We start from the raw sequence: 72089 nt of genomic DNA, 5'->3' as shown, positions 1-72089 counted from the left end.
ATTCAAAGCAGATTGTTTAAAAAAAATCTTTTTATTGTCATATGACACACAGAACATAGACACCAAAATTCATAAAAAATATATCAATGAAAGTAAAATGCAATTAACATAAAAGTATATACTTCATTATATTATATCTATTACTTCAAATCAGTCTTTGGTTACAGCACATGTACATGTTAGTAAGCATGAAGGCATGCTATGTAAAGTCGGCTCTATTTTTAGAACAAATAACATGTAAAAACTTTTAGCTTTAAAAAACTGATGAATTGATGATTTTTCAGTGCTTAACATACATCAACACTTTGGAAAAGTGGAGGGAATCTCCCTTTCAGATCATTTCATACACCTTTGTGAGCAACATTTCACGCTTCCATCAGAGCTAAATGAGCCCTCATTCATTTGATCATATTTGGTTCATGTCCTGGGATTCATGTATTCCTGGGATAGATGCTAGTGTGAAGGAATTCCCAAACCTGGGCGCATGACTTTGGGTAACTTGCATCAAAAACAAAAAAAATGTTCCCAACAGTTCTTCATCAATCAGCTTATTAGTGCTTCCCAAATCTGCTTTTTGAAAAACTCCCAAAGGCACTTTTAAGAACCACGTCAGTCTTTTTTAAATATGTACTTACTGCTGCCCTTATTTGTTCGTCTCTCTGTTTCTGCCTCTCTATTATGATACATAAAAAAAAAAAAAAACACCCAGCACGCCCCTGCGGGCGGTTTATCCTTCAAGCTCGGGTCCTCTACCAGAGGCCTGGGAGCTTGAGGGTCCTGCGCAGTATCTTAGCTGTTCCCAGGACTGCGCTCTTCTGGACAGAGATCTCCGATGTTGTTCCCGGGATCTGCTGGAGCCACTCGCCTAGCTTGGGAGTCACCGCACCTAGTGCTCCGATTACCACGGGGACCACCGTTACCTTCACCCTCCACATCCTCTCGAGCTCTTCTCTGAGCCCTTGGTATTTCTCCAGCTTCTCGTGTTCCTTCTTCCTGATATTGCTGTCATTCGGAACCGCTACATCGATCACTACGGCCATCTTCTTCTGTTTGTCTACCACCACTATGTCCGGTTGGTTAGCCACCACCATTTTGTCCGTCTGTATCTGGAAGTCCCACAGGATCTTAGCTCGGTCATTCTTCACCACCCTTGGGGGCATCTCCCATTTTGACCTCGGGACTTCCAGGTTATACTCGGCACAGATGTTCCTGTACACTATGCCGGCCACTTGGTTATGGCGTTCCATGTATGCCTTGCCTGCTAGCATCTTGCACCCTGCTGTTATGTGCTGGATTGTCTCTGGGGCATCTTTACACAGCCTGCACCTGGGGTCTTGCCTGGTGTGATAGACCCCAGCCTCTATGGATCTTGTACTCAGAGCTTGTTCTTGTGCTGCCATGATTAGTGCCTCTGTGCTGTCTTTCAGTCCAGCTTTGTCCAGCCACTGGTAGGATTTCTGGATATCAGCCACCTCCTCTATCTGCCGGTGGTACATACCGTGCAGGGGCCTGTCCTTCCATGATGGTTCCTCGTCTCCCTCCTCTTTCTTGGGTTTCTGCTGCCTGAGGTATTCACTGAGCACTCGGTCAGTTGGGGCCATCTTCCCAATGTATTCTTGGATGTTCGTTGTCTCATCCTGGACTGTGGTGCTGACACTCACCAGTCCCCGGCCCCCTTCCTTCCGCTTAGCGTACAGCCTCAGGGTGCTGGACTTGGGGTGAAACCCTCCATGCATGGTAAGGAGCTTTCTTGTCTTTATGTCAGTGGCTTCTATCTCCTCCTTTGGCCAGCCTATTACCCCAGCAGGGTACCTGATCACGGGCAGGGCGTACGTGTTGATGGCCCGGATCTTGTTCTTACCATTCAGCTGACTCCTCAGGACTTGCCTGACCCTCTGCAGGTACTTGGTGGTTGCAGCCTTTCTAGCGGCCTCTTCATGGTTCCCATTTGCCTGCGGGATCCCCAGGTACTTGTAACTGTCCTCTATGTCTGCAATGTTGCCTTCTGGTAGTTCAATCCCCTCAGTTCTGACTACCTTCCCTCTCTTTGATACCATCCGACTACACTTCTCCAGTCCGAACGACATTCCAATGTCATTGCTGTATAGCCTGGTAGTGTGGATCAGTGAATCGATGTCTCGTTCACTCTTGGCATACAGCTTGATGTCATCCATGTACAGGAGGTGGCTGACAACTGCTCCGTTCCGTAGTCGGTATCCGTAGCCAGTCTTGTTAATGATCTCACTGAGGGGGTTCAGGCCTATGCAGAACAGCAGTGGGGACAGAGCATCTCCTTGGTAGATCCCGCACTTGATGGTGACTTGTGCTATGGGCTTGGAGTTGGCCTCTAGTGTTGTACGCCACATCCCCATTGAGTTCCTGATGAAGGCTCTTAGGGTCCCATTGATCTTGTACAATTCTAGGCATTCCAGTATCCAGCTGTGGGGCATTGAGTCATAGGCCTTCTTGTAATCAATCCAGGCAGTGCACAGGTTGGTCAGTCTGGTCTTGCAGTCTCGGCTGATTGTTCTGTCTACCAGTAGCTGGTGTTTTGCGCCTCTGGTATTCTTGCCAATTCCTTTCTGTGTCCCGCTCATGTATTGACCCATGTGCCTGTTCATCTTAGCCGATATGATGCCTGACAGGAGCTTCCATGTAGTACTGAGGCAAGTTATTGGTCGGTAGTTGGAGGGGACCGGTCCCTTCTTGGGGTCCTTGGGGATCAGGACCGTCCGGCCTTCAGTTAGCCATTCCGGGTGTCTCTCGTTAACTAGCAGCTGGTTCATTTGTGCTGCCAGATGCTCGTGGAGTGCAGTCAGCTTCTTCAGCCAGTAGGCATGAACCATGTCGGGCCCTGGTGCTGTCCAACTCTTCATACTGGAGACTCTTTCTTGGATATCTGCCACTGTGATGGTTACTGGACCCTGTTCAGGGAGGTTGCTGTGGTCTGCCCTCAGATCCTCTAGCCACTGAGCATCGCCGTTATGGGTTGCATCCTTCTCCCATATGCTCTTCCAGTATTGCTCCGTCTCCAGCCTTGGTGGTGCTGTTCTCTTATTGTTCCCTTGCCACTGAGAGTACACCTTTGCTGGTTCTGTGGAGAACAGCTGGTTTATTCTCCTGCCTTCTATCTCTCTGGTGTACCTCCTCAAGCGGCTGGCCAAGGCTGTGAGTCTTTGCTTGGCAGTTTCCAAGGCCTCAGGTATGGACAGCTTGCTGTATTTCTTAGGCACCTTATTTGTCGCACCTTTCTGCAACTCCGTTAGTTGGCTAACCTCCCTCCGTGCTACTTTGATCTTGCCCTCTAGCCTCCTTCTCCATGGAGGGTACTGCCCCTTGTCGCTGTTCAACTTGTAGCCAAGCATCTCACTGATCACTGCTGCCGTATTGTAGATCAGCTTGTTAGTGTCGGTAATCGTGGTTGTAGGTATTGCCCGTAGTGCTGCATTAACATCATCTAGCAGACCTTCTGAGGGTACTTCACGTAATCTTGGTAACCGGCTACGGGGGATCGAGGTTTCAAGCTTGGCCATGATCCTATTTTTCAGGTCAGTTCCTCTCGCACTCAACGATCCTTCTCCTATCGCACTTGGGGCTATGTACCCAATCTCGGGTGGGGGTGATGATATCGCCCCCCTGACCTGGCGTCCTGACTCCTCCTTGCCGTAGCATTGGTGTTGTACCTCGTCAATCTCTAGCTGTGAGAGCAGTCCCTTCTTTCGAATGTTGGAACACTGAGCTACTAGTTGTTTCGCCGTCATTGTGGATGTTGGGTATCGAAGAATCCATAGGTCCCTCATCCTATTCATGTAGCCCCTTCCGCCGGGGTTACTTGCGTAGTAGCATTCCAACAACGCCCTGTTTCCGTCTCTTGCCCACCGATGCCTTCTTGTTCCAGTAGCCCACTTTTCGTCAGGGTGCCCTGGTTCCTCAACACCTGACGCGGACCTTGTTGATCCGGGCGACGTCCGAGCCGGCATGCCTTCATATTTATTTGTCTCGCTCATGTCTGCGGTAGGCTCGCTTAGCATAGGGGGTCTAGCCTTAGGACCCTTACTGGATACAGACGCCCCAGGCAGGAATCGAACTTGCGATCCTCTGTTCCAAAGGCGTGTAGTCTAACCACTACTATATATATATATATATATATATATATATATATATATATATATAAATAAAGTAGCACGGAGGGAGGTTAGCCAACTAACGGAGTTGCAGAAAGGTGCGACAAATAAGGTGCCTAAGAAATACAGCAAGCTGTCCATACCTGAGGCCTTGGAAACTGCCAAGCAAAGACTCACAGCCTTGGCCAGCCGCTTGAGGAGGTACACCAGAGAGATAGAAGGCAGGAGAATAAACCAGCTGTTCTCCACAGAACCAGCAAAGGTGTACTCTCAGTGGCAAGGGAACAATAAGAGAACAGCACCACCAAGGCTGGAGACGGAGCAATACTGGAAGAGCATATGGGAGAAGGATGCAACCCATAACGGCAATGCTCAGTGGCTAGAGGATCTGAGGGCTGACCACAGCGACCTCCCTGAACAGGGTCCAGTAACCATCACAGTGGCAGATATCCAAGAAAGGGTCTCCAGTATGAAGAGTTGGACAGCACCAGGGCCCGACATGGTTCACGCCTACTGGCTGAAGAAGCTGACTGCACTCCACGAGCGTCTGGCAGCACAAATGAACCAGCTGCTAGTTAACGAGAGACACCCGGAATGGCTAACTGAAGGCCGGACGGTCCTGATCCCCAAGGACCCCAAGAAGGGACCGGTCCCCTCCAACTACCGACCAATAACTTGCCTCAGTACTACATGGAAGCTCCTGTCAGGCATCATATCGGCTAAGATGAACAGGCACATGGGTCAATACATGAGCGGGACACAGAAAGGAATTGGCAAGAATACCAGAGGCGCAAAACACCAGCTACTGGTAGACAGAACAGTCAGCCGAGACTGCAAGACCAGACTGACCAACCTGTGCACTGCCTGGATTGATTACAAGAAGGCCTATGACTCAATGCCCCACAGCTGGATACTGGAATGCCTAGAATTGTACAAGATCAATGGGACCCTAAGAGCCTTCATCAGGAACTCAATGGGGATGTGGCGTACAACACTAGAGGCCAACTCCAAGCCCATAGCACAAGTCACCATCAAGTGCGGGATCTACCAAGGAGATGCTCTGTCCCCACTGCTGTTCTGCATAGGCCTGAACCCCCTCAGTGAGATCATTAACAAGACTGGCTACGGATACCGACTACAGAACGGAGCAGTTGTCAGCCATCTCCTGTACATGGATGACATCAAGCTGTATGCCAAGAGTGAACGAGACATCGATTCACTGATCCACACTACCAGGCTATACAGCAATGACATTGGAATGTCGTTCGGACTGGAGAAGTGTAGTCGGATGGTAACAAAGAGAGGGAAGGTAGTCAGAACTGAGGGGATTGAACTACCAGAAGGCAACATTGCAGACATAGAGGACAGTTACAAGTACTTGGGGATCCCACAGGCGAATGGGAACCATGAAGAGGCCGCTAGAAAAGCTGCAACCACCAAGTACCTGCAGAGGGTCAGGCAAGTCCTGAGGAGTCAGCTGAATGGTAAGAACAAGATCCGGGCCATCAACACGTACGCCCTGCCCGTGATCAGGTACCCTGCTGGGGTAATAGGCTGGCCAAAGGAGGAGATAGAAGCCACTGACATAAAGACAAGAAAGCTCCTTACCATGCATGGAGGGTTTCACCCCAAGTCCAGCACCCTGAGGCTGTACGCTAAGCGGAAGGAAGGGGGCCAGGGACTGGTGAGTGTCAGCACCACAGTCCAGGATGAGACAACGAACATCTCAGAATACATTGGGAAGATGGCCCCAACTGACCGAGTGCTCAGTGAATACCTCAGGCAGCAGAAACCCAAGAAAGAGGAGGGAGACGAGGAACCATCATGGAAGGACAGGCCCCTGCACGGTATGTACCACCGGCAGATAGAGGAGGTGGCTGATATCCAGAAATCCTACCAGTGGCTGGACAAAGCTGGACTGAAAGACAGCACAGAGGCACTAATCATGGCAGCACAAGAACAAGCTCTGAGCACAAGATCCATAGAGGCTGGGGTCTATCACACCAGCCAAGACCCCAGGTGCAGGCTGTGTAAAGATGCCCCAGAGACAATCCAGCACATAACAGCAGGGTGCAAGATGCTAGCAGGCAAGGCATACATGGAACGCCATAACCAAGTGGCTGGCATAGTGTACAGGAACATCTGTGCCGAGTATAACCTGGAAGTCCCGAGGTCAAAATGGGAGATGCCCCCAAGGGTGGTGGAGAATGACCGAGCTAAGATCCTGTGGGACTTCCAGATACAGACGGACAAAATGGTGGTGGCTAACCAACCGGACATAGTGGTGGTAGACAAACAGAAGAAGACGGCCGTAGTGATCGATGTAGCGGTTCCGAATGACAGCAATATCAGGAAGAAGGAACACGAGAAGCTGGAGAAATACCAAGGGCTCAGAGAAGAGCTCGAGAGGATGTGGAGGGTGAAGGTAACGGTGGTCCCCGTGGTAATCGGAGCACTAGGTGCGGTGACTCCCAAGCTAGGCGAGTGGCTCCAGCAGATCCCGGGAACAACATCGGAGATCTCTGTCCAGAAGAGCGCAGTCCTGGGAACAGCTAAGATACTGCGCAGGACCCTCAAGCTCCCAGGCCTCTGGTAGAGGACCCGAGCTTGAAGGATAAACCGCCCGCAGGGGCGTGCTGGGTGTTTATATATATATATATATATATATATATATATATATATATATATATATATATATATATATATATAAAGATATAGATTGTATGGAGACAAATCCATACATTTAATGTATTAATTAATTGAAATATCTAATTAATTGAAATAATTGAAATATCTATACAGAGAAACAGGGAAGTCATTTGTTTGTTTTGACACAAAAGCACATTGAACAAACCACAGAATCTTATCGGGGATTTAAAAGTCACTTATAGCGTATTTGTTTTCTGTTGACGTCTTTCCTTTTAAACCAGACGGGGAAGATCTCCACTGTCAGAAAAGTTGTTTTGAGTTGGAAGCCGTGAGATATGAATTAGACAAGATTTTAAAGGAGGATCACTTCACATGTCGTGCATGTGCCCCACACATGCTTGCAATTTCAGTGGATGGAAACCGCAAGCATTACCATTTCAAGAATGCAGCTAGGTACAGTAAAATATGTGTAGTAGCAATGTTTGTATCAGAAAATGTGACTGTAATGTGCACCAGTTAGCTTTGGACTGTATGACACCATAAAATATTATGTATTTCTGTTTTGTTCAGATGTGAGGGAACAGGCCATCTTTGGCGGCAGTTTCATAGCAAAGGATGAAGATGTGGGAAGATGTGTGGACTACATACACAGCACATCCAGACATGTAAGACTGAACACTATAATTACATAGTGTTACGGTAACCTTTAACCCTGAAGAGATTGCATAAATCATTGTCAGCAGCAATTAAATGCATTTTAGGTCTGTGGACGAGGTGTTTGTGGAGGGGAGTGGTCAGCAGCCAGAGAGACCTCCCAAAGATCCAGCAGCAAGGTAGATGAGGAGGGACTGGAGCTTGCAGTGTGTAGGCATGGAGTGCTGCTCAGTGCTCTAAATATGTACAGGAGTGACATTTTTGCTTATGTCTTGTACCTGCAACAAAAGCTGGCCAATAGACATATCACTTTTTTTGTACGGATGTTCTCTGCGAGTATTGGCCGTAACGTGAAAGAGTAACAAGAAGCTGTCCAGAGCTCCAGCACCTTCTTAGCATGAAGCAATTTCTTTCAGTATTTCATGCCAAAGTCAATGATTTCAAATGTGAGGTATTTTGACTTTAACCACTTTATCTGAACACTTGCACAGCAACACAAACACCTTTGAGTCATTTATTTTTCTTTTGTCTCTGTGTGTGTGTGTGTGTGTGTGTGTGTGTGTGTGTGTGTGTGTGTGTGTGTGCTTATATCCAGGTGAAATGGAGTGGAGCATATCAGGATGGGGCTGGTTTGACACTAGGGGAGGAGGTGGAGCAGTGTCGTTCTGTCAAAGATTGCAATTACCACAAAACATTAGTCCAAAGCATGCGAGAAGGCCAAATCCTGCACTAGATTTGAAGTGTCTAACTATGATGAGAGAAAATGGTAACATTAAGTTTCCTTTGTTTGCAGGACAGACATGCTAACTCTTATGGCCATGCACTGGAACCAACAAATGTTAGACAACCTGGCCACCTCCCTGACCCACCAATATCAGAAGGTCATGATATTGGTATTGTATTTTTAGATGATTACTCCTCTGTGTTCTAAATATTTGGAGTAAACATGTCTTTAATGCTTTGTTTTTTAATCCCAACTTTTTAATGTGGGCCACAAAAGCTGTTCTAAGCCAGCTTCAGTTGGCAGTGACTGACAGTCAACTGGATGACTGTGATGTAAAGGAGCGGGCAGAAGAGTTGAGCAAAAACAGGTTCAAAAATTTGATGCTGATTGCACAATGACTTTATGTTAAGTGCAACTATCTCATTTCTTCTAAGCAGCAACAACAAGCACACGTGAAACACAAGCTTCAGCTGTCAACCTAAAATCACTTACGACTTCAGACGTTCTTTGCGAACTGATCTCTAACTTTGCTCTAAATGCATTTCAGTCTGTCAGCCTTAGAGCAAAGAGAAAGGCATTCGATATCATCATGGCAGTAAGAAGACTCGAGGAGGAAAAGAAGATTGTTGTTAGAGAGATGGACCATCACTGGAAATCTCTTTCAACTTATGATGATACCCTGAAAGAGCCGTCCTGCCAGTGACATATTTAAAAGTATGTATTTAAGTTATGCATACATACAAAATTTCAGTCAGTTCAACTGCACATAATAATCGATCAAAGTCCAAATGCCACCATCTCTATACACTAAAGACAATTAATGTATTGGTCATTAAATTATAGCATATTTCCATAAATTATGTGGTTTAACGTATTTGTCATGACATCCTAAATTTTATACTACATAATAATAATAATAATGGAAACTTTAAGTCTCAACATAAAAAAGTACTACAAGTTCACACATCTCAATGAACCTTAGATTTTTTTATTTTGACTTGCAGTAGCAGTACTCTGTATAATTACACCAGCCTTCATAGTTATAACTAAACAAAATACATGCTTCTAATGCCAACTTTATTTGAGAAAGTACAGGAAAGAGAGTGATGGGTTTATGGGCTCAGTTGCTGGTTTCAGATCATATTCATGGCAACATGACACTGACTATGTGAATTACAGCCTCCAGTACAGTCAAAGGGACCCGGTTAATGCAGTGATGCGAACCACTTTTCACATTTGACACTCACTTTTTACAGAATGTAGTGAAAAAACAAATGTTGTACAAAACATTAAAATCTTGAATTAAAACATTCAAGATAAGAATACAGAACTACTGTTGTAGGTAACAACATAAGATAAAGGTTTTTGCATAACACAATGCATTTAAACAAGTATAAATATGTGTCTAACATTTCTAACCAATCAAACTGCTTAAAATGAACACAGTCAGTTCACCTGTCAGTGAACAGCAAAGACCAATGTGGTATCTGGATGTGTGGATCTTTGGTTCCACATATTTTTGACACTTTTCTCCATAGACAGTACACAACTACAGTTTGCAGGCATTATATTTTACTTGTTTGTAGAAAAACAGTCAACACAACATCATGAAAAGACTTGCTCAGTGGCTGAAGGAGGTGGCACATCAGGCATGGCAAAGTGGGGGATGTAAAAAACCCTGAAATCTGCTGGCAGTTGGAGCGTTGGCAGACCGGACCGAGTTTCGATGCTTGAATCTTTTAGTCTTTATTTTTGGTCCCCACTATTTAAAACTGATTTTCCTCTCAGGCAAATTCGGTAGCTAACTTTTATAAACTACCCAGCGAGACTCTGTTGACATATTTGGCAGGTGTCGCAGACTATAGGTTAAACGGTTATCTGAAAGGTGGTAGTGCTGAGGGCTCAAGCTCGAGCAGATCTTTTCAAAACTACCAGGAGAGAATCTGCTGATATATTTGGCAGCTGTCGCATACTTCAGAAGAAGACACACTAAGTGGAGGCAACTCGTTTAGTGTACGAGTCAACGTTAACTAACAGTAACGTTATCATCACAAAACCGTCATCTCAAAGGTGGTAGCTGAGGGGTCGAGATGACAGAAAAGCTGGAACAGATTCTGTCACAGCCTGACATTGAAGTTATTCAGCAGGTATGATTAAAGTTAACGTTAGCATTACTTTGCCCGGCTACAAGGGAACTTTTTGACACGGCTGCTGTAAATACGCTAGCTGATGTTTGTTAAGTTTTGGTTAGCTAACTGTAATACCACTGGTACTGATATTTAACACACTGGGTTCTCATATTAGCCGTTTACTGCCTGAATAGTTGGTACCTTAAATAAAATTCAGGCTTCGGTTCAGAGTCAAACATTTAGTAAACAATTAAACAAATAAAAGTAAACTGCAATAAATTACAGGTAGTAATAAAATACACTACTAACTCTTTTAAGCTACGTCCACACCTACACGGGTATTTATGAAAACGAGGCTGTTTCTATGTGTTTAGGCCTTTCGTCCACACATAAACAGCGTTTCGAATCACTGAAAATAGAGATTTTTTAAAACTCAGCTTTTGTGTTTACGTTTGGACGAGGAATACAGAGTTCGTCACGCAACGTCAAAGGTGTGTGCCTTTTTTCACGTCACGCTGTGCGCCAATTGTTGTTTACATGAGATGAATTTAATAATAATAATAATAATACATTTTATTTATGAGCGCCTTTCAAGTCACCCAAGGACACTTTACAATAGGATAAAACACTTAGTAAAACAATGGCAGAATAAGAACAATAAAACAAAAGCACAAGACAAAATTAACAAACAGTGGATTCACAGTGAGTATGCAGATTTGAACAGATGAGTTTTGAGTTGGGATTTAAACTGGGGGAGAACCAATATTTCTTATTTCTTGGGGCAGAGAGCTCCACAGCCTGGGAGCAGAGCAGCTGAAAGCTCTGCTTCCCATGGTGGTGAGGTGGAAGGAAGGTACAGCAAGCTGGATAGAAGAAGAAGATCGAAGTGAACGGGCAGAACAGGTGGTGGTTAACAGGTCAGAAAGGTAGAGAGGAGCGAGGTTATGAATGGCCTTGAAGGTGAGCAGAAGAAGTTTGAATATTATCCGGAACTTCACTGGGAGCCAGCAGCAGAGTTCTGAACCAGTTGAAGCTTATGGAGGGATTTTTGGGGGAGACCATGCAGAAGAGAATTGCAGCAGTCAATACGGGAGGTAACAAGACTGTGGACAAGAATGGACGTAGACTGGGTGGAAAGAGAAGGAAGCAATCTGTTAATGTTACGTAGATGGAAGTAGGCAGAACGGGTGAGATTATTGATGTGAGATTTATAGGAAAGCGAACTGTCTAGGATGACACCAAGGCTCTTAACCTGAGGAGAAGGGAAAACTGTGGAGTTATCGATGGTGAGTGAGAAAAGGTTCGCCTTCAAAAGGTTGGATTTGGTGCCAATAAGGAGGATCTCAGTTTTATCCTCATTGAGCTTTAGAAAATTAGAGCTAAACCAGGATTTTAACTCGGATAGACATTCTGTAAGGGAAGAAGGTGGGAGGGAGGAATCAGGTTTGCAAGAGAGATATAACTGGGTGTCATCAGCAAAACAGTGAAACTGAAGATCAAATTTGCGGAAAATGGTACCTAGAGGGAGGATGTATATTATCAAGAGAAGAGGGCCTAAAACTGAGCCTTGAGGTACACCAGAGGTGACGGGGAATAGACGAGAGCGGAATGATCTTAGTTGAATAAACTGGGAACGGTCGAGGAGATATGATTGAAACCAGGCGAGGGGTGTGTCAGAGATGCCGAGAGAGGAAAGTCTGCTTAGAAGTACAGAGTGAGAAATGGTGTTGAAGGCTGAGCTCAGATCTAAAAGGACGAGAATGGTGAGAAGACCAGAGTCAGCTCCGATTAGAAGATCGTTAGTGACTTTAAGTAGAGCAGTTTCTGTACTGTGACATGAGCGAAAACCAGATTGAAATCTCTCGTAGATGTTATTATTAACCAGGTGTACATGAAGTTGAGCTGCAGCCACTTTTTCGAGTATCTTAGAAATGAAGGGTAGATTGGAAATCGGACGGAGGTTGTTAAAATTTCTACAGTGGCGGATAGAGACAAAATACTGTCAAATATGGTCACCCTAATATTTCAGTTCAAAGTGGGTATAATGTTCCAGGACATAAAATCTATATGTAACTTTCTATCTCTGTTTAGAAACTTTTTCGACCCGGGGTAGTTTTGATACAGTGCAGACAATGCACTGCCTAATTCAGCATGCTGGTATCCTGTATTACCCCGGTGGTTGTCCTCGGTGGGATTCTCGTTGCACACTTTGTGCTGAGCTTGACAAAACCCATGGCTCCAAACACTCCCCTGCAAACATCCTCATGGGGAAACTGGGGAGAAAAGAAAGAGAGAATACCACCCCCCCCCCCCCCCCCAAAAAAAAGCATCAAAACTACAGCTTACTGGGTGGGGCTGCCAGACATACAGACATAACAGGTTCAACGACTGACCCTGACATTATGGCGGAACCAACAAGGTTTGACCCCTAAAACGGGACACTGTAATGCCAGTCCTCGAGGCCAAATAGTAAACTATTCCTGCTGTCCATTATTGCCTTGGTCAGTAGCAGGTATTCTGAGGTTAGAGGAAACACCAAAAAAGGTCTCTAGAGGGGGTTAAGGTCACAAACCTCTTGTTATGAAAAGACCAATGAACCACCATATCACTTCCATATCACAAAAGAACAAGTGTGTTAAACTAAGATATTTTTGTCAGAGCATTATCAACATATCCTTTGAAAAAGTAAAGTATTAATAAAATGCTACAGGCACAACACCTAGCAGGAAAACATTTATTTTAAGGAAAGGGTTTTTAATGTTTATTACACACATTGGGTTTTGGTGTGAGTACTTGGAAGAAGATGAACTACGTGTGTGCATGTATGTGAGCCTTACCCAGCCACATCATGGATATCTGTCTCTTTGTCATCTTCCAAAAAATCCTCTGTATTTTTTTCCTCATTGTTGTCGTCATCGTCATCACCGTCCAGCAGAACAAACGTCTTGTCCTCCTCAAGCTGTTTCTGAAAACAATAAAATAGGAGGTGGGAAATTAAAATACTCGTTTTAACTGGGAATATTTAAAACACAAGCGCTACAGCAATAATTTCTACCATGATGCCTTCACTGGACTTCAGGGCATACAGCATGACAGTTATTATGGCAGTGAGGTGAGGAGTGAGGCAGGTTTGAACATGGATACAGCAGCGTAGAGGCTGTACCTGAAAGAGGGGGCGACAGAGAGGTGAAGGACAACCAACAGGTAAGCTGAAGCTTTTCTGTACTACTATTTATGAAGACCACAACAACACAATACAGAGACTTGCAAAAGTATTTGGCCCCCTTGAACTTTCCCACATTTTGTCACATTACAGCCACAAACATGAATCAGTTTTATTGGAATTCCAGGTGAAAGACCAACACAAAGTGGTGCACACGTGAGAAGTGGAATGAAAATCATACATGACTCCAAACATTTGTTACAAATAAATAACTGAAAAGTGGGGTGTGCATAATTATTCAGCGCCCTTTGGTCTGAGTGCAGTCAGTTGCCCATAGACGTTGCCTGATGAGTGCTAATGACTAAATAGAGTGCACCTGTGTGTGATCTAATGTCAGTACAAATACAGCTGCTCTGTGACGCCTCAGAGGTTGTCTAAGAGAATATTGGGAGCAACAACACCATGAAGTCCAAAGAACACAGCAGACAGGTCAGGGATAAAGTTACTGAGAAATTTAAAGCAGGCTTAGGCTACAAAAAGATTTCCCAAGCCTTGAACATCCCACGGAGCACTGTTCAAGCCATCATTCAGAAATGGAAGGAGTATGGCACAACTGTAAACCTACCAAGACAAGGCCGTCCACCTAAACTCACAGGCCGAACAAGGAGAGCGCTGATCAGAAATGCAGCCAAGAGGCCCATGGTGACTCTGGACGAGCTGCAGAGATCTACAGCTCAGGTGGGGGAATCTGTCCATTCCCCCACCTGAGCTGTGGGGGAATGGACAGAGGGGGGAATGCAACACAGAGCTGCTAATTAGCGCTTAGTAACAGACTAATAAAAAAACAGAAACTCTACAATTAGCTCATTTAAAAGCTTTCTTCTAATAATAAAATTGTTTCCTTCTCTGTGTTTCATTAGCTTTTGCTGATATCTTTCTGTCAATTACTTTAAAGCAGCTTGAGTCGATGTAGTCAGATGTTTTTTTCCCAAAGGGTTCACAAAAAGCTTGAGAACCAACATCGAGGAGAGCAACAGAAAACCTCATTTAGGAGCTAAACTCTAGATTAACTAAACTCAGATTAAAGTTAGCTCACTGAATGTCTCTTCCCTTTTCTTACGTCCTTAACAAATGCCCTACCAACTTTTCAAAGAGGTTAGGAATTGGAGATCATAGGTACTTTTGGCATGCACTCCTGGTCTCCACCACTACTCCTCACCAGACTGTTATCCTGATGATCTGGTTGTAGCGCAGAGCTTTTACATACCTGATTTCTCAGTGTTGATTAGCTACGTATCTTTGTGGGAGGTTAGGTTGCACTGTGGCTAAGTTGGTTAAAGTGCCAGCCTAGAAAGCAATATAGTAAGCAGGAGGTCCTGGGCTCAAATCCCAGTAGTTCCTAAAAGATAGTAGATGCTGTCTGTCTGTTCTTAGTTGTCAGGTCATTGTACAGAAAAATGATGGGACTTCTTTAAGGGATAACTCCTGTTAGTGTTAAAAAAGCAGCCCTTTGCTTTTAGAACTGAAGAAGCCTCTTGGATGAGAGGTCTCATTGTTTCTTTTATTTGTTCACTCTGTATAATGAGAGCAGGTCATTTCTTCTCAGGTAGGACTGTAAGAATCAGAACACTATATTGCTCACCAAACTGGATGTAACAGAGCTTTTAACTGAGAATTCATTTGTTTGAATTATTTTTTTCTTGTATTTTGGAAACTTCTTCTCACATTTGACCCTAAATAAGGTGATCAGTGAACAGCAGCTGCCGGTAACATAGGTAAAACACTGATGAGACCTGGATCAATTGCTAACTAAACAAGGACTGCATAAATTTTCATAGAGTTAACTAAGGACCACATGGTCTCCTATGGAATTTGAAAGCAGGCCCCCTCTCACCCAAAGCCAGAATCAAATCCCTAAACCAAACTGACAGACCTGTGTCACCAAGACAGAAGCAGACTCTGGGTGGACAGGTGGAGCACTCTCAGCTCAGTTTTTATTCAATGAAAACTGCTTCAGCAGCAGTTTAATAATTTGTAATAGCTCCAATAATAATAATAACAACAACAAATTGCATTATTTCTGCAAATATTGGTTTTGAAACATCCTTAAAAAAGACAGAAAAGTTTTGCTTTAATGTTCCCAGTGTAAGCATTCACACTTTGATGTAATAGCCTCAAGAAGTGTTTCAAATTCATGGATATCAAAGGATTGAACAGTGAATGTTTAAGTTTATTTATAAGACCTTAAGTTCAAAATTACATCAAATCACACAAGACAAAGGAAAGAAAAAAACAACAACCAAACAAACCCCACACAGCTTAGTCAGTCCAAATCAAAAGTACAGGAGAAATGCAAGAGTCTGAAGAAGATCTTCTGTGTTCGTTAGACAGGGCAACAGAGAGTCCACAGAGTCCAGAAGAGTTTCTACAGCACTACAGGTGCATCAGCACAAAAACCCACAGACGCAAGAACAGTTTCTTCCCAAAGGCTATAACCACCCTGAACTCACACATGCACCGATAACACATTTCCCTCTATGAACCACCACTGTGCAATACCATATTCTATGTGCAATAACCCAACTGTATATACATAACACTATTTATTACATATTTACTTTTTTTTTAACACCAGTTTGTATATTTGTACATTTTATTTAATTTCTCTCTGTTAATACTGTTCATATGTATATAGTGCTGCAGAACTGCCAATGAGGTTAGGGAGCAGCCTAGCACTGCAATTAAACTATCTAGCTTTACTCTTAAGCCATAAATCAGGTTATATATGTTAAACATATTTAACATATAATATAAGTTGTAATCTGGCATTTCATTGGCCCATCAAGCGTCCAATACCTCTGCTTCCATGTCCTTAACCAAGCATCTCTGCTGTGGTGCTGTAAGTGTACAACGTGTAGTAAACTGGCTGATTAGGTAATAATAATGATAATAAAAGTCACTATGAGCAAGGGGCTGATCCAGATGGGAGAAAGACTGTTTAACAAAATTCCTGATAAGTTCCTGATTTGTAAATGTTGAAATAAATGAGCAGAGGGGAGCATAAATTTGATTGCTGCTGAGCAAATGAAGCAAACAATTGTCGATGTAGACGTGCTTAATAGTGTGAAGACCTAAATCTGACCAATGCTTATACACGGGGTCCATCAAGCCAAGTGAAAGAGAAAGGTTTTAAGTTACGGGGGTAAAAAAATGATAGGTCTGGAAGGCACAGAGCATCCCTAACTTGCTTTAAGATCCTGACTGAGTGACCAAGGACAAAATCTTTACTCTGAAGTTTGGTAGGTACGGTAGGTTTAGAAAACAGAATAGCATCAAGCGATGTACTAAAAATGGATTCAGGTATGTGCGCCTCTATAAAAGGCCAGGAAGGACCGCATCCCTTCTGAACCGCAGGAACAGCTGAAGCATTATTCCAGAAAACCCACGTTCTGGCATTGCAAGCCCAATAACATTCCTGAAAACTGGGAGGCCTAATCCGCCCTCTGAGGTAAAGTGTAAAGTAAAGTGTGCGTGTTAGTCCCCATAGGGAAATAGTTCCTCTGCATTTAACCCATTCACCCAGTGAAGCAGTGGGCAGCCACCAATGCAGCGCCTGGGGAGCAGTGTGTAGGGACGGTACCTTGCTCAGGGGTACCTCAGAGTAGCCGTTCAGTGGAGTCGAACCTCCGACCTTCCGATCATGGGGCCACCACTCTACCTACTGAGCTATCCCTGAGGTGGGTTTCTGTAACTGTGCCTTTACAATTCTACGTGGTTTATGTGCCCAGGTGAAAGGCATCTCAACTGAACAGTCTGCATGCATTAGCTAAATGTTAGTGTTTTATGTTCTATGATTATTTGTAAAAACATAAACAAACAAAAACACATTACAGGCATTGTAGGACAAAAGTATTGTTTTCAGTCCTCGTGTATTTTTGATAGTGTATTTGTGAAAAACTAATATCAAATGTCAACTCTTAGCCTATATACAAGGGCAAATTATTGTTTTAGCTGTTTGCATTGCAGCCAATTGTACAACTGGGAATTTTGTACAATGGGATTCACAGGAAGTGGAACTGTGCTGGTAAATTGGCTTTGATATGATGCTGATAACAAAACAGTTCTGCTCACAGTCACCAGCACCATCACCAAAAATGATTTAAACCATCAAAATGAACAAAGATACAGTTTGCAGTGTCAACCCTTTTTATTCAAACAGACCAAACAGGGGCTACACCTTCACTCAGCTTCAAAAGGAAACATCGCACTCACAAAGCTTTTAGTGCTGGCAAGCATTTCCAACAAATCACATGTTGTTTAAATTATACACCGAATATCGAAGACAAAACCTTCAGAGAGTTTCAGTCAAAGATATCGTTAGATCAGAATCAGAGAGACTTTATTGATCCCAGAGGGATATCATACAGAGCTCAACACATTTATTAGACCTGTCATAAATTTGAGCCAGCGCAGGAACGTACAAATGTATTAAGCATCAATTCAAACAATAAAACATTTTTGTCTGTTAAGGAACAAAAGTGAATAACTGCAATTTTGCATTGTCAAAAAATTTGTTGACAATTTTAGTATTTAACATTTTTTGGTTGTTTTTTTGAAAAAAAAATATTAGTTTAAAAATTCATGGAAAAAAACAAAAATGATACATCAGCATTAAAAACGATTGTTTCAGTTAAAGAGCTTGTGCATACGTGTGCGTTAACCATAGCAGAAATCTAAAAAGGATTTCGGTAATTAGTCGTTAATCTACCCGTTAGCTGTGGCACACACCTCACATTGGGTGGTGGTCTAATAAATTGTTAAGCACGTATGTGTTGTTGCTACTTCAACATCCTGTAGCCTCTTCCTTTTACAGACAGAGCAAGAGAAAACGTAATGTGACTTTGGTTGTTTTAAAATTAACATTTTGTATTTGTACAGTACAACATGGACTCTGGCTTCATTAGTCCAATACATGTGCTTTATATAACCTCAATATTCTGACCAGTCAGCTCCCTTCACACGTGTAGTTCAGTTGGTTCAGACCAAGAAAAAACATGACACACTGTTGCCTGGTAGCACTGGTCCCCACTGAGATATAATGAGAGATATACGACAGAAATGTCTGACACCATGATGGAAAGGCAACTTTAGCAGTGTGAGCTGTAGTTTTATTATTCCACATGGCAAAATACACATCCCTGTAAACATTTATTCATGTTGTAACCAAAGACTGTAGATAAAATCAACTGATTTTGATGTTTTTCTGCTTCCATGTAGAAAAACGGAGAAAAAAGAGACTGGAATGCGAGGAATGCTGCAACTACGAGTAGCAAGCTTAGTTAGCAGGCTGCATTCATGAACTGCAAAAGCGCTACATAAAGACACAGCTGCTCGTTAGTGATTAAAAGCACATCAATAATATTCTTGTATTTCACTCATCCAACCTCAGTCTGTGTCACACAAACATTAAAAATGCTTCAAAAGGCACAAAATCCAGGGGAAGGTTTGGAATCATCAGTTATCAGGTGAAGTTACTTTATCGTTTCACTATGTTTATGCCTACTTTACTTTCACAAAAATGAAACAAACTGCACTTTGGTTCAGTTGACAGGTTTCAACATAAATCAAACCTATGGGATGGTCCAATGCAGAATTTGAACTCATAAAGTGGATAAAACAAAGGTGCCTGAGATTCCACCAAGGTTTATGTGTGGATCTAAACACCACGTATTCTTACATTTCTTTGCCAAACATGACTTTATCTGCCCCAAAGCATACTCACCCATCCCATCAGCAGTTATCCAGCTTTAAAAACTGAAAGAAGCAAAGCACCAGTTTAAAGTTAGAAAAAACGTCTCAGTTAAGTCTGGGAATATTACACTCCAGTGTTCAGGTCTTTGAATGATCCACCGCCTCCTGGCGTCATTTTCCCAGAATCATCCTAGAGGGAGAAAATCTTCGGGATATTTCCTCAGCCTCACATCTTGAGGAAACATTCCTTGGCATTGCTCCAAACCTGGATTCCCTGCAGTTAGGGAGCAGAAACAAAATCATCCAGTAAACTTGAGTGCCAGTTTTCCTTTCAACCTTAGCTAGCTGATGTGCGACGTACCTTCTTGCACATGCTGATCTGCATGACAGCGTAGTTGATGAGAGCTTCCCGTAGGTCTTTGTCTTTCTGCTCCTTGAAGCGCTGGATATCCACCCAGGCCTTTTCCACGTGCTCTCTGCAGTCAAAGATATATCATCTTTAAATCCGCGTCGATCTCGAAACATTTCCAACTGCTTTTACCCAAAACCTTCCCACACCAGGCAGCTTTCAACACTCACGCGCGCTCAATCGTTTTCTCCTTGACAGTCTCTTCACCCTCTGCTATCAGATCCTCCAGCAGCTTCAGCCTGGCCTCCCTCTGCTCAGGTGCTTCTTGTCCAAAAAGCTTGTTGGTCATGCCTTTGAAGGAGAATGTCCGCACGATCTGAGGAGGTGAAGGGGAGAAGGGACAACACTGAAAATTGCAGGTGTCTCCTAAAACTAGATCCTCCTCAAACTCGGAATCTTTAACATTTTAATCTTTGCTCAAGTGCAACTGAAGAGCGTCAGTATTTTCATGGATCAGGTTTCTGGCATGCAGTTTCCTATAAGCACGTCTTATCCTGCAGCTGATGGGTGTTCAGTTACTTGGAATGACAAGTTTCTATCAGAATGAATGTGTAAAAAGCAGAGATGGATGCTCAAAGCACAGTGACAAAGCTTTGGCTCTGTCCTCTACTGGGGAAATTATGGTTCAGCAAACTGGGAACCTACTGGGAGTCCACAGCTTCAGACTGGTCTGCTTGGATTTACCCAGGTATACAAACTCAGCGATAAACCTGAAGTTTCCAAGCTCTGCGCTTGGTCCAAAAGTTAAAGACATAACACAGTCCCAAAAGCTCACCATCTTGTTCTGCCTTTAATTCACAGATAGGTAAATCACACATCTGCAATGTGAAGGATTCCATATATGTTTCCTATGTAGCCGTGTGTAAGTGTTAACAGGCAAGGAAAAGGAATACATGTAGAACATGAGCAGTGTACCCCTGTAGCCAGCTCTTCACGCTGCTGCTTCTTCGAGATGAGATCCTGCGAGGCCATCTCCAGCTCAAACTGGGTCAGCTCATGTTTCCTGCACACTGCCCTGCCAGAGCGAAATACACAAGAATGCATCATGAACTACATGCTGCATGTTCAAACAGGAGCCTTTGGCATTGTAGAGGAACGAAAAAGAGGAGAGATACATAGACATATGTGACACATGCTACATCTGACTCTGAGATGCTCTTCAGCATCATGGAGAATCCATCACCACAGCCTACGCAGTAAAAGGCTCATTGGCCCACAGAGGAGAGCCTTTTTACCTGCGGTAGAGCTGGGCGATATATGTTTTTTTTCATTTCAGGCGATAACGATATCTATCACGATATCAGCCAAATAACTATATTTGTAAGATTTAAATGTGCCGTTGCTCACAAGTAAAATGTGAAATAATCAGCAGCTTGTTTTGATTTAAATATTTATTTCCCATAATAAGTTCAACAGGGTAGATGTACTTAAGGAACATGAGACTTTTTCAGATAAATAAAGGCAAATATTGCAAACTACACAAAAGGCAGCCGCTAAAGCGTTTAAGTTTCAAAATAGAACAAACGAAACAGACTAAATTGTCAATTCCACTTAGAAACAAAATATTAATTCTAAAAATAAATCTTAGTTTGTTTTACAGAAGAACAGACAAAACTGACTAACTTTTGTCAACATTAAATAAACTGAGAACTAAAAGGAAATTCTCGATCTCTCCTTGTTGTATAGCTGAGCTTTTCAAACAGTTTTAACAGTTACTTTAGTCTGACAAAAGCCGAATGACGAATCAGCGCTTCCAGTCAGAGACTGAGCTGCACCGCTTTATTGTATTTCCAGACTTGCTTTCGGCACATTTACAGTGCAGCTACTCTGTTTTTGTCAGACTTGAAATAGCCGAAATACCTTCACACTACGGGACTTCTTTGGCTCTTCCGTTCGACAATCTCTCCGGCGTTGGAACCATCATCTGTTTTCTCTTCGGTAACCTTCGGTCACGCTCGGTTGATGTTTCTAGTCGGCGCACTCATTTCCTCCGTTACCCGGGTGGCACGGCGGCTGGCTGCTTCCCAAACAAATACACATGTGCGGCTTGGCACTTGTGCTGTACGTAACAAGTCACCTGACGTGACGCTGCGGCTGTGATTGGTTCGGCTCTGCGCTACTTAATTTGGATTGGCTGTTCTTTTTTTTTTTTAAGAGGACAAGAGTGGCGAGGTCTATCGCGACAGTTTAATTTTTCTGTCGAGAAAAAGTTATTTCGCAACACATATCGTTATCGTTCTATCGCCCAGCTCCAACCTGTGGCTATTAGACTGTAAGACTCTGATTTTAAAACTCTACACGTGCACATCAACATGTTAGAATAGCATATATATAAAACATATCATTGTTTTGGCAGCACTCACTGGATTGACCGATCTTCAGAACAATAGGAAAGTAGCTGCCATCACCAGTGTGTGACTGTGTGTGTGAATGGGTGGATGACTGGTTGTGTAAAGCGCTTTGGGGTCCTTAGGGACTAGTAAAGCGCTATATAAATACAGGCCATTTACCATTTAAAGTCCAAGGAACTGAGTAAAAATCTAAGAAAGTAGGAAGGTTCCTCAACAACTGCTTATTCCAACATTGTCAGTTCAAAGATCTTCAAACCTGACTGAAATGTCCCGCTGCCCATGTGGACATGCCAGATGCCTCGTGGAGAAATGTTCTCTGGTTAAACAAGACAAAGACTGAGCTATTTGGCCACAATGACAGGAGGGATGTTTGGAGGAGCAAAGGTGAGGCTTTCAGACCTAAAACACTGGCAGCTGTAAAGAGCAGCGGTGTTAGCATCGTGCTGTGGAGCTGTGGTACTGGTACAAAGTAGACGGAATAACGAAGAAGGAACACCTTAGATTCTTCAACTTTATTACAGATCAACAGCTAAATCATTGCAACTTGTGCACAACTGGATACTCCAACAATGATTCCTAACAAATACTGAAACTGGCTTTGGAATGGGTAAAACAGGCTAACACGGAGCAGCTGCTGGAAAATCGCTCGGTGTCGCAGTTTGGTCTTACCTCAGAGCTTCGGCATAGAAAAGATATTCTTTCAGCTGGTCTGCATAGTGTTCCTCCTCCTCTAGGATGTCATCTATTGAAGCAGCATATCTGCAACCATGTGACAAAACACAAGATCTCACTTCAGCAGAAACACAGCTGGTGGTAACATCTGTAGCACTATGTGGTAAATCTATGTCAGGGAAACGTACGCATCCATATGATGACCCGCACTTTGCAGTCCATCTCCCATCTCTTTTTCAATGGCACTCCACTCACTGCAGTGAAGACATGGATGTGCACACATAAGTATAAACAGTACGCCACCCAGTGCAACATCTGACAACACAGTATCTTAAAAATGACGTTTTCTTTCCTTTTACTTAACACAAAACGGCACGTGAGCAGGGTTAGAAGAGTCTGTTACTCTGTTACTAGATACATCGTTAGAGCCATTCATCTCTACACTGCAAACCGGCCCACACTATGTGTGACAGCGCAACAAAACCACGCTATCATCCAAAAACGCCTCTGCCACTCGGCTTCACACAGGAACAAAGAAGACAAAAACATACATAATGTGAACATGCATTCTACATATACTCAAGTAAACATTGGCAGTAGATTGTTTAGTTAAAACCCCAAATTGGCTCCAGTTTGAGGATATAAGGACAGATGGTGCAGCTTGTGAAGCTAAAACTCAGGATTTGTATTAAAACCAACTGAGAGAATGAGAAATTAGGCAATGAAACTTGAACAAATTAACGATCAGTACATCAGTACATCAGCCTTGCAGACGCATAATAAACTTGTCAAACCTGAAGACTCGTCCATAGTTTCCATGAACTTTAAAAACACCGTACAGTCGGTCAGCAACCCTCTACAAGAGACACACAGAAGGATGTTTGTTAACCTTAATGTTCCTGAGGTTAAGGACGAACTTTCACTGTTATTTTTGAAGTTCAGTATAAGTGACTCATTGATTTTTAAGCAGCTGTAATCACAAGTTCACCTCATCATGTCTGAGGCTGGATGATGAAGATGTCACTGTTGTGTTTAGAACTGGCTTCAGATATTTCCAAGGGGCAAAAGATTCAGTGTGTGTGTGTGTGTGTGTGTGTGTGTGTGTGTGTGTGTGTGTGTGTGTGTGTGAGACAGGCAAAAGTGAGACTTACTGCTCGTGCTCGGAGCAGCTGAGATGTGTGAGACTGCAGCTCATCGCTGTAATGCTTCATCTCCATGAAGCATCTGAGTGATAAAAGAAGAGAGACACATTTACACAAGATTCATATTTTTATTTCGTTTGATCAGCTCCTTACGAAGAACAACATCGATGCAAATGACCACCAAGTGCCTAAAGGTCCTTCCGCACACAAAGTGGCGTGCACTGTGGGAACTGCTAGGTTGCACAAACATCCTAAAACGTATCTTGCAGCTGATGATCGGCCTGCACTACGTCGTGGTTTGAAGTCGCTCATGGTCTTGACATGCATCACATGCACACTGCTGTCATCCTGCATTTCTATTGCTCATGCGAGAGTATGTCATACCCTGCCGTTCGCTCCCTGGCCAGTGGACACTGTGCTTTGCTCAATGCAATGGGAAACAATTTTTGCGTTGCATTAGTCATAAAAATGAATGTTATTGTTTTGTATGTGAAAATCCCTTATTGGTTACTTAAAAATATCTCAGAAATCATCAAAGACTGGGCTTAAACATGCAGGAAGGTCCAAACTAGTGTGTGTCTGTGCACACCCACAGACACACACTAGTTTGCGTATCTGTGGACATTTAGTTTAGGCTTCTGGCTGAGTGGTGGCAGAGTCTGTCTTATTTCTGTGTTGATGCTTTAAATTAAATGTTTTTACAAAAAGAAAATAAGTCTCTTATTAAAACAGCAACTTACTTATCTGGATTCCTCACTCTGAAGGTGGCACTGAGAGCCCTGAGCCTGGAATCAGCCTGCAAAAGGAGTTCCAGGAGATATTTACACTTACTGAACACTGAGAATATCTGCACAACTGTTAGTACGAGTTCAGCAACAGATGCTCGCAAATGTCCAGTACCTTTGCCTGAAATCCTGTCTCGTACACCGCTTCTTTCCAGCCATGCTCCTGACACACACACACACACACACACACACACACACACACACACACACACACACACACATACACACACACATACACACACACACACACACACACACAGTTACACTTCAGGAGTTCATCTATAAAAGATCAGCTGAATTTGCCCAGATGCCGCACCATGTACCTCAGTGAGGAAGTAGCAGAGGATCTTGTCATTGCAGAGGACTGGATGAGAAGCCACACGAAGAAGAAAGTTCTCGAGTCCAACCCTGCGTCGCTCCACAAAGTCAGGGTCCATGTTGTCTGCAGACAGCTTGTGCCACACAAACTCTGCCTGTATACATGAAGACCAACCATTTTCACTCGACCTATTCACACATGCATTTGTTTTTGACACTAGGCTTCTGTTTACATATATAAAGAAACCCCCCTTATCTAAAGGATCACTCCATTCAAGTTGTAGCTCAGGCGGTAGAGCAGGTCCCCTACTGATCCAAAGGTTCGTGGTTCAATCCCTGCTCCTCCAGTCTTGGGCAAGATACTAACCAAGTTGCTCTCTGATGCATCCATCAGAGTGTGAATGTGGTTAAACCGCACTCAGTTTAGAGTCAGTGCTTGTGAGAATGGGTGTGACTGGGTGAATGTGGCATGTTGTATACAGCGCTTTGAGTACTCCGGGACAGTAGAAAATGGCTGTATAAGAATCAGTGCATTTACCATTCCATCCAAGTCAAGCACGTTAGCATTAGTTAACATTAACAAGCAAGAATGAAATATTCTGGTGAGACATGCTTCATTAAATAAATTAGCACTAGCTACATCTAACTAATGCAGCTAGTGCTAATTCAGTAGCAGTTAGCTAGCTACTCTTAGCTTGTTTGACTGCTAACGTTATCGCTAGAAAAATCCTCTTTGATGCCACGTCACTGTTTGCTTTTCTGTCCTACTGTGGAATCTGCTTTGGAGTGTGGGTTGTGCTATTAAGTGGATGCTAGTCATTAGTGACATTAGTGATTAATGAGCAGGGCCAAGGCGGTCTGGAGGAAACATCACATCCTTCACAAAGAAATTACTCTACAACTTAATGTTGCATTTTGACCCATTTTAAAATTCAGCAATAAAAAGATTAATACATGACAAATCATTATATGTCAGTGTTAATGTTAGCGCCATTTATAGTTATTACATGTTTTATTTTGAAAAGCCTGAAAAGGATATGGTGCTTTTGTTGTGAAAGGTTTGTGAGAAATAAAGTAAGCGAATGGCGGAGCGACACGATGGTTTTACCGTCGTTGTTGCACAAACCGACGCGTAAAACAGCCTCTTGTCCATCCAGACTCTTATTTTAGATATAAGAGAAATAGAGAACTCCAAGAAGAAACAAAGATAGCCACTACATTAAGTAAAACCATCATGCTCCCGAGCAAGACGACTGCATCGCTATGAGATCGTGCAAAGTTTGATACAGCAAGTCAGTTAAGTGCACAGAGCTGTATGCATGAAGAATCTAAGAAAAGAAGAAATAAGCTTTCATGGATAAAGTTTTGGACTATGATATGCTGCTAAGCTACAAGTCGTGTTAAAACTGAACAATTGCGATTCTCAACTTCTTACAAATAAGTCAGTGACAGTGTTTTTGGTCTTAAGAAGATGACACTAACTACGAAAGCCTCAGCTTTGTGTCATAGACCATTTTGTTTCATGAACACTTGTTGAATAAGAAGTTGTGTAAAAGGGGCAGAGATGGCAGATAAAGACCCGCAAGGTTGCAGGCCCAGGGCACAGAGCTGCAGTAGCGGGACTGGCCACAAGAGGGCGCAAAAGTACACCGAAAGAGGTTTGGAAGAACAGCTCGGCAGGCACATAAACGCAAGAAGGTCCAAGCTGTCACAATTAACTTCAAAAATGAATAAAATTAGTGGACTGATGAAAGAGAATGAAAGCCTTGACATTGTTGATGAACATTTAAGTAACTTTTCAAAGCTGCATGAAGAATTCTTACGGGCAAATGATGATGTACTGTCACTGTTGCCAGAAGATGAAAGGAATGTGGACCAGATGCTCTGGTTCAATCCAAAAAAGGAGCAGTTCAGTGCGTTTATGACTGAAGTTGAGAAATGGATCATCGTAACAAGACATCAGCATCACGACGACGTGAGCCCAGATGACAGCGTGTCAGTGACTGCTAGACTAACTGCAAAGAAATCAGGTACCAGCGTTGGAAGAAGCTCAGTCAGTAGCCGCTCATCAAGATCGTCCAGAGCTTCTTCGGTATCATCTGTACGGCAGAAAGAAGAAGCAGAGCGCGCTGCTCTGCTCGCACGAGCCGCATCCTTGAAACAGAGACAAGCCTTGGACATTGAAGAATGTAAGTTAAAAGCAAGAAGAGAACAGCTTGAGATCGAGACAGCTATTGCTGCTTCTACAGCCAAAATAAAAGTGTTAGAGGACTGTGAATATGACAGCTGTAAAAATGATGTGGAACAGTGTGAATCGGCTGTTAAGCACTTCAGCTTCCAAGAGCCAAAGGTACAAGGTGAACATGATGGGCATTCAAAGGTAAACAGTCACAGTGTAAAACAAGAAGATGACTTGCACCAAACTGATGCCAGTGTTATTCCAATGAATCTATGTGAAGTCATGTTGAAACAAAATGATATCACTGAGATGTTAGTCAAACAACATAGACTGTCACATTTGCCTCAAAGAGACATTCCCATTTTTAGTGGTGATCCACTTGAGTTCATACCATTTACAAGAGCCTTTGACCATACAATTCATGACAAAACTGACAGTGACAGTGACAGGTTATATTACCTTGAACAGTTCACCAGAGGTGAGCCCAGAGATTTGGTAAGAAGTTGTCAGCACATGAATCCTCAACAAGGCTACAGTGAGGCAAGGAAGTTGCTGTTTTGTCATTATGGTAATGAACTGAAAATTGCAACTGCCTACATGAACAGAGCATTCAATTGGCCACAAATCAAAACAGATGATGCAAAGGCTCTTCATAGCTATTCACTGTTTCTCACTGGTTGTAACAATGCAATGCAAGACATCAGTCAACTGCAAGAGATGGAGATCCCCACGAACCTCAGAGTTATTGTCTCTAAACTGCCATACAAAATGAGAGAAATGTGGAGAGTCTCTGCTTTTGACATTCAAGAAACAAGTGGAAGGAGAGCAAAGTTCTCAGATCTGGTTAGATTCATAAACAGACAAGCAAAAATAGCTGCAGATCCTTTGTATGGTGACATTAAGGATGCTGAAGACAAAGCAAAGTCATCTGCAAATGTGAGAATGACTAGATCATCCAGGCAAAGGGGAAGCACATTTGCTACAAGTGTAACACAAGCTGCAAATGAAAGGTCACCTGAAATTAACAAAAGTGCTTCTTGTCACACTAGCAATGCCTTCCAGAAACCATGCATATACTGTGAAAAACTCCATACACTGGCAGAATGTCAAAAGGTCAGAAACCAGCCTTACAAAGAAAGACTAGAGTTCCTTAAAGCAAAGGGTCTGTGCTTTGCATGTCTGACACAAGGTCATCTGAGTAAGGACTGTAAGAAAAGATCATTGTGTGAGTACTGCTCTAAGAGACATCCAAGTATGCTTCATTGGACAAAGGAGGAGGACAGTAAGGCAGACGATTGCATCCAGAGAAATGTCTCAGACATTCCCACAACAAGTGATGAAACACACACTTCAGGCAGAATTTGTGGAGCCACGGGGGCCGGAAAAGGCATTCATGTGTTATCGATCGTTCCTGTGTGGGTTAAGTTGAAGAAAGGCAATAAGTTGATTGAGACTTATGCATTCATGGACAATGGGAGCCAAGCCACGTTTTGTTCAGAAAAACTGATGAGACAACTGGGTGTAGAAGGTAAGAAGACAAAATTCATGCTTCGCACAATGGGACAAGAAAAGATGGTGACAAGTTACCACCTGTCAGGATTAGAAGTGTGTGGTTTAAATGAGAACACCTATATAGATCTTCCTGACATTTACACTCATGCAGACATTCCAGTGTCTAGAGAGAACATCCCTACACAGGATGATTTAAAAAGGTGGCCACATCTTCGGCAAATCAAGTTCCCACATTCAGACGCAGACATTGGACTTTTGATAGGATGTGATGTGCACAAGGCTATGGAACCATGGGAGATTATTCATAGTAACGATAACGGTCCATATGCTGTTCGAACAGTCCTGGGTTGGGTTATCAATGGCCCTCTCAAGAGAGATTCTTGCTCTACTCCTTCTGACAGAGAGCTGAGTGTTTCAGTAAATCGCATCTCTATCACTAATGTTGAGAATCTTTTGATGCAACAGCTCAACTATGATTTTCCAGAGAAAGCTTCTGAGGAAAAACAGGAAATGTCACGAGAAGACATCATGTTTATGGATTCTGTCAATGGCACAGCTGAAAGGATTAATGGTCATTATCGCATAGGTCTTCCTTTGAGAAACAAAGCTGTCAAAATGCCAAACAACCGCAGTGCAGTAATGCAGAGGGCAGAGAATCTGAAAAGAAAATTAATCAGAAACACAGAGTTTCACGAGGAGTATCAGAGCTTCATGTTTGACTTGCTGAATAAAGGCTATGCAGTTCAGGTACCAAACACAAAGACTACCCCTGAAAATGAGAGAGTTTGGTACATACCACACCATGGGGTGTACCACCCTCAGAAAAGAAAACTCCGTGTAGTTTTTGACTGTGCAGCATCCTTTCAAGGGAAATCACTGAACGAAGAACTCTTGCAAGGGCCAGACCTAACGAACACACTGATTGGGGTACTAACAAGGTTTAGGTGGGATCACATTGCCTTGATGTCAGACATAGAAGCTATGTATCACCAGGTGCGAGTACCTCCAGAGGACAGTGATCTTTTGCGTTTTCTCTGGTGGCCAAATGGGAACTTGAATGAACCTCTGCAAGAATACAAAATGATGGTGCACTTGTTTGGGGCAACATCCTCCCCAAGCTGTGCAAACTATGCACTAAAAAAGGCAGCAGAAGATGCTAAAGAAAAAATGCCACTAGCAGCAGTTAATGCTGTTCTGAACAACTTTTATGTAGATGATTGTCTTCTGTCAGTTTCAGATGAAACAGAGGCATGTACTATGGTCAGGGACCTGACTGCATTGTGTGAGAGTGGAGGATTTCACTTAACAAAGTGGATGAGCAACAGCAGAGTTGTCCTTGCTTCCATTCCTGAAAAGGAAAGAGCAAAAGAGATGAAAGATTTGGATTTGAGACATGATGCACTACCAGAGGAAAGAGTCCTAGGAGTGAACTGGTGCACAGAGACAGATGTATTCAAGATCAGGATAACTGAAAAACCTGTGCCAAAGACTAGGCGAGGCATCCTCTCATTTGTAAGTGCAATATATGACCCATTGGGTTTTTTGTCTCCTGTCATTCTGACAGCAAAAATCATCCTGCGAGAGCTATGTGGCAGGAAGATTTCATGGGATGAGGAAATCCCAGCTGAACTGGCTCAAAGGTCACAAGTTTGGCATTCAGAGCTTTCAAAACTTCATGGCTTTACCGTCAACAGGTGTTTGAAACCTGCTGGATTTGGAGTGGTCATATCTACACAATTGCACCACTTCGCTGATGCCAGTGAGAGAGGTTACGGAGTCGTTACTTACCTCCGTATCACAAACCAGAAAAGAGAAACTCACTGCTCATTCATTATGGGCAAGTCCAGAGTGTCTCCTCTGAAGCAGATAACAATTCCACGTCTGGAGTTGACAGCAGCTGCAGTTGCTGTAAAAATGGACAAGCTCATGAGAAAGGAGCTGCAAATGCCACAAGAAGAATCTGTGTTTTGGTCTGACAGTAGCACTGTTTTGAAGTACATTTCCAGCGAGAACATCAGATTTAAGACATTTGTAGCAAATAGAGTGTCACTTATTAGAGACAACACAAAACCAAGTCAGTGGATGTATGTAAACTCTGAATTAAACCCTGCTGACCACGCTTCAAGAGGAATGAACACAGAGACATTCATGAAGTGTTCAAACTGGATTGCTGGGCCAGAGTTTTTGACAAAAGATAAGAAAAACTGGCCAATTCCACCGGACATTAAAGAAATACCAAAAAATGATGTCGAAGTCAAAGAGGTGATGAGTGTGGATGTTACAAAATTACATGAAAATCCAGTGAACAAACTGATCTCTCACTATTCAGACTGGTACCGTCTAAAAAAGGCAGTTTCCTGGATACTTACATTCAAGCAGCTGCTTGGCAGGTTAAGTGCGCATCGGAAGCTTCTCATGTCACAAGCAAGTGGCTGTGACAGCACTAAAAGGAAATTTGAAAAGGTTGCAGGTCAAATGCAGCAGTTCAAAACATGTATTAAGGGATCTTCACTTACCACTGCAGATGTTGCAAAGGGAGAAACTGAGATTGTTAAGTTTTGTCAAAATCAAAGCTTCGCAGAAGAAATTGCAAGTCTTCAAAAAGGTGACAAGCTTAAAAGGAGCAGTCACATTGTGAAGCTGGATCCTTTTGTCCAGGATGGAGTTTTAAGGGTTGGCGGTAGGTTGCATGAGTCTGCACTACCAGCCGATGTTAAGCATCAAGTGATTCTCCCTAAAGGTCATCATGTTTCTACTTTGATTCTGAGACACATTCACCAAGAAACAGGCCATGGAGGAAGGAATTACATATTATCCAGGCTGAGAGAAAGATTCTGGATTCCACAGGCAGATTCAGCAATAAGAAAGATCCTGTCAAAGTGTGTAACATGTAGAAGGACATCTGCGAAACCTGGTGAACAAAGAATGGCAAACTTGCCACAAGATCGCCTGATTCCTGACAAACCTCCATTCACAAATGTGGGCGTAGACTATTTTGGACCTTTTGAGGTCAAGCATGGGCGCAGCAGAGTTAAGCGATATGGTGTATTGTTTACATGTCTTGCTGTTAGAGCAATACACATAGAAGTTGCCCACTCACTTGAGACTGATTCTTGCATAAATGCATTCAGGAGGTTTATTGCAAGACGAGGTCAAGTGTCTGTCATGAGATCAGACAATGGCACTAACCTTGTGGGTGCAGAAAGGGAAATGCGTGAAGCAATCAAGGGATGGAATCATTCAAAAATCTCAGAAATGCTCATGCAAAAGGGCATCACCTGGATATTTAACCCCCCAGCAGGGTCACATTTTGGAGGAATCTGGGAGAGACAAATTCGCTCAGTTAGAAGAATTCTTAACCAGATCCTAAAGCAGCAACCTCTGGATGATGAATGCTTGCGGACATTGCTATGTGAAGTTGAAGCAATTGTCAACGGCAGGCCAATAACAAGAGCGTCTAATGACCCCAATGATTTAGACGCACTTACACCTAATCATCTACTTCTTCTTAAAGGGCAGCCAGTACTGCCACCTGGATTGTTTCAAAGAGAGGACTTGTATGCAAAAAAAAGGTGGAGACAGGTGCAGTACCTGTCAGACATTTTTTGGAAGCGTTGGACTAAAGAGTATTTGCCGCTTTTACAAGAAAGACAGAAGTGGTTAGTGACTAGGAGAAATCTGAGACCAGGAGATGTTGTTCTCATAGTTGATGACAGTGCACCAAGAAGTTCCTGGTTAATGGGAAAGGTTGAGAGAACAGTTCCAGACTCACATGGACTTGTCAGACGTGTGTTTGTCAAAACCAAAACTAGCGTTTTGGAGAGGCCTATCGACAAGTTATGTTTGTTGCTTGAAATGGAGGCAACAGTTTGAATATCAGCCTCATGTGTAACAGATATATGTTCAACACATATGACTTATGTTTCATATAATGTTTGGTTAAGCCAGTTAGATTATGAGTGTTGATATTAAATGACGCTCTATTGTGTTAATATGTAATTGTTATGCCTTAGCAGTAACAATTAGGGGCCGGAATGTTAGCGCCATTTATAGTTATTACATGTTTTATTTTGAAAAGCCTGAAAAGGATATGGTGCTTTTGTTGTGAAAGGTTTGTGAGAAATAAAGTAAGCGAATGGCGGAGCGACACGATGGTTTTACCGTCGTTGTTGCACAAACCGACGCGTAAAACAGCCTCTTGTCCATCCAGACTCTTATTTTAGATATAAGAGAAATAGAGAACTCCAAGAAGAAACAAAGATAGCCACTACAGTTATGATGGTATTAATCATGTGTCATGCATTGTATGAGTAATGACAAAGATTTTCAGCTCAATATTGACTAAGCCTTCAATTGCCAGAGTTAACTGGAAGTGCTTACACTTGTGTTGTCATATTAGATTATATATTTCTTAAAAGACACTTAACAAAGTCACACTGGACTCACCCTCTTCTCAGGCAGAGGAGGTACCACAATGTACGGATAGGTAACTATCAGGTAGTTCCGCAGCAGTTCAAACTCACTGTACCTCCTCCACAGGCAGTCAGGGGCTGGGTTATGGCCTTCAGCGACTGCATCCATTGGCCTTTAAAGAATGGACCACAGTAGAATTTTGTTCTGTTTTTGCTGAGCCAATAGATGCAATTCATGCAACATCACAAGAGGAATTACAGATAAAATATATACAGTGTGAAAACCTCACAGCTTAACCCACAGAACTTCCTTTCATACCAAAGAGGCAAACAGCATGCTGTGCTCACCTTGTTTCGATCAGGTACACAGTGAACGTCTCCTGCATGCTCACTGCATTTTTGCCGCTCCTCTTCTCGGCCTCAGCTACGCAGATCTCCATCCTGCGCATGAGGGTCGAGCCCTCTTCCACCATCTGAGTCGACACAACAAAAGAACACATGATTTGGCCCTGACACTTAAACCAAGAAACACAGAAGTCAGTGAGAAAAGCTGAGGTAACATTAGTCAGCGAAACAACAAAGCCTCAGACGGGTATGGTGTTTTATCCTTCAACACTTGATGTTCTTTACAATGACAAATATGAATGAGTTGATACCACTAAAATCTTTTGGTGTAAATTTAATTACGAAGAGTTGGTAGGAGCAGGAACCAAAAGCAAAGAGGAAGTGAGAGCTGGAGTTTTATTTTTTACACAGATATTGTCACATGTTCTGAATATGCATGACGTGCACCCCACCTATGCCAGCTGGGTTATGCTCCAGCCCTGAATTGGATAATTAATGAAGAAAATGGATGGATGACGGAGTGTATCCCTGACACAGGTAGACAAATTGATTCCATTAAGTTCCTTAAATGAAAGACAAAAACGTTTTAAACAGACTCCGTGACTCTCACATAGTAATTCGTGTTTGTTGACTCGTAGGGTGAACAACTACTCTGACTGCGCTGCATCCCAGGAACATGCACAACTCCAACCTTGTGTTTTCCTTCAGCTGTCTCTAAAACATGCGCAGCTCGATCATCCATCAGCTCCATGCTCCTCCCTACGCTAACAGCTGTTTATATGACGCACGCGATCCGCTTTTATAGCCAAATTAACATGGTAATATCCGCAAAATGAGTTAAACGCAAAAACATTACTGAGCACAGTGATATGCTGACGTGTATGGTCCTGCATGTGCTAGACTGTATGTAAGGAGCCTCTGCCCTGAGCTTTAGGTCAACGCTAAATGCCATGTAGCGTTGAATAACGCGCAATGACAAATAAAAACGAAACAAATGAGCAGGTCAACCGGGATAAAGAGAAGCTACGGTCTCACAGTGTTGTTCAAGCTGCCATCCGCTCCCGTTTGGTCTGAATCATCGTCAGTCCCCAGCGACTCTTCCCTTCCATCATCCGCCATCACCTTTCTCTCCGTGATGTTGATGTTGATCACGGCGCATGCGCAACACGTCCCTTCATCCTCGAACTCCCCCGTCCCGTGGTCGTTAGAGCCGTGCCAAGCAAAACGGGTATTTTCTGAGATTACACAGTCACATATTGATGGAAATACGAAATGTGTGTTCAGCCAGCGAATCGCGATTTTAAGGAAACACCAAGCTACAAGCTAGTTTTCATCTACATGAGTGGTGCTCAGGGAGAAGCAGGGGTGTGTCTGGAGTGAGAACTAGGGTGCCACTGACCCCTCCCACCATCACCACCAAACCTTAAATTAACACTTTGCAAAAGTGTTCTTGGGCCCTTTATGCCACTCCATTTCAAAAGTCCTGTAAACAGCCCTGGATACCTCCTGGATGTTTAGTAACATTAACAAAACTACTGACACAGCAGGGAAAATCAGCTGTGATACAATACTGACTCTGGAAACAAATGAATAATTTACATGGGAAGGGGTCTATAATTTGAGGAAAATGTGGAATCATTACTCAATGAATCAACTGGTTGGGAGTCTGAAGTTTGATTTAATGAATAGTGGAGGTTCTACGTTCCATTTTTATAATATAAGGGTGAAATCTTCTGACAAGAATTCGTGGAGGTCCTGAGAACTGAGACTTGGTGGACTCCTGGACTTATCCAGGGAGTTCCAAAAGGTTGATTCTGTTCATCTGGACGTAGCGTTTTCAGTGGGAAAAACATTGACTGAAGTATACACTTGGATGATTGACCAAACGTTCCTCCCACTGAAAACATCCAGATGAACAGAATCAACCTTTCTGGATTCACCTGGATGATTGAGCATGCATCAAGATATCCAGGGAGTTGCCTTATTACAAACTATTCCTTCCTGTATGTGTAACAGCTGACATGTAAGAAAACATTTCTGTCAGATCTTTAGTTGTTTGCGTGTTAATAAACATACTATCATTTTGCATGAATTCATGCATCACTCTGGGGTTGTCTGCAGTGCATGAAACTGAATTATAATTATTCATTGGGGCTACTAACTCACATGCAGATAGGAATCCAATGCAATGTATTTTATAGTAGCCTAAGAATTGAATCCGTGTCTGCACATGGTAATCAACTGGCTGTCAAATAAAACAAAGAAGTTACAGTCCAACAATAGTTTTCCATTTTCACACGTGCTCTAAATAAAGCATTTGGGCCACATTTGGGCCACGTGGGAGGAGTTGCAAGGCAAGAGGTCTGTGTGTTTCCTGTGTACATACATTTATGGTAAAGGAAAAGGCTGCACAGATTAAAATAAGGTAATCAGAGTACAATACAACATGAACTATTTTTATTGTTTCCATTAGAGTCAGATATTAATCAGATTTGCTTTAGCGCATGTCATGTCACAAAGACAAACTTTGCCTTAATAATATTAGAAAACAAAAAATAAAAATAGTCAACAAACTCAGGAACATCAAGAAGTATTCTAAATCAAATAGGGCCTGGAGCTGAAAGGTGTTCTTCACCTGGAGAAAGAGGAGAGCAGGTTTTTTCATGCGCTGCATGAAGAATGAGGAGGTTTGTTTCAAAACTATATCAGCCATCCAGTCAAAATCACTGCACTTGTGCAGGAACTCTCCGTGTTTGACTTTATATATAGAACGTGCATATTTTTGTTGTTTTGTGATCATATTTTAGTCACACTTGCAGGTGTCTGCTCTACCATACACACTTGAATTATGGACTGCTCCTGAGATTGTAATCCTTCTGGGACTTTCTCCCGTTGTTGCGGATGACTTCTGAAGTTCTCTTGTGTCAGGATGAATCTTTGTGTTTCACAGCCTCATGTGCAAATGTGGCTGAGACCACATGTGGCTTTATGTTGTATAAAGTGCTTTGAGTACTCCAGGAGAGTAGAAAAGTGCCATATAAGAATCAGTCCATTTACCATTTACAGCAATGGAATCAATTGTTTAATCTTGAAATATCACAGTGCCTTAACACAAATTACATTTGCGGGAAACAAAACATTTCAATATTTCAAGGTCTGACCATGTAAATACCAGCAAATCTCTGGGAAATAGCACATTGAGTTGATATTTTATACTTAAAAGAAGGGAATTAAAACAAGCCTGTCTTCAAAGGTCATTGCACTGTTATCTTTTAATTTTGAACTTAATAATATAACAAATAAAAATTGTGACTGTGACATGTGCAAAAGTTTGGTCACCTTACAGAGGAAGAAGCTCAATAACCACATCTGATGGCGGTTATTGAGCTTCAGTGTTGGAACCATTAGCAAAGGTCTGCCGCTGGCTTTATGGCTCAAAATGATTTGAAAGTGAATAACATGACTTGTGCTGTTTGGTAGATACATCTCAATATTTAACATTACTTTTCCATTTCAAGTCAGTCACCCTGAAAGTTATACTTACAGTGAGCTGCAACTTAGATATAAAAGCCATTATTGTATGGCGGGCTTCAGGCAGCCGACTGTTACTTATTTAACACTGAATTATATGTTATGGGAGAGTTATTATCGCCTACAGAAGACAGTTTAATGGCATGTCTGAATACTGTGCCTGTGCAATGTCTAAAGTGTTAAAAGTTTGTAAAGTTTTGTGGTGTACTGGACCATGTCTTCATCCATGCTAAAACTGTGCGTTTGTCCTATAAAAATGGAACGTATTGGCTCCAGCACGGTACTGTGTCGGTGCTACAGAGCACTTTGCAGATGCAAACAACTTGACATTGCTGCTATAGTTTAAAAACATACATGTACTGTTTAATAACTGGAACATGGGCCACTCTTGTTTGTGGTTCTGTTGGTCCTTTTGCTGGAATTACAGAGTTCATAGTGCACAAAGAAATTCTTTGTACTGCAGATTAAGGCTGTGGTCATTCCCTTTTCAGTTTACGCTTCCTTTCAGCCAATCAGCATTCAGCCTATGCACTGCATTATTGGCCAGAAGCAATGGGCTGATGTGACTTGTACTACTGATTGCATTCCCCTTTGCCTAGCTGGCCCAGGACCAGAACCAGCCTTTAACCTGAAAATGTCAGCTTCAGTGCATTTTCTCTAGCAGAAACATTTCAGGTTTCAGTGGCCGACTAGTAATTTGGGCATGGGTCATTACTACTGCACAAAACAGCTTTGGCTGCCTTCTTCTCTCCCTTGAACATATCTACAGACACCGCTGCCAAAACAGAACCACTAACATTCTCAGACACTCATCACATCCAGGTCATCATCAGCTTAGAAGAGTCGCCAAATAATAGGCAACCAGTCTCAGGAACAGCTTTTTACCCCAGACCCATCATCACACATAACTCTGCCCAATCATGTGAAATAGCCTCTCCTTATGCAGTAGAGATTTACTAATACAAGACAGCTGCAATGACGAAGAGTTAAAAGTTCCAATTAAGTGAACAACTTGGTTTTACTCAAAAATCCTGGAAAGGTCACCTGGATTAATGCTAAGGATTGTTGCACCAAGATTTGTAATATTAGAGCCTTTATATATAATAAATAGATTTCAGGTTTAAAAGGCAATAAGGAAGTGCCTTAAACTTGCATTCTCCTTAAAGGCCACCACAGACTGACCCCTGTAGTTGCAAAAAGTCTCTTTTTAGTAAAACAGCTTTCAGCTATGACCTAAAAAAAGACTCCTGATGACTTTGAGGTCTCACTCCCTAGTTTCACATTATACTGAATACAATCAGTCTCTCTGGAATTTGATCGCACTGAGAACCAAAGGACACCTTCACACGGTAGCCCCGCCTTCTTTGGTACCCGTTTTACTCTGTGGAGTATTAATTATTTAGAAAATTAAAATCATTATATACTGAAAAAAACTTTAAATTAGTGATTGGGACCACAAACCTTGGACATATCACTCAACGGTACAAGTCCATCAGCGTGGTGAAATGAAGAAGGAGTCAATATTTGAAGGGAAAGAAAGAAGCTGTCATTGAATGCACTGGGATGGTTCCTATGAATGCATATTTTAAACCTAAAAATATTTAGGGAAGTAGATAGATATCATACTGTGCTGCGCACCGATTTAGGTCATAAAACACATCACAGAAGTACAATACTCTTTGCACTGGATGGAGTGTTCAGAGTCAGTGTAAAAAACAGATACACACCAGTGAGTACTGGCTAAAATTTCTACCATCCATCGATCCATCCTTGTCTCAACAAGAGAGCTGACATTAGACCGTGTTTCTGTTAAAGTTCAGGTCCTGGAGCATCTGACTGTTGTGAACGTTCTATGGTTCATCTTGGATGCCAACAAAGAAGCAGACATCCTGTGGGGAGGAGGGATCGATGGCTGGATGGCTCTGATGAGACGCGGAGAAGGCAGATTTGGGGATTTCCCAGTAGTTGCTGTGGAGCTCGACAGAGGAAAGAGCAGGTGGGATATCTTTCTGACTGGGCCCGCACTCCGAAGATAGCGGTGGAACACTCAGGCATTTCCTCAGGCAGGGCTCACTGTACAAAAAGCAATGGAAACAAGATTCATGTATAGAAGTGAGAGGTGATCTGGACTCCACAATGAGAATAGTGAAAACAGAAAAAAATGAAGACAGATATTTTTCCAGCTTTCAGATTATTAGAAAGAGGACATGTCTGAAAGCGTCTGACGCTAAACCTCTAACGTTTGTTTGAAAATGACTCTGTATGCCATATTTTCTGTCACCTCATAGCGCTGGCTTGTTCTCCTTTCCAGGCCTGTCTGTAAACATCACCTGCCACCTCAAACAGCCAACGGACATCAGCGGGCACCTCTGGGATCCACTCTACAAACCTGGTCCAAAGCAAAGTGGTAATGGTCACGGATTTGACACCAGCTAATTTTAAGTTCAAAGCTCATTTGGTTAAAAGTGATATACCGTTATTGATGCGACCTCTGTCTTACCTCTGGGCCACTGAGTATGCTGACTGTACAGGAAGTGTGTATGGCATGAGCATGTAGGAGGCCACCCTTACTGGCAGCATCCCAGATACCCTGCCATACAGTCCGGATCTCTCTTGGCAGGCCTCACAGAACACTGACAGCCACATACAGAATAGGATGCAGTTCTTTAAACATTTTAAAGAAGAATGATTCAATCTGTGCTTATTCTGGGATGATACCTTACCTTTCTTGATTGAAGTAGGCAGACTAATGTGTTCATCCACCCCACAGTGCTGTTTACGAAGTAGTCGGAGCCTTCGGAGCACCCACTCCTTGGTTGTTTCAGTATTGTTGCAGCAGCTGATCGAGCTCTCTGGCAGGGAAGGGCCAGCAGTGGGACACTCCAGTGCAAGCAGGTCTGCAACCAAAAAACACCACATAGGTAACACAGTCCAAATGTCAAACTAGAGGCTGATATGAAAGTGTGTAAGTTGGAGAATGACCAAAGCAACCAAGGAATAGAGGACTCACTGTTCTCTTCAAGAAAGCGTAGAGCATCTTTATAACCGCTGTGACACATTTCAGCCAGCACCTGTGGACGGGAGGCAGAAAATATATCTAATAAAGCTGCAATTCATTCAAAATGGAAAAAAGTTAAATATTTACAATAAGACATTTTACTTCTTCATAAAAAATATCATCATAGATATATCAAGATCCACCCCCCACCAATTTGCATGTTCTCCCCATGTCTGCATGGGTTCTCTCCTAGTTCTCTAGCTTCTCCATCTCCGTGAAGTTAGTGGGGTTAGGTTAATTAGTGATTCTAAATTGGCCCTAAGTGTGAATGTAAGTGTGAAATGTTGTCTGCCTCTCTCTTATGTCATCTAGGATATGCTCCAGGACCATGAATAGGATAAGAAAAAGATGATGGATGGATTTGAAGGCATAAAAAAGCTAGGATGGTTCAACAAAGGGTGGAAAAGTAGGTGGTACTAAAATGAAGTAATTAGGTTGATCGACAGCAGGTCAGTAAGCGATTTGGTATAAAAAACAGGATGTTAGAGAAGCAGAGTTTAAGAACGCAAAGATGAGCAGAGGTTTACCAGTGTGCAAAAATGTTTCTACAAATTATGGTATACCAATCTGAGCACGCCCAAAAAGAACTAGTCCATGGGACAATTTCAAAATAGTGATCTTCAAGGTGAAATTCTGAAGGCTGACTATGTCATTATTTACAGCTCATAATGTTATCAGAAGATTCAGACAACCTGGAGAAGTCTCTGTGTGCGAGGGACAAGGCCAGAACTGAATATTGGTTGCCCGTGATCTTTGGGCTCTCAGGTCGCACTGCATTAAAAACAGATATGGGTCGTCCATGTCTCTGAGTCGACTCTGGAGGAGAAGTGTAGTCCTTACACAAAGTTCATGCAAAGAAAAATCCACATGTGAACATTGTGGACATTATTCCAGAAGCGGCACTGCCTTCATATAAGCATTTAAAATCTTCCTGCAGCATCTAATCATTGTTTGAAGTTCTGCTGTGAGTGTGTACATTTCATAGGCGAAGATTGACACTGTAAGTGCAATCAGATGTTTCTCTCTGGCTGGCCTCACGTCTTATTATTGCAGTTGTTGTCTTTGGTATACTTGCCAAAATCTCAGGATTTAATTTTTCACCTGATATGACTGAACCGAGGTAGCTGGAAGTCTTCACGGTTACCAGCCTCCACTGAATATTTGGTCTCACTTGCCTGGGTGTTGTTGGTCATGAACTTTGTCTTCTTGGACCTGAGCTCCATACCACAAGCTGCTCCATTAAGATATTCCACTAAGCAAGCAAGTTCATTTCATTCCCTGCATGTCTTTCCTCTGATGGGAACTGTGACTCATTGCTTTCTATTGGCATCTTCCATAACTGTCATACAGTACTGTGTCTGAATCTGTATAACTCCTAATTTATTTATATTTTGCTTCCAAGGAGTCAGACTTGAATTTTTTAACACTCTTGAGCAACAGTTCTGTGGGGTTTTGAAGGTCTTTAAAAGTTTTTCTTTGGACATTGGCTGCTTTTTCACTCACTTTCACTCAAGTCCTTGTACCTGAGTACCCGAACAGGTGTTTTTTCTTGTTTGCTAAGCCACTTGAACCTGAGCTGTGAGTCATTCAAGGATAAATAAGCACCTAACTCAAGGGATGAACCTGTGTTATGTTTATACTAGCAAAAAACGTAGAATCTCTGTCATAGATAACATCTTGAAAGGTGTCAAGTAGTACTTTTGTACCAATAAAGGTGATTCCAAAGAGCTATTAGCTGAAAACTTGGCATATCATGGCATGGTGTGCAGCGTGTCTTTGAGGAAAGTGGAAGGCAAAAGAAGAAATGGCTGGCCTATCTGCAGCAGACACTTGGTACCTAAATGTCATGACCTTAAGAAGTAAACAAATCCTGCCAGAGGACCTGAGAATTGCATGTGGGCTTTCAGTTGATCCATCTATTGTTCACCAAAGCCTCGTCAGAAATTATCTCAGTGAAAGTCATTTCAAGGAAAGGAAATGGGGAAAAGAAATAAATTACATATCAAGTGAACTGAAAAGGAGTCTTGGAATGTTGGAAGCCAGGAGACATGTAAATATGAGTGTATACAGCAATCCGTAAAACACGGTCTGTCATGGTTTGACGCTGTATTTCAGCTACTGGCGTTGATGATCTTATCAAAAATGAAGGAGTCATGAAGGTGGTCACACCAAGACGTTGACTTTTAAGCTTGTTGGAATTGTAATACTGTAATATTGACACAATCTCCCTAAAAAGGTCAAATACTTCCTAATATACAGTTTAGCATTGTTAAAATTAAATATACATGCCTTTCATTGTTATGCTATTAAAGTGTTTTGGCAAGTGAAAGGTACAGAGTCGTGTCATTAGGTCTACTGTCAGTTTGTTTTATTGTGTAATAGCTTCAATACCAGCAAGCTGTGACATTGTTAGGAGATGCTCATTTCATTGGCTGGGATGGTCAGGCCACAGGAGACACATATTTGCCAAGCCTGTATGTTTGTATTAAGGACTCACTTTGTTCAGGCATGTAATGTGTGCACTTGTTTTTCAGGTGAAGTGATATAGTGATGTCATTCCAGGAAAAAACACACACATCCCCCAGACACAGATAAGTGAGCTCATTGACAAAATCATAGGACCCAGATAAGGTATGCATACACACACGAGAAGGGGGTGAGGCTATATAGCAATGATACAGCAAATAGATGTACTGCAACAAGGTCAAAGGTCACCTTATCTTAGAGGTTAACTGACAGTCATCACAGTGGCAGGAAATAACAAAAGGAAACTTGGCTTCAGTTTGAATAATAACAATTACATTAAAAAGGCACTTAAAGGCCTAAAACCAAATCTGAGAATTTTGGGGAATTTCTGTTCAGGGGATATTCATTTAACAGATGTTTTAAGATTTAGGTTAATGTTGCATTCAGCACCATAGGACCTCTGTGGCACAGACATCAGGAAAATCAACTGTACATAGTGTTCACTTGAGGCACTTAGAACAACTACTGTAATAAAAATGAAAGATAGTGTACAACACCACTTTGACTTCTCCTGCAGAGCAGCCACTGTGACAACAGTTAGTAGGTAAATGTTACAATATACAAGCACAGAGAGTCACTACATTTGAGATATATGACAAATATTTAAAGATTCTCTTAGGTAATGCAAAAAAGCACAAAATCCGACAATAGGTAGTCTGAGGTAGCGCTGAGCTTCTAATGACTTTGCACCATATTTTGTTGCAGATATAGAGTTATAAGGTGGACTTGCATTATTTCTGTCTAGTTGTTGTAGATTTTTCTCATTGTTTATCTGAAGCTTAACAGCGTTACATTGACGCTGTCTATTAACCGTCAGCAGAGCTAATCAAATTAGCTGCCTAGCTCCCACAGTAATTTTGTCAGTTTACTATCAACCATAGCTGCTAGCTGTTACCTTAAACATAACTTCACAGGCAGCTAATTCTGCTGTTTTTTGCGTGTTAAACAGCTAACTTTAATGTTTCATGGGGTCACGTCTTGAAACATGATTTCCTTAGGGATTATTAAAGTATTCTGATTCTGAAATTCCTCATAAAGTGGTGTTCACATTAAAAGCACTGACATAGAGTTTGGTGTCTTAAACCTGCGTTCCATATAAAAGCCACCATATGGTGACAGCTGTGGTTGTGTTCACGTCTCTAAACATTTTTGGTCATACTGAATATAAATATTTAGTACATTTTGAAAATATGATTCAATTTATCTGTTGCACAAAGCCAGCTGGTTAAAAACTTACTGGTTAACAAAGGGCTAACACTAGTCAGCAGCCAATGAGCATGCGGTCTCAGAGTAAGCCCCACCCCCTTCTCGTCACAGCTTTTTTTGCAACAAATGGCAGCAAAGCTCATCTCAGTGCTTCAAAGCAGGACTTTTGAAACCGGTGGTTGAGTCAGAGCAGCTCCTGTATGCCTACCTGCAGGGAAGCTGTTAGCTGGAAGAGCCAAAGGCTGCGCTGTTGGTAACGATACTGTCGCAAATGAGTCATTTTTAGTATTGATTCGTGTCTGCGTATCAATGTTTTCACATAGTTATAGTTCATTTACTCTGAATTACTCTGAATTAGCTGACGGGTTTGTAAACATGTAGCTTTTTCCTGTGCTTTGGTTCGTTTTCACACAGAAAAATCAAGTGAACTCCAAGCAAACCAAAATGCGACACTTCAGCCTGCTCAGTGGCCAGATGCTTCTGGGGCGGGAGCAACAAAGGTAAATACAGGAAGAAGGTGTTGTGCTCTAGGCTACTAGAAAACACAGAGAAAGTGGTTTACACTGGGTCCGAGGCTCAACCACCAGTGCTCCCAATGTCTCTTCCATCACACTGCACAGCTATGTTTGGTTTGAGGCCATGGCAGAGGTGTGTGGTGCAGGTTTTACCTTGCTGCTGGGAGATGCTCAAACAGCACTTGAGTGGTGCTTAGTTTGCTGGCAGTGTCTCAGAGCTGCTTTACACACGCTTTCCAGGCTTTGGCGACTCCATTAAATAGGGCTGCTCAATTAATTGAATTTTAATCACGATTACAATCTGGGCTTTCAACGATCATTAAAAATGACTGAGCCGATTATTAGCCCCTCCCTCGTTTATCCGCGACACCTTAAAGGCCGGTCCGTGAAAATATTGTCGGGCATAAACCGGTCCGTGGCGCAAAAAAGGTTGGAGACCGCTGATTAAGAGGACCCGAGGGAAGCTCGGAAAGCTAAGCAGAAGTTATTTGGAGAGTGACTGCCGTTGGTTGAAAAGAGAGTTTAAAAAAAAAAAACTTCAGTGGTGTTGCACACCATTTTATATTATTTTTTTAAAGTCATTGTTAACCCTTTAAAGCCGGTCAGAGCAGCACGCTCCGTGTTGTGTAACTATTGTTAAATCCCTGTAGAACCTGAACCGTGTAAGCTAGCGCAATAATTTGTTTTGCATATGAAACCGGAGGAGTTGTACTTACATCTGATGCCATCAGCTTGTCCTCGGTCACGGTTTCCTTCCACATATAGCTTTGCAAAAACTGCATAAAAAGCGCTTGCAGGAACAAAAACATAATATTCCAGAAACAGGCTTTGCCGTTCCTATCAGCTGTTCGTAACACTTCCCACAGTGAAATGATGCACCTGCTGTTTTCTTTGCAAATTTGCAGCATAGGATTGTTTTTTGTTTTTCCTGCAGTATATAAAAATTGCTGTATCTCCAAAATAAAACTATGAAGACACTCAAAATAAATTTCCTGTTGTTGTAAACTATTTTTTGCAACTTTATTGTATTTAAAGTTTTGAGGGATAAACCTCTTAAATTTCTCCAAGTAGAAATATATGTAAACAAAACAAAAGCGATTTTCAATTTTTTTGTAGTTTATTGCACTTTTTTGCAATTTATGTAATTACTATGGACTTAATGCATACATATTATTAAAATATGGGCTATAACAGTTGTATTGATGTATAGCAACTTGAAATGCTCCCACAAATGGCACTACAGCATGTAAAAAAAATAATAATATAAGCTCTGGTGGACTTGGTTCTATAGTAGGTCTTAAAGGGTTAAATAAATATCGTCAAATAATCGTGATCTCAATTTCAGTGAAAATAATCGTGATTATCATTTTTGCCATAATCGAGCAGCCCTACCATCAAAGACCACCGCTTCTGAGGTTCTTGTCTGGTGACAAAGGATTGACCCTTTGCCTACGCACAGATGCTTTTACTACTATTGTTAATCCTTGTAAAGGTGAAAGAATGATTGATTTACTGTTTTGTTATTTTAGATTTTCAACTTTAAAAGATGAAAATCTTAAGTAGGGGTCTCCTTCCTTCTATTCTCTACTTAAAAACATGTGACAGAAGCGACTATCAGTGAGAGTGCAAGATACTGCTGATTGACATATGGCCTGGTAGTAAATACATTACATGGCCTACGCAACCAAAGCCTGGAATGTCTGCAAGAAACTGACCATCAGCTTCAGTGCAATGCACAACGAGTACATCGCCTCCAGTGTGCTAATGCTGCACAGGTACCTACCTTGGGTTCTGGTGGAAAGAGAGCCCTGCTGAGGCGGTACATGTTGCCCATGTTCATCTGGATGCTGGTGTTAGTGAAACGCAGCTCATGAAAGCTGGTGGACTTATCCCGTGGACAGATGTCACTTTCGCCAGAGAAAGGAGATATGGTGATAGTGTTCTTCAGCTCTGACTGAGGCAGGTTATCACTGATCCCACCGTCTACATAACGCTGAACACACACAGACAGTTACCAATATACCTGGAATAAACACATCACTCTTGGTTGTCATTTATAGAACAGGCCACAATGAAGCACAAGGAAACTATTCATTTCTGCTATACCCTGATACCTGGGCCATGCACAAACTACAAACTTTTTTGGTATGCACATTTTGATCCACCATCTAATTTTTCCTGTGGCTGCTCTCACCTACCATCACACAGGACACTTACAATATTAAAACCCAGGCTTCACATTTCACACAATTTTAAAGACTTTACCCAGTTTTTATGTAATGAAAAATTCTGATTACATTTCATTCTCTCAACCAATGGGATACGAAAGCAGGGTTTTCTCATTTAAAGCGCTTAAAAGCGTGACGGAAAGTAGGTCAGTAAGGGAACAGTTGACTGTGCACACAGAGTAAAAACATGATGTTCTTTTTAAATGAATCTTTGCTACATGAGTGTATTTAATTAACTTAAATATGCTATAATTACTATTTTGTTACAATTTTGTTATAATTTCCTTAATAGTAATAGCTAAAGGTTTTAAAGGTTTTAGCACTTTTTATTTGTTTCTTTAGTATTTGGAGACATCCGACTGGAGTCAGATCTGTGGCAGAACAACGTTCCCAAACATTTCAGGCAAAGTGAAAAAAAAGAACTTTATTAGAAAACTACACCTGATGTTAGACATCTGTCTGCATGTGCATACACAACCAGCCGTGGAACACACAGTTCAGTGAAATCGCACATTAGCTTACTGAGCTGTACTCCCTTTTCTGTGTTCACACTGAACTTCAGCACCAAGTTTCAGACAACAACGTCTACGCAGGGTGAAAAGAAACCAGGTGTCCTGTTTTGTTGTTTGGATGGAGTTTACAAATCTTTGACTGTACCAACTGCATTTGATTTTACACATTATAAATGCCTATATTCATTTACAACACTGAATTTTATTTTTTTAAGTTGGACCCTGATTTTTGTCACTGTGTTTATCTTTGATTACAAAGCTTTTAGATTTTGTTATCACACTGACATGTCAGCTGCTTCAATTGTAAATGAGAATTTAAATAAATTTTAACTGACACAATTTATTTGAGGATTTTCAATATTATTTGTTTTTTCTGTTTTCTTTAAGACTTTCATTCCCTTTTGTAAATCAAAGTACATTCTTGTTATTATTAATCCACCATGTCTGCTAAACATGGCATTTCTATAACATCAGTGTTTGTTGTTGGACTCTTTTCATTTTTAATAAATGAAACATGTATGAACTGTAAGTGTAACTGAAAATTGACATTCTCTGATAGTGGGAATCTGATTATCACTAAACTACAAAAATGTGGAGTAACTCAGCCCTGCTGTCATTTTTACGACACCAATATCAACTGAACTTCAGTATAACTCAGTATAACAACAGTCAAGTTTCTTTTTAGTTTCACTTGTAGTTTTAGTTTCTCTTCTGAATGACATTTGTAGGTGCAGATTTAAAAAGTTCAGAACAGGCATTTTACTGTGAACGTAACACTTACAGTCATTTAGATATCTCACTCTAAATTAACACACTGTACGTTGTAAGTCCCAGCAAAGCCTGTGCTTCCTCAGACAAGTGAAGAGCCGAAAGGGAAAAGTCCAAGTAAGTCCCTGAAAGTGTGATATCATTCAAGGTTACTAGACGCTGACTCCAAAGGAGTCTGACTCTAAACTCTGCCATTCATAAAGCACTGACTTTTCTCAATACATGTTACGTCAGCACATTCGGCTAAGTCAGTGAAAATCACTCCTGAATACATTTCATTCTTTTGAAAATATTAATCACCTGTTTATTAAATCAGAGGCTTCAGAATGTAAGTCAACAAACCAACAGCTTCTACATTCATTTCTCTATATGGTCGTATTAATTATGTGATTAGTGTTACCATAGCTGTAATTTGCCAGATATCTCCATTATTTTTAGCATAATCCAGTCAACACACTTAATGTTTGTGTATTTGTTAGGCAATTTCAAGGAAATGGGGTTGAATTCTAGAAGATGTTACATTTCTTGATTTGTTATCAGGTTTATTATTTTTATCTGCTGTGACTATGATGAACTCCACTTTTGTGATTTTGCTATTATATTATTCTATAACTGGATCTAAATCCAGTCATGAGTGTCTCAATTATAATTGTGGTAATAGAAGAGTTGAGCTGATTACTGAATGAGATTGCTGCCAAAGTCCAAGAGCTGCTGATAAGTCACAGTAAAGCAAACAGCTATATGCTGGGACCTGCAGCTTCTTTATCACTGCTCAGATTGACTACTACACAAAGCCATCCCACAGTCTTTACTCTGTATATTAAATGTGTATTTTCCTTCTTCATGTTTAATGCTTAAAAGAAGCTAAAATCAAATGTGATTATACAAGACGAGCCACGTCTCAATAACATTTTTTACACTCTTTTGCATCCACTCAGCGCTTTTCAACTTTGCTTATTGCTACATTTTTTCTTCACTGCTCAAGCTTCCTTCTTCTTTTTCTGTTCTTTTTAGTCACATGTGTGCGTCTGCTTCCCCAAAGCAGAAACACGCATACATACATGTAAAGAAGCAAACCTACCATTCCTCTGAAGCACGGAGGAATCAGTCCACAGTAGATGGGGATGAAACAGCTGCAGATGAGCGCCTGTGGATAGAGCACAAGGTTAAACTACAGAACACCCATTCCCTGTTATGTGGAATATACCCACCACCTCTTTGTCCTCACCTGAATGAGCTCCTCTTTGGAGTCAAACTCTGACACGAGCACATTCTCCCCATCACTCACTCTGGTCAGAGAGATGCACAGTTGCTTTGAGGCCAGGGTGTGTGCGTCAGAGGGCAGGTTGCGATTCAGGCCAGACCTTAACACCTTAATCAGGTTGAAAGTTGGATGCAGGGGGCCCAGGTTTCTCTTTCTGGCCTCCTTAGCCACCTCAATCACATCTTCACAGCATTTAGCTGGGAATGAAAACACACTAATTAAACCTGTATCAGTATTGTCTGACGCTATCGATGATAACCTGGGCGTCAGTCTAGGTTTACAGATGAGATCGGTCTGTAATGATTGCTTCATCATGAGAAAGAAAGTGAAAGGGTGCCTCTGACTCAAGCACAGTCATGTTGTGGTATGAGCCAGTCCCATTTGAACACAACCTATACATATATATACATGTATATCAATGAAAGACATTCTCTGCCTGCTCTGTATAAGCCTTGCACATATATGAATTGCTGTCTTAAGTTTATAGTACTACTGGTCTCAAGTTACTGACAAGTAATATGTAACCTTGAACAGAAATTAGCTACTAGACTATTACACTCTTAGTTGTGCTTAAGGGGCGATGGTGGCTCAAGAGTTGGGAGTCCGTCTTGTAATCGGAAGGTTGCCGGTTCGAGCCCCGGCTCGGACAGTCTCGGTCGTTGTGTCCTTGGGCGAGACACTTCACCTACCGCCTACTGGTGTTGGCCAGAGAGGCCGACGGTGCGATATGTCAGCCTCGCCTCTGTCAGTCTGCCCCAGGGCAGCTGTGGCTACAACTGTAGCTGCCTCCACCAGTGTGTGAATGAATAGTGGAATTGTAAAGCGCTATGAGGGTCTCGAAAAGCGCTATATAAATGCAGTCCATTATTATTTATTATTACAAGTGAATTTACAGTACATTTAATGTGGAACATGTGGAACTGCCCCAATGATCCGGTTTAATAGCTTTACACTCTAAAAGGTTATATATTTATTTATTTATTTTTATCTTGGGGGCTTCATGTGATTGTTTTGTTTTGATGTTTTCTCTCCCTTTTTTAGGGTTTCTACTGTTTTCTACTGTAGAAATCTGAAAGGTTCCTTAGATATAAACGTTTATTATTACTTTATTTCATATATCTGCATGCTAACATGTAAATGGTTTTAACTATAAGTAGCCTATGTTTTAAACAACGTTTCGTATATACAAATATTTCATAGTATATTTACAATGTATACAACTTTCTACTAACTTTAAGGTTCGTGTTGTTTATGAAATCGACCTAAATCGCTCTTGTCAAGTGCAACTTTCTTTACGCCTGCTAACTCTACAGACGCCTGCTATCTACACAAGCTGAACCCATATTTATACATATCCCCAGCAGGCTATCAGATCATATTCGGTAATGAATATGATTTTAAGTGTACATTATTATTCAGGCTACCGAGCCCCAGCATTGTATCTTACCTATGGGTGCCTTGCTGGCGAGCATCGAGGCGGTCAGCGCACCGGCCGAAGCGCCATACAGCTTAGTGGCCTCTTTGATAAGGTACGGAGCTTTCTCCAGCAGGCAGCTGGCTACTCCGATATGGTAAATGCCCAGGAACCCGCAACCAGCGAAGGACAGGTTCCAGCCACGGCTTAAGTCGAACATAGCGGGGCATTCCCTCGCTGGGGTATTCTGACAGGTAACGAAGACTGAGCAGGACACCAAGCTGTCAAGCCTGTCACCGCCGCGCGGCCAGAAGGAACGCACGCAACAAGTCAACAACCAGCTATAAAAACAAACTGTGGTGCGTTCAATGACTGTCAGAAAAAGCGTTACGAAACAACGCAACTATGTCCCACTTATCGATTTATTTGTATTATAAGTACATATACATATGTGCATTTGTACTGTCACTGTTTATTAAAAAGGCGTATTTTAACAAAGAGTCATCAACTCGATCATTTTATTCTACTTAAATGACATGTCAAAGCAATATAAAATATGATGTCGTAAGTAATTTGAAAGTCTTCCTATTACCGAGTTAGTACAAAGGCAGCACGGGTTACTGAGGCTTGTCACATGAGCCAATCCATCCAATCAGTAGAAAGGTTTGACTCCGAGACGTCACAACACCTAAAAAAGGTGACAACAAAGTATAAGTTAAAAAAGACAATGGGCAACATTAACAGTATATGAAAGTTCTTGCTTTAAAATCATTTCACTGTGTTTTAGGCTTCGTTTTTATTGATAAAATGTTTTTGAAGATAAATCCACAATGGTAACATAACATGAAAAGATATAGAACTAAAAGATTGCAATGTCTTATCTGTTCTTTGCGGGAATAAAACTGACAGATGAAGTGTGAATGCATGTTTCACAAAGGGCTAGACATTTCTTTTTTGACTTTATTTTCCAAAAAATTTTTTAATTTATTTTTAATTTTTATTTTTTAAGATATGTAAGAAAATTTCAAACTAAAATGCCACGTTTAAACAATTTAGTAGTTTCTAGAAATCCCTTTACCAGCAGTAACACCTTTCAGTCTTATTATGTAAGACTCCACAGGCTTTGCACACCTGCATCTAAGCAGTTAATCCTATTCTTCCTGATAGATCCAATCAAGCTCTGCCATATTAGATGGAAATTATCTATAACCTGCTATCATCAGGTCCTATTCAACCACACAGATTGAATAACTTTATCATGCAATAACTCGAGAAGTGTTCTGGTTGTTTGCTTTAGGTCGTTGTCTTGCTGAGAGGGGTGCTAGTGCACCAGTCTCAGGTCACTGCGCTGTGGAGCAGGTTTTCTTTTTTGTGTTTGGCTCCATGCAATCTGTACCCGAAGTCATGCTGTATCAACACAACATGCAGTCATCATCACCAGCCTCATAGCCCAATAGTTCTCTTTTGTCTGTGGAACGAGTTTGCTTCTGCAGGGCGCGCGCATCCTCGAGCCTGCTGAGTGGTCCTGATGCTGGTTCTCATGCACGCGTATTACATCACTTCTCTGTTGCGCCATTGGCTGAGGGTCAACTCCTCCGCCCTCCGCCGCGAGCCACAGCATCCCGACGCAAAGCAGCGCTGTTTCAAGCCACCTCATCACGGTCATCATCTTCTTACCTTTAAATACATCAAACCACACGTACACAAAGCTGTTCACGTGGGTGTGCGCGTTTTCTTTTTCCTGCACTGGCGGCTCGTTTCGACGATGGCCGAGAGCGAGGCAGATACGCCGAGCACGCCGATTGAGTTTGAGAGCAAATACTTCGAGTTTGATGGAGTGCGGCTGCCGCCCTTCTGCAGGGGAAAGATGGAGGAAATCGCCAACTTCTCCCTTAGAAGTAGCGACATATGGATTGTGACGTACCCAAAGTCAGGTAAAGGAGCCACCACACCACCCTGTGCACGAGTGTCTTCGTGCCTTCGCATTTCTTGCTGCTCGCTACTGCAGCAGTTTCTGCAGGCCTCTCTTGTTATTATCAAAGTTTAACAACACGAATAAAACACGAATGCACAGGTAGCCCGTATCTAGTATCAGTCACAGGGTTCATTTTGCGTAGCACGCAGGTATCACGGTATCGTGAGAGTTGCAAATCCGTTCACTTTATTGCAGTGGGTGGATGACGATATCTGTTTATGATGCTTGTGCCGTAGAACTACTTTTTATAGGCCTCTATCAAGCATGTACACGTAGCATCAGCAGCCCGTACTTCATACTCAAATATCAGCAAATAAATGAGTCAGACTGATTAGATCGATTAATGGCTGGCTGAAACACATCAGTGCAGCCTCCACAACTACTGTGGCCTTCATCATCCACCTCACTCGCATGAGCACTTCTAGAAGTTGGTGTTTACATCTATCCCCAGAGTGTCTTTGCGCAGCGCTGCTGCATGCGTCGTGCCCTGCTGTGCGCTGGGTGGGTCCGGTCATGTGACAGGTGGTGGGCAGCTGGAGCAGTGCTAGAAGGCCAGAAGGAGTTTGAATATTCAGAGTTTAGTTGCATTTCTATGTAGCACAGCAGAGGAAAGCAACCCAAAGGACGGGGTGGCGACCATCGGGGATGTTTTGAAAGTTTTTGGCACAGGGTGGTTGACGGGGCCCAAAGGAATCAGAATATCTGATCATAAAAGCATTTGCCAATGAAGCAGAACCTTTGAGGAAAAATCGAATTTTACTTATTATTAAAAAGGTTTTATAAGCAAAATATAGTTATACTACTATACACTATATACTATACTATACTATACTATACTATACTATACTATACTATACTACACTATACTATACTATATACTTTGGGATCATAACTGTTGCTTTATTACAGCTTCATTAAAGTGTGTGTGAAACATCACATTTTAATGTTGTTGTCCATAAGACTTACTTACATAAAGATAATTAGCTTTAGCTGTAATAATATAGTCCATTATAAAATAGAACAATGTAATAATGTACGATTAACGGTACTCTAGACCAATGACATATTAAAAGGGGTGGTTTTCATTTAGTTTTGCCTCTTTAACCACCCTATACGCACCTACAGTGTACATCTGGATAGATGCATGCATAGAAGAGCATTACAGATAGCTGTAAGCCACAGAGGCACTTGAGAGGAGCACATGTCTTCTCAGATCTTGCCACTGCACTATTTTGTTCAATGTCAAACATTTTTTGATCCAGTGTGCTGTCAAGACAAGAAACACTGGTATTGCACACATTTCTTAAAAAAAACAAAACAAAACAGTCACAGGAACACTTCAGAAGAACTCTACAAATTCAGCACAGCATCATTAAATTAGTTTATTTGTTAGTGCCTATTATACAGTGATAATGACTCAGAAGTTACAAATACACCCAACAACCCAACACACTCACTTAGAACTGAAGCACAGACTCAGAAATCTCCAGAGAACACTGGTGTGATTTCAAAGTAGTGATTTTTTCCCCTGGATTAGAGCCAGTGACATTTGATAAGGTCACCAGAGCTAAAATTATTGGGAACAGCAGTCACAGATGCCAAGAATGATCCCTTTCATAAGTTTATCACAGCAGGATCAGGAATGATCCGTCACATTTGTACACCAAAACAGTGCATGCTTGAGCAGAACTTGGTGTCCTTGGCACGCAGCTGGTCTCCTGAGGTTCTCTGCAATATTCTGCAAATATTCATTTTAACCAGTTACAACTTTGTGCATCCAAGCAATCTTTGTTTTTAAGCTTAAACAAGCTTTATATATCTGTAGTCTTTTGGTGCATAGGAGAAAGAAAGCACATGTCAGGCCACATGGCTGGGATGCTGCAGAGCTATGATGCCATTGGCTTACATGTGATCATCTTAGCCAATAGGATTAGCAGCACTCCATAAACCAAAGGGAGGGCATGAGCGATATGATATTACTTAGGTCTGTTTCATATGTCATACTGTATACTTGCACATCCTTGAAGTTAGTGGAATCAGGAGGTCTGGCTCCACAAACATATTGAACTTTTATCAGGGATTTTGTTTCCCCTTTTTAAACCACAGCTGTCTTTAAGCCATGACTGTTCATTTTCCTTAAAACATGCGTTAGGTAACTTTAGGCAAAAATTCTAAACACATGGTCAAAGGAGTTAGAAAGACTGGAAAACAGCAGAGTTTGAAAGAGGTGAGCTGGGAGAGTCTGCAATGTGCTCCTGAGTATCCTGCAGCTTTATGCTCCATCCATTTAGAAACTCTATGTCAGTTTGTGCTACACTGATTTGGTCTTTCTTTATTTAATCTGTCTCTAGCATTTCCATCAGCTTTATGGGAATCCAGTATCAAAGTCTCATATTAAACATATGATGAGTGAAATTTCCAAACATAATATCCATATGCTAACCATACATATGTTCACTTATAATCAAGTGAAGAATTTGAAATAAAGATAAGGACTTTAATTCTTTACTAGGAAGGAGGTATGAAATATGCATTGTGATGTATTTAAATTAAAAACCTGCTACTGATCTGGATCAAAATTTAACAAAAATGCATCCAGAAAAAAGAAACAGATATAATATCAAACATAATATAACACAAACTCAGCACAATGCTTCTTGGCAGTAAATCTTATATCATTGGAGAGCCTGTTTATTTCCCTCAAAATCGTGCAACATTTGCAAGGAAAATGCAAAGTTGAGTACGTGAGTTGCACCTATGAAAAGCTTGTCAAATCTTCTCTGGCAATGACAAACAGTTTATTCTGCTTTTGACTCTTGTTTTAAGCTTCTGGTACCCCAGGTACAGACAATAAGGTGCCCGATAGGCGCCTGTGAGCATGAAGTATTTGCTCCAAGCAGTTTCTAATGTTTCAGTCACAGCAGCTATGTGACTGAAACATTAAGCACTTGTAAAATTAGGCTGCTTACATGCTCAACCTTTAAACACATTGTACTAGAAACATAAACTGGTAACCCGTCCTGGTTACCAGTTATCACAGCATGACAGAATGACATCATATTGAATGAGGATCCAGTTTGAAAATGAACTCATTGCCATTGCTGCTGGTGCAATCCGGACACATGATGGGCTCCAGTTTTCATCTTTCACCAAGACTTACTGTTTCAGTTAACAAAATCAGTTTATATTATTTTATATTGTTTAATGTGTCATGATCTGCATTCAAGCTTAGGTTGCTTAGGCTGATTTATACACTCCGTGCAGGCAAATTAATGCTTTCCATAAAAATGAGTTCTTTATGATTTTTTTGCAGAATCTCTAGGATTTTTGATAAATTATTTTCATTCTTTGTTGCTAAATTAGATGAAAAAAGTGATTCTTTTGTACTTACAGAAAAAAGAGATTTTCAAAATGACCCCAAACTGTTGTGCAATTGAATACGTGTAAAAATCATCCATCATTTGAATCTCAGAGTTATTATAAGAACAGTGTTCTCTGTTAATCTTTGTATCACAGGCTCCTAGAGGTTTTTTAAACTTTTAGTTGTAAGCCGCAAATGATTTTTTTCATCTATCAACACACTACATAACTGCTGCTAATGGGTTATAAAAATGTTCTTTTAGAACGAGAAAGCTTTTACTGAAAAACTTTCTTATGCAATTTATTCGGTTTCAAAGCCAGTATGTGGCTAACTTCACTTTATTTTTCTCTAAGTGAGAGTAGTCAGTCTTATTCATATCACTCTGTAATGTAGAACACTGGCAAGCCTTTAAGTTATTAAGAAACAAGCTGGGATGAATTGATTGCATCGTGTTAAAATGCTGACTTTTTCCATTGCTTAACAGAGAGGCGTCCTTCAAGTTTCACATGGTGTGATCTGCATCTGTGAGCCAAACTGCCCATAAATCTTTGGACTGGCAACAAATAAGACATTAATAATGTGAGAATGGTAATGTTTTGTAACTAGCGATTAAATGGTTACAATGTAATTGATTAGGGTGACTGAAAAAGTGGAAACAGTAAATAATTTCTTCTAAGATGTCTTTTAGTGACGCACACACTTTTACATGTGACTCATTGAGTTCCCATGGACGAATTAAGGCCTCAAAGACTGTTTGGGTGTTCTGTGCTGCAGTACAATAGTTCAGTGGTTAGTTTGTATTAATCCAAGCTCATCAGCTGTGGATCCAGCAACTTTCACTGTTTCATGCTGAAGTTTGACTTTTGTCATTGTCCCCTGATTGTCTTTTCTGTCATTGCAGGCACCAGTCTACTTCAGGAAGTTGTGTATCTAGTGAGTCAGGGAGCAGACCCTGATGAGATTGGCCTTATGAACATTGATGAACAGCTGCCTGTTTTAGAATACCCACAACCTGGGCTGGACATCATACAGGTAGAGTGAGTCACTGACATCACAGTAGCAGACACTCAGCACCATAACCAATTTAGAACTGAGGCAGCAGGTGAGATTAAATTATTCGATCTGGTAAAACAATGCAAAATCTAGCCTGCTAACTTAGCCTTCCACTGTAGCCATGTTAATGGGTAACTGGTTCAAGACTTACTGTCATAAGTCTTGCTTATAAATGCAGATAATTTAGAAAATTTAATAAAAAGCAAAGTCATCAAAAGTTTGAATATTACATTTCCCACTTTTACCTCCCAGATATACTGTTTATTTGCATTAACTGAGCTGAGACTACAAATGGAAACTTGAAAGTTAAAAATCTTGTCCCCTGGATATAGATTCCTCACAGGCATATATCTTTTTAGTCCTATAGATTTAGGAATGAATAATTGTGTGGATTACATTATGACAACATTAAAACGAACTAACTGCTGATTTAGATCAGCCCGTTCTCACTCCTGAAGCGTAAAATCCTGACGATTTGTCACGTCCCACGGCGTTCCTGAGGAACGCGAAAGGCGACCTTCGGCATTCTTAAGGTACGCGCCGGGTTATGGGTGAAATACAGTAGAATGACGGTCCCACGGTAAAAGACGTTCCAGCCACGTATTCCAGCTCTAACCATAACCTTACCCCTAACCTTAACCAGCACTGTAATGACGTGAAATAGTGTTTTCCAAAGCGATTTGAGGAAAATGAACGAACATGTGTGGATGGATTCCAAATGGTTCTCACATTTCCTCATTTTTCCGATCTCGTCATTTGTTCACACTGCAGGTCTTGATGCTCAATTCCAATGTTTTGATCAAATCCGATTTTTTTGTCTGCTTGTTCACACTACAATTAAAATGTGACAGCAAACGCGCTCTAGTGTGAACGCTCAAAGCAGCGCAAAAGAAGACGTCACACACAACGTGCTCTGTTTAGACCCAGACCAAACAGCATTGTTTGACTGATGTTGTTTCGGACTTTACGTTTCCCAATTTTGCTTTAAGTTAAAGTTATTTTGTTATTTACATATGGCCTAATAATGATCCTTATTGCTGTTTTAGAGGAGCGGTGTTATAAAGTATTCAATTCAATTCAATTCAATTTTATTTATATAGCGCCAAATCACAACAAAAGTCGCCTCAAGGCGCTTCATAGATACAGAGAAAAACCCAACAATCATATCACCCCTATGATCAAGCACTTTGGTGACAGTGGGAAGGAAAAACTCCCTTTTAACAGGAAGGAACCTCCGGCAGAACCAGGCTCAGGGAGGGGCGGGGCCATCTGCTGTGATTGGTTGGAGTGAGAGAAGGAAGACAGGATAAAGACATGCTGCGGAAGAGAGACAGAGGTTAATAACAGATATGATTCAATGCAGAGAGGTCTGTTAACACATAGTGAGTGAGAAAGGTGACTGGAAAGGAAAAACCCAGTGCATCATGGGAATCCCCCGGCAGCCTACGTCTATTGCAGCATAACTAAGGGAGGATTCAGGGTCACCTGGTCCAGCCCTAACTATATGCTTTAGCAAAAAGGAAAGTTTGAAGCCTAATCTTAAAAGTAGAGATAGTGTCTGTCTCCTGAATCCAAACTGGAAGCTGGTTCCACAGAAGAGGGGCCTGAAAACTGAAGGCTCTGCCTCCCATTCTACTTTTAAATACTCTAGGAACAACAAGTAGGCCTGCAGAGCGAGAGCGAAGTGCTCTAATAGGGTGATATGGTACTACAAGGTCATTAAGATAAGATGGGGCCTGATTATTTAAGATTTAAGCAGGATTTTGAATTCTGGATTTAACAGGAAGCCAAAACAGGAGAAATCTGCTCTCTCTTTCTAGTCCCTGTCAGGACTCTTGCTGCAGCATTTTGGATCAGCTGAAGACTGAAGAATGTTTTTGGTCATAGCGCCCTGCTCTACTCGGGAGTGAGAACGTGTTGTTTAGATCTATAACATAAGGAGATGCTGGTAGTGGTCTCTATGTTTGACCAGCACCATCAAACTGATGCTAATGCTGCAGTAAGGTTATTGTCTATCAGGCTGCTCTTTGGTTTGTTTTTGTTTCACCACCAGTAACAATGACCTCATCTGGTGTTATTAAGATTTTTATTGGGGGAACTTTTGTAGGACCTCTTCCAGGGTCGTAAAATGTTATATGAGACACTCTACTGGCTAAAACTCAAACACCTCAGTCGTGTCAAAGCTGCAGATTTCTTGGACAAATGTCCAGAGTTGCACAAGTTTTCTGTAGGACATGATGGGAAAAGTTCAGTGCAGATTCACTGTGTTTGTCTTTCACAGGAGCTGTCGTCACCTCGTTTGATCAAAAGCCATCTTCCCTATCGATTCCTCCCTACAGCCATGCACAATGGAGAAGCTAAGGTTAGTTCTCTAAGAGGCTGAGTTCATCAAATCAACAAGTAAACAGGGAGATTCAGCAGTCATTATTATTTCACTAAAACACAGAGGTAATATATCAACCTAGTATCACGGCAAAAAGTCAAATAGACCGCTTTGCCTCATGTACATGCACGCAGGAGCTGCAGTAAAACATCAGATGGAGATATTCCATTTCAAGCCAACATGAAAATAATCACGGGAAAGTGTTCAGACATTATTAACACTCTTACATGTAGATACATTTTAGCTGCCTAGCTTTATCGTTTCTGGCATTTGAGCACCCTGAAATGTACGCCACACATCTTTTGCTCAATGCAGACTTTAAATATATTATCTCCCACTGCTGGTAATCCAACTTCTGTCCACGGTGGACCAGCGTGTCTGTTACACGCCTTGCTGTGATACTGGGTTAAATCTATACTTCCTGTTTACAGCGAGTACTGTTGCCCTCTTCCAGGTGATCTACATGGCTCGAAACCCTAAGGATTTGGTGGTATCCTACTACCAGTTTCACCGCTCTCTCAGGACCATGAGCTACCGGGGAACCTTCCAGGAATTCTGCCGGCGCTTCATGAATGATAAACGTGAGTATACAGATTAATAGAAGATTTGGACATTTCATGTAATCCACTCCATAGAAGCCCTGTCCTGTTTTGTCGAGTCCCTGTATCTCACTGATTGATACTTTTCCTTTATAGTGGGATATGGTTCCTGGTTTGAACATGTTCAGGAATTTTGGGAACACCGTATGGATTCTAATGTCCTTTTCTTGAAATACGAAGACATGTACAAGGTAATATCACAACTGTTTTGTGGGCCCTTTTAGCATCTTATTGCTAGTTCATGGAAACTTACACCCAGCTGTCTGCCCCTGACAGATGACTTTACTGAATTTTGTGTGCAACGTAGGCAGTAAATTAGGGGGAAATTGCTCCTATGGAGCCTGGATTTTCTGAGCAGGCATTCTGGCCTTGAACATACCCATATGGAAAAGAAATAGTAAAAACTTACATGATTTACTCATGAAAGTGGCCACTTTCTCATTACTTTCATATATTGTTTTTAGGAAGTGTCCAAAACATACAAGTTTCATTATATAATTTTTCAAGGGATCTTATATCTGTTTTCACTCTTGTATGCTTTTCATACAAGTTTCACACAAGACAGATACAAACTTTATAAGATTTATATATATCTTTTCCATATGGGTAGTTTTTGCCCTCTTAGTATACTAAACTATAGTTTGACTAAGGAACTCAATAGGATAAAAATCAAGAAGCATTGAATATTTCCAACTAAACCAAAAATCTATTTTAATAGAAATGTGTTTATATAATATGTTTTTGATATTTCACATTAATTTGTTATCTATTTGACATTTATGCTCTTTTTTATGCTCTATGGGCGTTAAACTTACCAGCCTGTATCAACGCATAAGGGCATAGATAACATCAGAGGTTCAAGGCACCAGCTACTGATTGATAAAACAGTACGTCAGGACTCTAAGATCAGGCAGACCAATCTTAGAAGACACACAGGATAGCTGCAAGTACCAAGTATCCAAATACATTTCTACCGTTCATCAGGCACCCAGCTGGAGTAGTAATCTGAACGAGTTCAATGTCACTGATGTCACAATATGAAAACTTTTCACGATGCATGGAGGCTCAACCTTCAGCACACCGAGGGTATACGGGCAACAGAAAGAGGGGGAGGGAGGATTAATGCGTGTCAAATCCAGGAGGAAACAAGCAGAATCACGCATTAGCGTTATTTTAACAACAAAACATTTTCTCTGTGTTTGTTTGTTACATTTGCTTTCATAGATTTTTCTTCCTCTCCTCTTCAGGATCTGGGGACATTAGTGGAACAACTGGCACGTTTTCTGGGTGTCTCCTGTGACAAGGCTCAGCTGGAAGGCATGGTGGAGAGCTGCAACCAGCTCATTGAGCAGTGCTGCAACTCAGAGGCACTGTCCATGTGCAGAGGTGAGTGGGAGAGGAAAGCTCAGTTATTTTGTTCTGGGCACAGACAGCATAAAACATGCACATACCGACTGAGACATCAGCCATTGGTTTAGGACTCTACACTCTGAGTAGAGGGAGCAGTGCTAATTTAAGAGCTAACACTAGTTAGCTATATTCACAAGTTGTCTCCATAAACTGTATGGGTGCAACAAAAACCCCCCACATATAGTTACAGACTAATAAAGCAATTGAATGCACCCACCAAAACTGCAACACAATCTTCACACAGAAAGCCATAATTAGTCAAATCATGCAAACACAGTGAAGACACCCATCTTAGCAGACGCCCATCAGAACCAGCTACAGACACTCATTAATCAAGGCCACTAACTCAAATATCCAGGTGGATGTAATTCAGGTAAGGCTCTTATAAAGAGGGGATCTTATCTATCGGCAAGTAAAGGGAACTGCAGTTTTTGTGATTTCTATGTTCATTTTACAGCTCTGGAGGTTGTTCATTGAGTCTTCTGAATAGGCAGTTTAACTGTATGTATGGTGATTACCTGCATAGATATGATGCAATATGTTAGTTGATTAATCAGGAGAAAATCAAATGTGTCTGATGTTATATTTTTATCTATTATTTGTATTATTTTGAACTATTTTCCAAGTGTGGCTAAGGGTAACACATAAATACCAATATAAAAACAGGACATGCTAGTTTACAAAATCCAAACACAGAGCAGGCAGCTGTAATATGTCACCGCTAGTGGTGGCTGTGTAACATCTTAGAACAGGGGTCCACAGACTGTAGGCCAGAAGTGACCCACCAAAGGGTCCATTCCACCCCCACTGATATCGCTGTGAGTATGCAGAGGAATAGAGTGCAGGAATATCAGACTGTTGGTGCTGCTGCTCTGAGTTTGTGCATCTAAACCTAAAGCAATGCCTCCCGTTGTTTACATTATGTCTGTGTGTAGTATGAAGAGTAAAATATTACTGGAAAAATGAATGAACACAGAAGAACAAATTCAAACAAATGCTGCAAACAAGAAAGAGTACCAGGAAAACACAAATCTTACAGGACATTGCCCACTTTATATTTCCATGAATAAGTGCAAAAAATGCAGTTTCTGGTAGAAGATTGGGTAAGCTCATCGTGGTAGGATTGCCAAATGCCCGAAGCAGTGGAGGAGAATCGAATTTTATGCGTTGCTCACATCAGTGAAAAGTCAATTATATAGCAGCTTCTCTTTCAAAATCACTGCCCTTTCATGCTACTTAATGCTACTAAAGAAAGTAGCAGCTGGGTCAGATCTTTTTGGTCCTTTGCTCTGAGCTGTTTGCTGAGAGTTGTTAGTTTCTTACAGTGCTTACCTCCTTGTTAACTCTTGTGGTGATACTACAATATTGTGTAGTTCGATTTCTGTATGCTCCATGTAGGTGTATTCAAACCTTTTTGTTTATAGCAGTTTCATTGTTTTTCATTCTGTTCCCATTAAGAGATTAGCTGTTCCCATTAGCTGATAGAGGTCAGGATGCAAATAATCGAAGCTAATCATATTTGGGGTCAAATTCAATACAAGCTAGTGCAGACAAACTCAGACAACAACTAAATCACTAACTATAACTCTCGACTGCTGCAAAGGAAATGTGTAGCATTGCAGATTACACATTTCCTAAAGTCAACCACACCATAAATTATTTAATGTACACTGAGCTTATAGACAACATTTTTTAAGGGGAGATAACTACATTGATTTGTGTTGGTTAGTTATTAATGTCCCTGGAGACGATAGTTATGTTGCAAGAGTTTGTGTATGCAGACCAGTCTCAGGTCACTGACCTGTAGTAAACAGAGCAAAGGCTTACCCATGCAAATTTACCTAATACTAATAATATCTCACAGCTGGACTAATAATCTGATACAAGCTAAATACATCCACGTCTAAGTTGTTCCTTATGTGAACTATGGTAAATGGTAAATGGCCTGTATTTATATAGCGCTTTACTAGTCCCTAAGGACCCCAAAGCGCTTTACATATCCAGTCATCCACCCATTCACACACAGGTGATGGCAGCTACATTGTAGCCACAGCCACCCTGGGGCGCACTGACAGAGGCATTACAATGAGATTAGGACTTTATGAAGAGAAACACCTTTCTGTTTCAGGAGTTTAGATCATCACGCAGTGTCATAGTCAATACTTTACACTGCAGGTTAGCACAAGGCTACTTAACGTTAGCTTCTTAGTAATTCAGTCACTCAGAACTCTTGGTGCACAATACTACTTTAACTCATGTAGTCAATGATTTATATCAGCAGTCTCCAAACTTCTTTGCGCCACGGACCGGTTTATGCCCGACAATATTTTCACGGACCGGCCTTTAAGGTGTCGCGGAAAAATACAACAAAATAAAACTAGTACCGGTACCGAAAAAAAGAAGATTTATTGATAACACACGTGAAAAGACCCAGGAAAACCGAGTTAACGATAAAAACGATAACAAAATAACACTGAAAACCGATAAAAACCCTGAAAACTATACATTTCACACCTGAGCCTCAACTCTCGCGGCCCGGTACCAAACGACTCACGGACCGGTACCGGTCCGAGGCCCGGGGGTTGGGGACCGCTGATTTATAACACATATGACTCGGGACTTGACAGTAGGTCTTCACATAGCAAGGGGCAGGTGTTAGACACAGTTTAGGATAAACCCTGCACTCCACCTGAGCCTCAACTCTCGCGGCCCGGTACCAAACGACTCCTAAACTCCTAAACTCTGTGTCTAACACCTGCCCCTTGCTATGTGAAGACCTACTGTCAAGAAGAACTTTACACTTCTATGGGTGCAGCTTTGGAAATGCTGTTCACAAACACATAGCTGACTCTGTACTTCTTTGGACAAACCCTGAAAGCAGGTTTTTGATGTCATAAGAAAATTGTTGTTAAATGTGACCCTTGTTATCACAATGAGAGCTCTGATCACTCGCTTCATCTTTATTAACTTTACTGTATGAAACTCTCTTAAACTGACAACTGAAGTTATTAAGCTAACTGTGAATTTATTATTTAAAATGGGCTGATCGCTCCATCAGGTCTACACCTCTGATCAGTAAATGTTAACATACATGCTGCATGAGTTGAGAGGTGAATACTATGTTTAACTATGTTTAATTATTTATATACTGAGTTTTAAACGAGTGAATGTTAAATTGTTTGATTAATGCAAAGACAAGTTCTGTGAAAAATATATAAATTTGTGAAAAACCTTTTGACTGGAAGGATTATGAGCTTGGTTTATTAACGTGCCAATGTTAAGATAGTTAATTTACAGGTTTGGTGTTTTCTCAATATGACCAAATATTAAGAATATGGTTTCAAAGAGAAACACACACTGAGCCTGCTAACAATGCTTATACTGGCATTTAAATTTATACAACTTTCATCAATAGATGTTTCTGGTTTGCCTCACACGCTACATAGTTTCATGGTCACATAGCAGCTAGTTAGTGTGTGCTTGTGGGTCAGTCAGTGCCTCCTATGACAGTTATAGGTGATAGCTACCAAGGCTCTGTGACAATCAATCACAGCAACTGTAACAAATTGCAGCTGGTAGGGAGATTCTCATTTTTTAATCAGCGGGTCGATGTTGTCACCAACTGATCTCCGGGTCTGTGTGACTGGGACCTAAGAATTTAACGCTTAACTTTATCAAAATGATCGCAGAAGAAAACAAGATGATGTGATTCAACTGTAGGAATGACGATGGTTCGAATACAGAACCAAGTTATAGTTAAATTAGTTATGGCGTTAATTTAAATAGTTTTGGTTAAATTAAAAATGAGTTGTGCCAAGGTTACCTGCATGACATTTCATATTGCATGACTATGTGATTGAATATTTTTGGATTATTACATAATGCATTCTGATGAAAACATTATAGCACCAGTGTGTCTGACTCTGCACTGCAGACTGTAGTTTAACACTGGAGTGTTGTGCAGGATGTGACTGCGTTTGTTTTGATTGAACCTTTCATGAGTTCCATGTACAGTCATATGAAAAAGAAAACTGTCAAATGATGATTTATTATCTATCAGAACTATTTTAGCAGCAGTAACTTGAAGTGTCCCCTGTTTTCTGTGTGACCTCCAGTCCCTTCAGTAGTTGAGGAAATCTGGCGTACTCCTTCATGTCATTGTTCAGTTCACTGAGGTTGGAGGAACTGTGTTTATGCATATCTATCTTAAGGTACTTCCACAATCGAGTTGAGCTCTGGACTTTGACTGGGCTATTGCAAGACCTTGACTCTTTTCTGTTCCAATCATTTTCATGTTGCATGACCCAGTTTTGGCCACGCTCTAGCTGTCGACCTTACATTTGACTCTAGAGTACTTTGGTATACAGAAGTCTACACGGTGACTGCAACAAGTCCAGGTCCTGTAGCTGCAAAACAAACCCACTCATCACCTCTCCACTGCTATGCTTGAAGGATTTCCACTTGGTCTCTTCTGTCCAAAGGACGTTGTTCCAGATCTGTTGTCCTTTGTTTCAGAGAAAGCTTTGCAAATGCGGTCAAGTTCATTTTAGAGAGAATAGGCTTTTTCCAAACAAGCCATACTTGATCTGTCATTTTGTAATTGTGCTTTCTGAAACAGAAACAGTAAGGGTGCGCATAGTTTTTCACATGAGTGTACATGTGTTTTACATTTGTTTCCTTATTTGTTATCATTTTGGTTTATGTGTATATTTAGTTTTTTATGTTCACTTACAGTTTCTGTCATCTGTTTTTGTTCTATGTTTTTCCATCTGTTTTTTTTCCTTTTAGTCTAAGGAAGTCTGGTGTTTGATCTGCTATAGGTTAGAGAGCTGACAGTCAGTCACATACACACTGCAACTGGTGAGTCACTGCCGTGCCGGGCTGCATTCAGTCTGCAGCAGAAATACGCTCAATAAGTTTTGGTGTTTTGAGCACAAATAAAGACGGTGCTTATTAAAATCCTTACTACGCTCCATTTCCCTGCAGGTCGTGTTGGTCTGTGGAAAGATATCTTCACCGTGTCTATGAATGAAAAGTTTGATGCGGTATACAGACAGAAGATGGGGAAGTCCGACTTGACCTTTGACTTCTGCCTGTGAGGAACGCCTGACCATCTCTCCGTATCGCCTCCCGACTCACTTATCTATGCTAGCTCATTTCCTGTCGAAACCCAAACTCCTACATCTTCCCTCAGTCAATCTGAAGTTCAATAGTTCAACCTAACAGTGAGCTCTCACTAAAAGACTTTTCACATATGCAATCCCATGTCAGCAGAAATCAGAAGTCACACTGTTGTGGAGATTACCGAATTTTTTAAATCAATAGTTAAACCAAATCTCCCTCAGCCCCTACCTCCACTGCTGTGTGTGTTTATAGTATATATCGACTAGATTAGGGTCAGCCACTGAACTGAAGTCTTGGTGGGTGGATTCATAACAGGAATTTAACCTGTATGCAGATATTTGTGATGAAAAACGTTGGAAATGAACGGGGAAAGTTGTTATAGCTGTCCTCAAACATGCTAACGACAACACTAACGATGTTGAGTCGGCACTAGTTGAAGGAAAAAAACGATACTTTGAACCACCAACTGTTTGGCAGCATTATGGACACGACCTCGAGCTGTTGTCAAAGAGTTGTATGTTTACCATAAGTCCAGAATATTCAGGAGCCACAGTCATTTATCGCTGTGGCCATTTGACAAACATAAGCTCTGTTTTGGTCTCTGCTAAAATAACGATGAAAAATATCAGGTAGACGAATAGTGCTCGCCATCAACTTGTAGGTAAGACTGTGTGAGGACAGTCGATAGGCGCAGCAGCAGCGTATTTCTGGAAATGGGTTAGAAAAAACCAAAACGATGAGCTGCAATGCTAAAAACGTCTTCATCGGGTTGTCGCTATGAGCCACAACTTTGAGATTACACAAAATGTTTTGACCAGTTTTTACTGTAAACACATTTACCACGCAGTCTGCCAGATCTTGTATTTGTGGTCTATATAAAATACCTTTATTTAAACAGGGAAGGCTTTGAGAGCAGGCTCTCTTTTACAAGGACCCCCTGGTTATGACACACATGAAAAACATTTACTTTGACTCATTACATAAAAATAATATAAAGAAACCTCTTGAATTATGTATAAAATCATAACAGATAGAAACTGAATAAAACAAAAATAATATTGCATCAGAAAGAAGCAAGTATGATGCAAATATCCATAATCGATTTATTGCAGCAATTTCCTACATTGGTATTATTGTGATAAATTTAAAGGACTAAACAGTCTTGGTACCAAGTATAGTGTGAAGTTGAAATATAAGCAAGAAGACACATCCAATATTCCCATGAAGTTTGCCAATAAGAGCTCTGTAAATAAATAAAGTCCAGTGTTGTTCTCGTCTCACTGCCAGCAGCTGCTACCTTGCTTTCTTATATAAAGCATTGTAATGTTTTCTAAATCTGCTCCCAGATTTGAAACTGAGGGTGGACTGAGGCCGAGTCAGGGGAAAGCATATCGATGATTTCAACACGATTCAAAACAAATAAATCGTTTGCTTTCTGCATCACTGGGAATACAAGCCTTAATTTATAGAACAATGTCAGCTTTTCTGTGAAAGACATCTTTATTCCACTAATATAATTTGAAAGCATAACTTGTCATTAAGGCAGAAATCTGGGTATTTACAGCAGGTGTCCTGGTAAAAGTAGTAAAACTCACTACAGTGTAACTATTAACCATCCTCCTGATGTCAGCAAACATTTGGTGCGAGTTCAACAATTATTTTTAGATTAATTAACGTTTAAAACTGCTTGGTGATTAGAGGGCTCTGCTCTGCATCAGCTACAGATATTTGGACACGTCTGATGTGAGTGTGTATGAGATGTGGAGAGGGACAACTGTCTTGTTAATCCTCAAACATGTCACCCGAGTACATCAGGGCCCCGTCAAATTCATTGACTGTGTCTAGATCCACACAGTAGTGGTCGGGTCAGGTCTGGAAACATTGACATAAATGGATATTTATGCCATCAAATTCATCTAAAACAGCTTTTGTGACATAAAAGAATTGCAATACTGGATTTAAAGAAGAAGTTATGTTATCTGCAGTTTACCAGCATTTAGCTGAAAGTAATGGAATGTCGCCCTCTGGCGGTCTAAATGGGGAGCTGCACTCACTTGCACATGTCGTGTTTTGGAGGCAGTTTTGGGCATCATAATTGATGTTGGGTCACCTGGGCGGTAAAACCTGATGACAGAGCTGACACACCAGAGCTGAGCTGAAGCATAAGGATCATTTGGAGTGCATTATTTCTTTTTAAATTACTTTTAAGCTTTGACAAAAATCGGTGTTGGGGACACAGATCTGTTGGACTCATCGGAAATTCCTACTGCTAATCCCACGCATTTGATCTTATGCGTGGGGCCAGTTGTTGCGACATACTCACAAAATTTAACCAGTTTTTTTTCTCTACAAAGAAGGGAACACAAAGGGAATCAAGCCTGTACCACCACAGTGGACAGTAAAAAATTTTTTTCTCAGAAATGTCAGGTTTAAGAGGGGTGGGCAGAATATTAACCCATAACCAGCATTAACTGTGTTCTGCTACTCAGTGTAGGGCAACAACAGCACCACTGTCTAACTGGAGTCAGACTGGAATCAACCTGAGCATCACTTCCAAACAGTATAGCACCTTCTACTCCTTCTCATCCTCTGTTGCTGCAGTAGTTCATGCAGACTAGTCCCTGCGCTCTACCTGACACATGTGAATGTCTTTATTGTGTGGATGTACACTACAACCTCAGCACAACTCTGCACATTCGTTTTTTCATTGTTCTTATTTCCTACTGTAACACTGTTTACAACCATTGGCAAGGCTTTAGCAAGTCCAACTCCACCTATCCTTTTATTTGGGGTTTTTATACATGCCTGTCTCTGTTTCAGGACATCCTTTTATTGTATTTGACATGCTTTGCTTTGCTGGTTTATTAATAAAGTAATGTCTTCATGTGATATCCGATGGATGGAGAGTCTTTCTTTTAATTGCTATAATGCAATTTATTAAAAAAAGTTTAGTTTTAAAATACTGTTACTGGACAAATGGGGAATGAGAATCATTTACTCAGTTGTTTGCTCAGAAATCTTTGCTCTGAAAAAAGAGGCTGGCCACAGACATCTGGAAAGCACTGGGCTTCAGCACGTGAGGCACATTATTCCTAATGACTGCATTGAGCCTTTTAGGTTCTAAACGGACATTTTTCTATATTTTAAGATCAGCTGGTAAAATGTTTAAACATGCTTGTTAGATTAAATGGTGATTGGAAATTGGCAACAGGTAAAAGTGATAAATTACAGTACATTGCTACTTACAAGTAACTGTCAAGTAAATATCACATATATGGAGGTTACATCAGCCATCGTGATACTGCTGTTCAACTCTTCGCCAGTGTAAAGCTGGTATAAAGGTGAAAGACCATCAGCAGGTTAAGCTGACTCTTTCCAAAAGCAAGTCCCACAACTCAGCAACACATTATCGAAATTTTCATTTCTGTGGTGAACAGGACATAAAAACTGCATGTACAAAAATATTCTTGGCTCAAAATCATTTGCCCCTGTTAAAGTTATGCTTCTACCACCATCTTTGATGTTGCAGATCTCACTGCTGGATGCCACATGGCTTACATGAAACCCATGAAATCGTAAAACAAAACAGAACAATTACAATTGTTTTTATACAGCACCAAATAACAACAACAATCGCCTGATGGCACTTTATATGGTAAGTTAAAGACACTACAATATTACAGAAAACCTCCAAACCAGATGATCCCCTTTGAGCAGGCACTTGGTGACAGTGGGAAAGAAAAACTCCTTTTTAACAGGAAGAAACCTCCAGCAGAGCAAGGTTAGGAGACATCTGCTGCAACCAGCTGAGTGTGTGGCAAGCAATACAGGAGAAAAGACACTGGCTGTGGAGGAGAGCAAGACATTAATAATAACCAACGATTATTAATGAAAAAAGGTCAGTGACGAAGAAACACACAGTGCATCGTGGGAAGCCTCCAGAGTCATAGGGTCACCAAAATCCAGCCTTAAAATAATCAAAATTGCAAATCAGAAAGTTAAAATCAGCCTTACAAGAATATTTTGACCTCTTTAAAACAATATCAGCTGGGTCTTCAGATTGTGACTTTTTGTGGATTATTAGATTTTCTTGAAATGTGAAATATACTTATTAAATGTGCATATATTATTATTTCGTTAAATTAAATAATATCATTAATATAACATCAAGATATGGCTCACAAAGATGGGTCTTTAAAGTTGGACTGTCTTGTGTGACATCCTCCAGAAGATGGCAGTAGAAGCTTTTTAAAGCATCTGAAAGGGAGCTGACATTGATAAATGAGGCTGAGTGGCTGTGTGGCCGGTCAGGCAACAAGTCAGTCTAACAGACGGTATTTGTTTCACCTCTGTTGCATTAGCTGGCACTAGTTCTTCCTCTGCTACAGCCCACTGGCTTACTTTGTGCTATGTTTTATTTCCTGTTTTCCTCAGCAGCCTGCAGATGTTTACTAAAAATAAAGGTATAAAAAAACCTTTGGACTATAAAAGAGGTTGCTAATATTTTGGGTGGTGTGTATGTGGTTTTAAGTCATTACTCTGCATCCACAAGGCCTAATGAGAATACGAGGCCTTGTATCAGGATGTTTCTCCTCTCTGGCATTGATCAATCGAGCGTGTGCGTCTCTGTTGGTGTATTTGGCATCTGTGCGTGGTGGAGTAATTCCCGTTCTCCCTTCATCTTCATCAGTGTGCGCCATGCCTCTGTCACTCTGCTTCGCCACTGTAATCGTCTCCACTGTTCTTCTTTGTTCCGTCTCAGCGCTCACGCCTGACAGTTTGACTGCCTGTCTTTCCCACACAGATTTCTTCCTATAATATCAGCTCTTTGTGTCCCCCCGCCACCTCCCTAACACATACACAATCACACACACTAGCACAAACCCAACCTCACATTCCTCCATCTCCTACCCATCTCCCAACTCACTGTCTTATTCATTAAAAACACTTTGTGGGTGAATGCATGTGTGTGCTTTCAGGAGAGTTGGGGAAAGTTTACTTTAAAGGACTATCACCGGAGCAGCAGCTGTTGTTGCTGGTGACATTTTGATGTGGAAGTCGCTTTGTGCTTGAGGGAGCGACATACCACAAGCAGCTCCACAACCCAGTCGAACGACTGCTTCTTTTAAAATCAACATTGAGAACTAGGGTGAGAGCTTTGCTGTTAAATATGGATCAATTTTTAAATGTGTCCTGGTGTTTGTGCTTGTGGAAGAGATGCTTTTTGGATAATTAGAGCTCGTATAGAATGAGGAAGGGTTAGTGAAGAAAAAAAAGAACGAAAAAAGACCCCATAAAATATTTTATAATTTTGACTCAATGGCCCTCATTTTTTTATTTTTTGTTTCCAAGGAGACAGACTTCATTCAAATTAAAGTGGTCTTGGGCAACTGGCCTTCCTGAGACTATTTAAAGGTTTTATTTGGACATTGGTTGCGTTTTCATTCATTTTCAGTCCAGTCCTTGTATCTGACCCATTTATTTTCTCTTCCAAAACCGACTGTCTATAATAAATAAATAAATAAATAGCAGGACCCAATAGATGCGTCCGTTCAAAAGCATGAAGCATCTACTATCTTCCGTCGCCTCTTCAGAAATGGTGTCAATGGGTGACTGACAAGAAGCAATTCTTAGGAAAGGGAAACTGAAAAGAGAGGAAGAAGAAAAGGTAAATGACAGCGGGATGCCAACATACACACGACTAACACTGAAAATCCGTAGTAGTGGGTCTGATGGAGCGATGAATGCAAATTTTACACTTTTGGTTCAAATCATCATCAATACCTGTGGAGGAGGTGAGAGGAGGGGGGTACAAAGTGAGTGTCTACAGTCATCTGTAAACC

The 72089-nt window shown here is 41.4% G+C and overlaps 3 protein-coding genes across 4 annotated transcripts; 1 reads left to right on the top strand and 2 right to left on the bottom strand.

Moving 5' to 3' along the window:
- Window positions 1-17631: 17631 nt before the first annotated feature.
- LOC147309426 (sorting nexin-4-like) lies at window positions 17632-34588 on the bottom strand. The gene is made up of 14 exons (XM_086269421.1): window positions 34355-34588; window positions 33323-33447; window positions 33009-33147; window positions 24877-25026; window positions 24669-24716; window positions 24509-24564; window positions 23778-23850; window positions 23421-23482; window positions 22815-22880; window positions 22624-22713; window positions 20519-20618; window positions 19774-19919; window positions 19556-19670; window positions 17632-19468 (listed from the first exon to the last, which is right to left on the bottom strand). Exons 1-14 carry the CDS (start codon window positions 34436-34438, stop codon window positions 19421-19423), a joined length of 1302 nt encoding a protein of 433 aa, XP_086125547.1. The 5' UTR covers window positions 34439-34588; the 3' UTR covers window positions 17632-19420.
- A 1800-nt stretch (window positions 34589-36388) lies between these two features.
- pnpla3 (patatin-like phospholipase domain containing 3) lies at window positions 36389-50682 on the bottom strand. Its single transcript, XM_086268631.1, has 9 exons — window positions 50375-50682; window positions 48892-49124; window positions 48745-48810; window positions 45939-46148; window positions 39861-39921; window positions 39574-39747; window positions 39351-39483; window positions 39132-39239; window positions 36389-38923 (listed from the first exon to the last, which is right to left on the bottom strand). The coding sequence occupies exons 1-9, from the start codon at window positions 50559-50561 to the stop codon at window positions 38701-38703; spliced, it is 1395 nt and encodes a 464-aa protein (XP_086124757.1). The 5' UTR covers window positions 50562-50682; the 3' UTR covers window positions 36389-38700.
- Window positions 50683-51901: 1219 nt separating this feature from the next.
- Window positions 51902-69135, top strand: sult4a1 (sulfotransferase family 4A, member 1). 2 transcript variants are annotated; one of them, XR_015125706.1, is made up of 8 exons: window positions 51902-52275; window positions 56579-56709; window positions 59012-59092; window positions 59568-59694; window positions 59809-59903; window positions 60960-61098; window positions 65911-65982; window positions 66109-69135. XR_015125706.1 is itself a non-coding variant. In XM_086269248.1 (7 exons), exons 1-7 carry the CDS (start codon window positions 52107-52109, stop codon window positions 66219-66221), a joined length of 855 nt encoding a protein of 284 aa, XP_086125374.1. In that variant the 5' UTR covers window positions 51906-52106; the 3' UTR covers window positions 66222-69135. The 2 variants fall into 2 exon arrangements, 1 of the variants encoding a protein (XP_086125374.1); XM_086269248.1 differs by lacking the exon at window positions 65911-65982 and having other exon boundaries at window positions 51906-52275.
- The last annotated feature ends 2954 nt before the right edge of the window (window positions 69136-72089 follow it).

Source organism: Aulonocara sp. 'chitande type north' Nkhata Bay, linkage group LG17 (assembly GCF_057382095.1).
Source record: "Aulonocara sp. 'chitande type north' Nkhata Bay isolate Kocher_YH1m ecotype deep benthic linkage group LG17, A_spYH_male_GT1.1, whole genome shotgun sequence".
Classification (NCBI taxonomy): Eukaryota; Metazoa; Chordata; class Actinopteri; order Cichliformes; family Cichlidae; genus Aulonocara; species Aulonocara sp. 'chitande type north' Nkhata Bay.
This window is presented reverse-complemented; position numbering and strand designations above follow the sequence as displayed.

Excerpts from the sequence above, each read along its gene's own strand:
- pnpla3 (XM_086268631.1), bottom strand. The coding sequence starts at position 50,561 with ATGTTCGACTTAAGCCGTGGCTGGAACCTGTCCTTCGCTGGTTGCGGG. Across the intron at positions 39,484-39,573 it reads GCCTACTTCAATCAAGAAAG|TGTTCTGTGAGGCCTGCCAA; the intron begins GTAAGGTATCAT and ends TGTGGCTGTCAG. Across the intron at positions 38,924-39,131 it reads GAACAAGCCAGCGCTATGAG|TGAGCCCTGCCTGAGGAAAT; the intron begins GTGACAGAAAAT and ends CTTTTTGTACAG.
- LOC147309426 (XM_086269421.1), bottom strand. The coding sequence starts at position 34,438 with ATGGCGGATGATGGAAGGGAAGAGTCGCTGGGGACTGACGATGATTCA. Across the intron at positions 22,714-22,814 it reads GCGGGTCATCATATGGATGC|ATATGCTGCTTCAATAGATG; the intron begins GTACGTTTCCCT and ends ACATGGTTGCAG. Across the intron at positions 20,619-22,623 it reads TTCTATGCCGAAGCTCTGAG|GGCAGTGTGCAGGAAACATG; the intron begins GTAAGACCAAAC and ends TCGCTCTGGCAG.
- sult4a1 (XM_086269248.1), top strand. The coding sequence starts at position 52,107 with ATGGCCGAGAGCGAGGCAGATACGCCGAGCACGCCGATTGAGTTTGAG. Across the intron at positions 56,710-59,011 it reads CTGGGCTGGACATCATACAG|GAGCTGTCGTCACCTCGTTT; the intron begins GTAGAGTGAGTC and ends TGTCTTTCACAG. Across the intron at positions 59,904-60,959 it reads AATACGAAGACATGTACAAG|GATCTGGGGACATTAGTGGA; the intron begins GTAATATCACAA and ends TCTCCTCTTCAG.